Source organism: Vicia villosa, linkage group LG7 (genome assembly GCF_029867415.1).
Source record: "Vicia villosa cultivar HV-30 ecotype Madison, WI linkage group LG7, Vvil1.0, whole genome shotgun sequence".
Classification (NCBI taxonomy): Eukaryota; Viridiplantae; Streptophyta; class Magnoliopsida; order Fabales; family Fabaceae; genus Vicia; species Vicia villosa.
Genome location: NC_081186.1, coordinates 74559531 through 74620418, shown reverse-complemented (window position 1 = coordinate 74620418; position 60888 = coordinate 74559531). Strand labels below are relative to the sequence as shown.

At 35.2% G+C, this 60888-nt stretch overlaps 1 protein-coding gene, 2 long non-coding RNA genes and 2 pseudogenes across 3 annotated transcripts; 4 read left to right on the top strand and 1 right to left on the bottom strand.

The window, feature by feature from the left end:
* Positions 1-5590: 5590 nt before the first annotated feature.
* LOC131617466 (uncharacterized) lies at positions 5591-8045 on the top strand. The gene is made up of 3 exons (XR_009288590.1): positions 5591-5658; positions 7801-7866; positions 7950-8045. It is a non-coding gene; the product is annotated as an uncharacterized LOC131617466 (long non-coding RNA).
* Positions 8046-12318: 4273 nt separating this feature from the next.
* Positions 12319-12885, bottom strand: LOC131619350 (uncharacterized). The gene has a single exon (XM_058890455.1). It carries the CDS (start codon positions 12883-12885, stop codon positions 12319-12321), a length of 567 nt encoding a protein of 188 aa, XP_058746438.1.
* A 5709-nt stretch (positions 12886-18594) lies between these two features.
* Positions 18595-19784, top strand: LOC131620844 (uncharacterized). Its single transcript, XR_009289312.1, has 3 exons — positions 18595-18728; positions 18932-19009; positions 19117-19784. It is a non-coding gene; the product is annotated as an uncharacterized LOC131620844 (long non-coding RNA).
* A 1653-nt stretch (positions 19785-21437) lies between these two features.
* LOC131620843 (metal tolerance protein 4-like) lies at positions 21438-23327 on the top strand (annotated as a pseudogene).
* A 1084-nt stretch (positions 23328-24411) lies between these two features.
* Positions 24412-59256, top strand: LOC131619349 (uncharacterized; annotated as a pseudogene).
* Positions 59257-60888: the final 1632 nt, after the last annotated feature.

Here is a 60888-nt window from a genome sequence, read left to right as displayed (position 1 = left end):
AAGGCCAAAAACACATTTTTTAGGTTATGGTTTGGGTATATTTTTTGCTCCCACTCCATCACCAAACATTTTTTAGGTAGAATAACTTAGAAAACAACTATGGAGTTTGCATTTGGATGATCGGAGGTGGATTGATCATCAATCAGAGCTGATAAACCGGGAGATTTTTGGTTCATTTCTCTTCTTCTTTGTGTATTTCTCTTTGGTTGGGTTTTGTATATGATTTTACTTTGAACTCATGTATATTTGTTGATCATGGTGTTATATAAAGTTTGCTTTACAAATCTTTGTTGATTGTTGTCTTAGATTTTTGCTCTGTGCTAGGGATTTGGGTTGTTTTAGAGATAGACTTCTTGAATCCTTATCAAGAATGATTATCTGTTAGTTTCTGGATTTTAGAGATAAATTTAGAGCTAACAAGTTTTATGGGTATCAAAGCTTAATGCTTCTGTGTTGTTTGAGTCGGTTGAGAGATTGTCGACAAGAGTAATACGATTGTTCCCTTAGCTCAGTGTTGCAGAGATGGGCACTATTGTGAGTGATATGTGATGATTTTGATGAGTATTGTATGCTGAGTATAATTGGTCGATAAGTTTAGGTTTATGATAAGTAGATTATTTACAATGCTTGGTTAGTCTCTTCTTTCTGAAATATGAATTCTTTTTGTGTTGATATTTACTTTTCCGTTTTTATGCTTTAAACAATGTAATCCAAACTCATAACTTTGGAAACTGTTGAACGACAGTTCAATGCACTAGTCCCTGTGGAGACGATAAATTCCCGGATAAATATTTCCAAAACTTTTGTTGCTAGCCGCTTTACCGCTTCAATAGTTCTCTGAAACAGTGACTTAGGGAACCCGGGTTCCCGAATAGGGAAACCGGGTTTCCAGAAACAGTCACTTAGGGAACCCGGGTTTCCAAATAGGGAAACCGGCTCTCACTGAGTTGAAATGAATTTTTCTAAAACTTCAAAAAGCCACAACTTTTGACTCGGGTGTCCGTTTTACGCGCCATTTAGACCGTTAGGAAGCTAAAAATAATTTCTTTAATCTAATCATGATTTTTTATTTTTAAATTAATAATTTTCTGTTGAAAATTTAAACCTTGTGTGTCAGTGATGTGTATAATGCGACAATTTTGGTGATAATTGATGAGGATTTGTTGGGATGATTATCCTATAACGTGTAGACTATATTACGATGATGTTGTTAACCTGAAAAGACAAGAATCATTGTTGAAGGCGTATTCCTTGTCGTTTTATTATGATATTGTTGTGATTGAGGTGTTGATATTGTTTGAATGAAGTGTGAATAAATTGCATAATATATTGTATGATGATGTTGTTGCTGGCCTAGAATGGCGTAATGTTGAGGGCTAATACCCTGTTATTGCATAATTATATTGCAGTATGACGATGTTGTTGTTGTTGGCCTGGATTGACATTGTTGAAGGCTCACGCCTTGTTGTTGCATAATTGTTGTTGTTGTGTTGTATTTTATGATGCCGCATTATTGAGTTGCATACATTGTCATGGATTGGCAAACTAATATGGCCTTAAGCCCATTGTGTGATTGAGTGCAAACTCCGAAGAAGGCTTATGCCTTGTTGATGCCTCTAATAATTGGCAATCTGCGAAGGGTGTAACACCCAATTTCTATCCTGTAATTATAAATAAATCAGAGTGATAAAATTTCAACCAAACATGGGATATCACATTTCCAACTTAAAAATCCACGACATAAAACTCATCATAACGGATACATAATACATTTAATCAGGGAGAACTCATAAACAACCATTTAGTCTCCAAAATAAATCAACTTTAATAAATAACCATGCAGCGGAATCACAATTTTAAACCTTAAATAATTCATAGCGTCTTGCTCGACAATTTAAACCAAAACAAACTTCTCAATTAACAATTGAAATTCAAATTAACAACAAAATCAAAAAAGTGTTCATTTCCCTGAGTGCTACGTATCAGAGCGAAGACACCAATTGAACTCAATGAAGCTACTAAATCTTCATTCTGGATTACCTGCACGTTACCAATATAAAGGCAACAACGAAACAAAAGAAAGAGTGAGATATCAACAACTATAAACAAGTGTATGATAAACAGTATATTAGATCAGAATCATACAACTTTGCCAACAATTTTAACAAAAGCAAACAACAACCAACCAATAAACAACTTTATATCAACATCAACTTCAAATATGCAACTCAAATGCGACTCAACTATGCATATGCATATGGTACCATTGGAGCAGAACTCCCAACTTAGAAATTGCCAGATTATCGAGGCATCAAGACATAAGCCTTCAACTTTGAACTTTTTGCCAATCCAGGCCAACGTGGTGAGCATTAGCTCCAACTTAGAAAATGCGATGTATGCGACCATGACGAATGTCATACCACAACAACAACGGCAATATAAAATATGCATCAACGACAACAACTAAATCAACATTGGTCATCAGACCTACAACTCAAATATGTCCATAAATCAGAACAATTCAACTTATTTCGACTTCACCTGCAAATCAACGTATTCGACGTAATTATCACAAAACAAAACCAACCAAAAATACCTACGAGTGTATACGAATTACTCCGACAATTTCCAATTAATTCCGGTTAATTAATTATACCGCTTAAATATACTAATCAGTATTGTTTCTGTCAATTTTCATCATGCTACTAAATTATTTCCTGTCATGCTACCTTTCTGTTATTACTACTAATATTGCTACATGGAAATACTGCTACATAACAACTCGGTAACTAATTTAATATTCTCCGCTAGTTGCCCTCTACTACTGTGGCCATATTATTCTGCTATCTATTGTACTGCTACTAGCTTTTACTCTCTTATGATATTTACAATAATTATGCTACTCCCAAATAAATACATTTGAACCCTATAATTCTACTGAATCTCTATTTTGTTCATCATGCAACTTTACTGCTATAAAATTCCCCTGCTAAACATGTATGTATATGATATCCTAGTTAAATTAATTAATCCAATCATATATACTGCTAACCCAAGTCATACTTAATAAAATTATTAATATGCAGACTATCATTGATATTATAATAATTATTATTATTATGTATATACATATTATGTAATATTCACACACACACACACACACACACACACACACACACACACACACACACACACACACACACACACACACACACACACACACACACACACACACACACACACACACACACACACACACACACACACACACACACACACACACACACACACACACACACACACACACACACACACACACACACACACACACACACACACACACACACACACACACACACACACACACACACACACACACACACACACACACACACACACACACACACACACACACACACACACACACACACACACACACACACACACACACACACACACACACACACACACACACACACACACACACACACACACACACACACACACACACACACACACACACACACACACACACACACACACACACACACACACACACACACACACACACACACACACACACACACACACACACACACACACACACACACACACACACACACACACACACACACACACACACACACACACACACACACACACACACACACACACACACACACACACACACACACACACACACACACACACACACACACACACACACACACACACACACACACACACACACACACACACACACACACACACACACACACACACACACACACACACACACACACACACACACACACACACACACACACACACACACACACACACACACACACACACACACACACACACACACACACACACACACACACACATATATATATATACACACGTGCCTGCAACCAAAATGAAAAGAACACAAAACAATAAATACATAGGTGTGAGACGCCCACCCTTAAACTATGTGGCCCTCGCCACAATCCTTATATGTATGGGGCACCCACCCTTTAGAGGTGAGGCCCCCGACCCAAATCTTCTTTATTCCTCTTCGAATAGCTTCCTTTAATGCAACTTTCTTCAATTAATTTGCAGACATAAAATCCTCCTACTCATAATACTTCATCAATCATCCACTAACAATTTTCAGCAGGGTTATATCCCAATTTATTATTCAGGCGATTCATAATCAATTTTACCATAGCAACACAACAACACTTATCAACACTGAAAAATAACCTAACGATTTACAGTCTTCTAATTCCCACATAATAAAATATACAACAATATCAACAGACAATTCATGGCACAATTTATACAACCTAATCCCACATATGGTCTATCATATACCTAGTTATAGAGATTGAACTTCACCCTTACCCTGGATTGTAGGTCACTATAATGGTTTCCGGTTTGATTTCACTTTTGGCCTCCGATTGCTCTACGTATTCTTCTCTGTATTACTCCTTCCTTGTCGTTCTCTCTGCAACTTTTCCCAAAAAGCTACGTGACCTAATGTTTGGTTTTGTCTTGCTGACTACTTTTTATTCCTTACTTTTAATCTCTTAATAAAATAATAGGTCTACTGATAGTCTAAAAGGGTCTGCTATACGGTACCCCAATTTTGCTATTTCTCACATACAACTTATGAACGCTTGTTTTGCAATTTTTGTATTTATGACTTGTTTTTTGAAGTTTTTGAGAGGTTATGAACTCTCGTTGATTATGTTGCAGTTGTTGGCACCTTAGATACGTTGCTTTAATACATATAAGAAATCAATCTCTTTTTATAATTAGGAAAATAAATTATTAGAATAAAATTTTAGAAAAGATGCATTGTTTTAATACATATAAGAAATAAATATTTTTTGATAATTAGGAAAATAAATTATTGGAATAAAATTTTAGAAAAGATACAATGTTTTAATACATATAAGAAATAAACCTTTTTTGATAATTAGGAAAATAAATTATCGGAATAAAATTTCAGAAAAGATACAATGTTTTAATACATATAAAAAATAAACATTTTTTGATAATTAGGAAAACAAGTTATTGGAATAAAATTTTAGAAAAGATCCATTGTTTTAATACATATAAGAAATAAAACTTTTTTGATAATTAGGAAAATAAATTATTACAATAAAACTCTCGAAAAGATACTATAGTATAGTAGTGACAATAAAAAAAATGTTTTTTTTTACTTTTTTAGGATTTGAATGGAATATATATAATAGTAGAATTTAGAGCGGTAAGATTGTAAGAAAGACATTTGAAATTCATTTTGACTCTTTTCTCTCTTTCAACTTTTCTTCCACACAGATACTTCATTCTTCTCCGACTCACTCCACTCTAGCAGTTACTTCACCTCTTTCTCTTCCATTTCCACAGGTACTCATTATTATTGCAATATCTCTTCACCTACATCTCTTCCACTATCATCATTTCATCATTCAATTCAACTTTTTTCATTCTTTCTCTTTCAATCAATGTATTAAAAACCCATTCTCTTTTGTCATTTTCTATCAAAAGTTTCAACATAGTTTTTATGTGTGTGTGTTTCTTTTAGCAGATGGCAAAGCCGCTAGTAACAACTATGAAGAAGTTAGAAAACTAAGACTTGAAGAGAACAAGAAGAGGTTTCAGGTAATCTTAAGGGTCATGCTAACATGTGCTCTAAGGGCACATGTTAAAAATACTATAATTAAAAAAAGTTAAATATAATTAAATGCAATAAAGTCATATTTAAAGTTTCGATACATTGAATGCATAAATTTTAAGAAAAAAATTCTATAAATATCTCATTAACTTGTGCCCTTAGTGCACATGTTAGCTTTTTCCTAATCTTAATCAATGGTCAATGTTAGTTCTTTTTGAGTAAGGCTTCTATTGTGAAAATTATTATTGGTATTGTTGAGATAATTATAGATAGAGATAACTATTTGTTGAGGTGATTAGGATTTAGGTATGCTAAACTCTAGTATATATATGACTTGTAATACTGGAATCCCAACCGTTTGCTTTAATGATTGCTTAAAACTTTGTGACTGGTATGTATATATGCTTGCCTAGAAAGTTTAGGACTTTCATTTCATGTTGTTTGAAATTTAGGTTTAAGATTGTGGTTGGGTTGTGATATTTTATTGCAGAAATTGTTGTCTAATTTGGCTTATGCAGCCTCAACAACAGTAGTAGAATCATCGGAAACTTTATGTGGCCTAAAGTTTGAAATTTAGGTTTAAGATTGTGGTTGGATTATGTAATGTATCATAACCCATTATTATCTTATATGCTTGTGTGTGAATTATTCAAGGCTTTAATGTTGGTTTAGATCATGTTTTAAGGCTCTATTTGGTAAAAAAAAAAAGCAGTTGACTAATAAGCTAGTTGATAATTGATAGTTTTTGGGTGATAACGGATAGTTTATGGATTTGTTTAGTAAAATACATTTCTGAGCTTATAGTTTATAACTTATAAGCTCATATGACATTTTAGACCTATTTAGTAACGGTCTTTTCATCACGATATTATAGCTTTATTTTGGTAGCTTATAACTTATTTTCTAGACGCTATTTTAAATAGCGTTTTAGTTTATAGTTTATTTTTTATACGCTATTTCAAAGAACATTTTAGCTTATAGTTTATTACTTATTATTTTTTTCCTTCCTTTTTTTATTCTTATTATTTTAATAAAAATCCACGTTCATCCTCTATAGTTTATTTTAATTTTAAATAAAATAGTTATATATTAAATATTTTTTATGTCATTTTATATTTATAAGTTAGTTGAACCGCTAATTTTACCAAATACTTCAATTAGCTTATCAACTACCAGTTTCAACCATCAACTATAAATTATCAGTTATCAGCTAGCTTATCAGTTAACCGTTATTTTTTACCAAATAGACCCTATAACTGATGACTGGTGACTTATAACTGATAAGCTAATTGAAATGTTTGATAAAATTAGCGGTTCAACTGACTTATAAATATAAAATGACATAAAATATTTTTAATATATAATTAAATTATTTAAAGTTAAAATAAACTATAAAAGTTAAATGTGAATTTTAGTTAAAATAATAAAGGCAAAAATGGAAGAAAAAATATAAGCTATAAGCTAAAACGCTCTTTGTAATAGCGTCTGAAAAATAAACTATAAGTTAGTAAAATAAGTTATAAGCTTGTGAAGAAAAGACCATTACCAAACAAATTTTTTATTGTCATATGAGCTTATAAGTTATAAGCTATAAGCTCAAAAAATTTCATGCCAAACAGCCTAAATTGTTTCAAGAAGCTGTTGTTGCGTACCCGAGTCACATGAGCCCAAAGTTACCCCTACCAGCTATCTTTGATATTGCGGAATTTACTATCAAATGTGGCTCTTACATACAGCCTCAATTGTGTCACAAAAACATCACAAACCTTGATGTAGTAGTCACAATTCTTGGTTTGATCCTCTTATAAATGTCAATAATAGTGGTGACAGTGAGGTTTGAACCTATAGATTTATGCAAATTACTTGTGTCACTCACCACTTCTAACAGAGTACCAGTGGCTTAGATTTTGTTCTAGTTTGGTGATTTCTTACTTTACATAACCTCCCTTTATGTTTTCAAGGAGATCCTCTTATAAATGTTAATAATAATTGTGACAGTTAGATTGGAACCTATGGATTTATGCAAACTACTTGTGTCCATCACCGCTACTAACAAATTCTCAGATGCTTACATTTTGTTTTAATTTAGTGATTTCTTACTTTACATGACTTCCCTTTTTGATCTCAAGGATTTAGGAATTTTGACAATATCGAAGAAATTGACTGAAATCGCAAGTCCAGCAAAGAAGTCCGCGGTAAACTTTCAATTTTGATTTGGTTTAAATCAATAAGGAACCAGCGTTCAATTTTGACTTTTTTTCCTCCTGTTCGTCTGCAGAATCATCTTTACAAACCAAAATCAAAGACTATTGTTGTAGCGGAACCTAGGCGTTCTTCTCGTGCAAGAAACCCAGTTCCTTCGTATCATGAAGAGGTAAGCTACGTTGTTTTGCAAACTTCAAATTAGCATAATGCAATGAATCATCATACAAAAAGTGTGACTCAAGAAAGAGGATTGAATCACCTTTGGATAATGTAATATCTAAAGCTTGTATGAATGCATGTTGTAGAAATTTTTTTACAAGTAATTTGTATTTGAGTTTTATTATACCCTAAGACAAAAAAAGTATGAAAGTTTATCTTTCATGTTTCGTGATTGTCTAGCAGAAGTGTTGTTCACAGTGTATATTTCATTTTATTACAGTTTGGCACAGACCTTCCGAATCTCCAGAAGAGGTCGAGGTCATTTCCATCATCGTGGGAAAGGTGATTAATTTATTACTCAATGACTTTCCTTATATTGCTAATTTAAATATTAATAACAAGGCTATGGGACTCTCAGTTATATTGCAAGGCCACTAGACGAAATCAAAGTAGGTACAAGTCAAGAAAGAAATCATGCTTGGGAGGCTGCAGAGGCACTCCAAATCAATTTGAACTCTTCAAAACCATCTTTTATCAAGTCTATGGTCCGTTCCCATGTTTATAAAAATTGCACTTCCTTTTGTGTGCAATCTGCAATGTAATATTCACTATAATGAAATGATACATATTCTTTATATACATGAGAAGAATAATCTAAATATAACTGTGTTCTTATCAAATCAAATTACAATCTAAATCAATATCTAAACAAATCTATATCATATATAAATTTAGCTTTGCCCTATAACTTTTCTTCGTTCTATTACTCCCTCTATTATATTTGTTGGAGCTCTATTGTATTTCAAAAAGCATGTTTCAGGCTTCATATAACAATAAATAATTATTGTTATATGAAGCCTGAAACATGCTTTTTGAAATACAATAGAGCTCCAACAAATATAATAGAGGGAGTAATTATATACCCTAAAAAAAACAATAAATAATTATTATGACCAACTGACAATAATATTACTGCAGGTTTATATTGTTTATATTGTTAGAGCATTTCCATATGCATATGAAGAAGAAGAGCTAGAAAAAGAAACAAACACTTTGGTGGAAGAAGAAAATATTCATACATCCAAAGCAACAACTGAATCTAAGTCTGCCAATAATAGCGAATCAGAACCAAAGACTAAAAAGCAAAAACTTGCCATTGTATGTGAAGAAGGTCTGTTGGAAAGTAGCATTGAAAAAGATGTTAAACCACAGAGGGCAAATACAGGTAGAAAAACTAAATCATCTCAGAAAAAAATGCCAAAGAAGTCGGAACTACCTACCACTCCTGATTCTGAAGCAAAAATTGAAACACCGAAACCAAAGGCAACTACTATAAGGAACACTAGATCTTCTCAGAAAATAATGCCAAAGATATCTGAAGCATCTGCTACTCTTGAGCAGAAAGAGGAAGCACAAAATGAAAATAATGGTAATTGTTTCGAGTAATATCCCAAAAAGTTTCAAAGTACAGTACTACTATTATGGATCAAGATGGTTACTTATTCTATAAAAGAAGAGCTAATGGTCAAACAATTGATAAAAATGAAATCGAACTTCACAATGATCATGTCTTTTCTTACAACCCAAGGTTATTGATGAAATATGAATCACACATCAAAATGGAATGACGAAACCAAAGTACTTCAATCAAATACTCATATAAGTATATAAATAAGGTTTCTGTTCGAATATCAATTGGTATTACTCCAACAGAGTCAAACACCGTATTTGGAATGAGCAATTTTGATGAAATCAAATAATACCGTTTTTGGACAGAGTCAAACATGTTGGAGAATTCTTTCATATTCAATTAATGGAAGAAATCCAAAAGCTGAAAGACTTTTTCTTCCACTTAGAAGGTGAACATTCTGTTTACTACAAGGACTATGAGTAAGTTGTAATGTTCTACTAAAGCCAAGCGTAACAAAATCATTGCGTACCTCTTGGTTTGAGAAGAAAAATCACTTACTTATAGACAATTTGTTACAAAATTTGTCTATGAGAAGCAATGTAGTTGTCGGAGGCCATAAAAAAAACAAAAATGCTATTCTTACACCAATCCTTACACCTACACTGTATGTACGGACGACACTGTTCATGTACGGACGATACTGTTCATGTACGGACGAATACTATTCATGTACGGACGATACTGTTCATGTACGGACGAATACTATTCATGTACGGACATTTATTTTTAATACCTGGACGTGCATTAACCAACTTCATTACTGCATTAACCAAATTTTTACACGCATTAACCAAGTTTGATGACAGTTAAAAATTATTTTTAATACCTGGATGTTGCATTAACCAACTTTATTACTGCATTAACCAAGTTTAGTGACTGCAAAAAATTATTTTTAATACCTGAATGTCGCATTAACCAACTTCATTACTGCATTAACCAAGTTTTTACACTGCATTAATCAAATACGGTGAACAGTGTTTGGTATAAGTATTTGGTGTAATAAATAGTATAAGAATAGCATTACTCTAAAAAAAAATGATATACCATCGATCGACTAATATGGGTGCCACTAAGTACAAGAAAGTTATACTATTTAAGAATGATATAGTAGACCATGACAAGGAGAAATAAAGACTGAGCACATCTTCAAATATCATCTTCAATGAAGTGTTTCAAAATATATGCTAGGTAGATATTGTTTTATTATGTTCATGCATCACACACTTTCTATATTACATTAGAATCTATCAAGTTTATTATTAATTTTTGTTTTTGTTTTAGTTGGTAACAAAAATCAAAGGTATAATAATTATAACATGTAAATGTTAGAGATTATTACTTAATGTTCCTCCTACATATTATATAACATACCATCTATTTATTTTTCATGCTTTAGATTGTTAAATGAAGCTTTTATAAGTGTGATAGAAGTTAATTTAGGCTATGTTTAAATATTATGAAATGATCAAAACAAAATGAAAAGAGTGTAATGAAGCGAAATGAAGTGAAGCGGAATGAAGATTCTATCCCATCATTTGAGTATTTTAGGACGATGGAAGGCACACTTTCCATCCCGTTCAAATATGAAAGGAAAAAATTATGATGGCAAGTGATGGAATGAAATGAAATTCATACCACTCAATTTCGTTATGTTCCATCTATTTTTAATTGATGCAAATATTTCACTTTTAGGGAGGAGAATGACGAGTTCAAATATTTCATACTCTTATACTATGTACAATTGTTTATATATTCAACACTCTCCTTTTTTACTTTTTAAACTGAAGAAGGAATCTCTCCATTTCTCAAAAGAAATTGATGTGTTCATTACTATACTTTTAGTATAAATAAAAAATATATTTGCACACATTTCAAAAAATTACGATATTAATTACACATTTATACACTAAAACTATGGTAATGGACACCTCCATTTCTTTTAAACTCCACATCACTTCTCTCTCTTTTCCATATAATAATTCAACACCATTTCAATTTTACTGACTACAATGATTTTGTAATAAAATTCAACACCATACCACATCATTTTTATTTCACATTCTTATTTTCTTTTATGTTTTTGTTTTTGTGATTATATACTAATAACAATTATCGATTGAAATTAAATTAAATTAATTAAGAAATAAATATTTTTTTTACTTTTTTAATTTAATAACTTATTTGAATTTTTTCTAATTATATATTCTTAAAATGCAATTCAATACACTAAGCATACAACACACCTAAAATGAAACACACATAACTTAATTAGTACAATAGACTCAACTCACAAACAATATATTTAATCACGAAACGTTTCGAACTTTGCCCATATGTGTCTGGCTAGATTTCCTTGCAATTTGTGATGTACATTTGAATCATGCATCACAGATTTAACACACACATGATTCGCAAATGCAAGTAGCACCTCGGTCGAGAATGACTTTGATGTACTAGACCCACTTGCCTCAGATTAATAATAATCTCTCCAATTCTGAGCATATGCATATGTATCTCGATTCCGAGGTTGCACTCTTGGGCGAGCACTAGATCCTACAGAGTTGGAATCATTTGTATCACTCTCGTGGTCTCTTAGATCTACTACTTATAGAGAAAGTATTTCCTCCTACCTAACTACCATAACGTAGTTGATCACGGACAACGAGTCATTCTGACATTAAAAGGAAATGTCCACTCTTACCATTTGAATATAATTCATGCGATTTTGCCAATATATCATTCTCCGACCACCCGCTTTGTTGCATACACTTAGCGTTGTCATAAGCACCAGTCCATTTATTAAGTATTTTGTTCATATAGTTGTAATGATTTCTGCAGATAGCTCCATCACGGGGAGGATCAAATAAGCAATGCTCATTACACTAATCAACAATTTTACCCCAATATGAATCACTTTTTTGATTTCTACAACACTGTTTGTTCCATATTTAATCCATTCACTAATAGAACTAAATTTTGAGCCAGTGGTCCATTTAGGGCTTTTTCGGCAAGATGGAGTTGAATCCTCTGCATTTGGAGTGGCTTCATGACCACCGCTTGTGCCACTAAGATCCATTTGTGTAAAAAGTTTAGAAAATTCATCAAGTCTAACATTATGAAAATTTTCTTTTTCCATTGGATTAGAAGAATAATAAGGGGGTGCTTGAGATGAATATGACATTATTGATCCATAATATGGACAATAATTTTGATTAGATGACGACATGATGACATTTGGAGGAAATCCATAATTTGGTATATTTTGGGGACTTTGTTGGTTGGAAGATTGATTTTGAAAACTATAGTTTCTTGAATTTGGGTAGTTAAAAGGGTAATGAGTAGAATTTTGGCCATTAAAAGGGGTATTATTTGAATTCATTTCACTAAAAAGATGTTTAGAGCTACAATCAAGAGTTTATTGGAGGCTAAATAGAAAAGTTAGAGTGAAAAAAGTCAAATTTTTTCTATGTCCAAATCAAAATGAACCAAGTCTCTATTTATAGACAAAAAAATGATGAATTTTGGTGAAGAAAATTGATTTACTATGAGATGATTGACCCCAAATAATTAGAATAAGATAAAAATCTGAAAAAATAACAACAATCAATAAGATTTCGCCTTACGTGGCCCCTACTCCCTCCTCATTCGACATGTTGAATATTTTCAACACCAAATAATCCACATCAGTTTCAACACTCCATTCAACACCCCTTTACAACCATTCAACTAGTTAATAATTTTTTCAACTACCCATTGTAAATGATCTTAGGGATGAGAATGCTTGTGCTGACTATCTAACAAAACAAGAGCTGATAATGATGCGACATACCATTATTTTGTAAAGGCTCTGGTCAGAATCATCACTCTCATATTAAGTGACGTTAGTAAAACTTTATTTTTTAAATAATTTTATGTTTTTTTTTCGTTTTCCATTTGTACCAAAAAGAAAATCAATAGTATTGAAACAAGTCATTTAAACACACTCCAAATGACTTGTGGTGTAAAGTCTTGATAGGGAAAAACGACCTTTTTCCCGGGGCACTGAATATAGCAAACTTTCAAAGAACAACATCACATATTTGGAAAGGTATATAGGAGGTGGAGGATCCGTTAAGCGTGACGGGTTTATGGAGCATAGGTAGTGGAAAAGTATTGACCCGTGGAGAGATAGGTGGCTTACAAATGGTTTGGTTATTGAAGAGTTAGATGTTGTAATCCCGTTGAATTTGCTGGGAGCTAAACTATGTGACTTGGTAGATTTACATGGAGAGTGGAATATAACTTTGCTTCAAGGATGGTTACCGGGTAACATTAGGAGTTTGATCATAGCCCATATGCCCCCAAAAGATGATTATGGTGAATATGAATTTGTCACTTATGGAACCTGTGCATGGAATTTTTCTGTCAAAGAAATTTATATGTATATTTGTGATGATAATGCAAATAATATGTGAATCTTATGGAAGAATATTTGGAAGCTGAAGGTTTTGGAGCGCATTCACTATTTTACATGGTTGCTGGCCCATGATAGGCTCTAACAAATCATCGTAAAAGTATAATAGGAATGGGTGGTGACACTTGTCAAATGTAACGCCCCGAATTTAATTAATTATTTAATTAAATTGATCAAGGATTTATTCGTTGGAATTAGTTGGGGTTGGGGTTTATCGTTATTATTCTAAAGACATAATTGGATTAATGTGTTGATTTGAGCAGTTAAGTTGTGGTCGGATTAGTCGGAGAAATACAATTGCGAGTTGGTATTATTTGTGTTATGGGTGTTATTTGGCTTAATTGAGTAATTAGAGGAATATTATGAATTGCGCCTAAGTGGAAGAAATATAACCAATAGATGGGTTATGGGTTAAACCCATTAGTGAGATAGTAAAGGTTAGGGTTTTAGAGATTGGGTCACATAACTTATTTTGGTGGAAAGAAGAGAAAGAAGGAAATAAATAGGAAAGTTAGGGCATGAAGGAGCAGAACTCCATTGAAGAAGGTGAAGCTTTTGCTAAGGTAAGGTTGGGGTTCTTACTCTCTAAGGGTTGACATGATGATGCGTATGGTAGAGGTTAGGTCTCATAATTGAAATTTATGATGCATAGGGAATTGCAATGTTGATGAATACTGGAATTGATAAATGGTTTATTGCGAATTTGATGTATTATTAGAGGTTTAGATAAGTGGATGATGTTGTGATTTGTGTTCAACCTTTAACCTTTCAATTTCATAGTTTTTGTATTGTTAAGATTTGTGATAGATTTCCATAAAATTATGGTTGAAATCATGTTTTGAATGATTATTGTTGATGAAAGACGTTAGCTAGTATTGTTATATGCTTCAAATTGCTGTTTGAGAAGGGTTTGGGTGGTGGAAGTGGGATTATACATGTATGTTTGCTCTGTTATTTCTTTGTATAATCGCGCATCCGCTAAGCAGAGCTGGTCCGCTAAGTGGAGGATGTGAAACTGAAAGTTACTATTTTTAGTCTGCACAAGCCCGCTTCAAGTTGGCTTATTGAATTTGAATTTCCATAAGCCCGCTGGTAGCTCGCTGAGCGGACACTGCTGTGTAAAATTGTTCAAACTTTGAAATGGTGTATCTTTTGATCCGTAACTCCTTTTTAAGTGCCGTTTGAACCTCCATGAAGCTTAAACCAATGCTTATATAATGATAATGATTTGAATAGATTATTGAGAACTTTCCTTAATTACTATCTTTCGATTTAATGATGTTTTGTGATGATGAATGCTTTGTGTATGTTTGTATGCCGTGAAGATGTAGTTGAGATGCAATGCCTTACTATGAATAGTAATGATACGTTGTTGTTTTTGCTATTATACATATCAATATGTACGAGTCGATAAAGATGTTGTATGCTATATGCGATTAATTGTGCGTATTTGATATGTATGAGTCGATGATGATGCCATGTGATGAATTAACAATATATATGAAGTTGAGTATAACGTGTTATGATGATTACTTGAATTATGGAATATGATGAATATGTTGATGTTGTTGGTAATAAGATGAATTCTTGATGTTTGTTGTTAACATGATGGATTCGTTGTTGTTGTGGTAACATGATGGCTTTGTTGTTGTTGTTGTGCTAGTATGTGGAATTTGTTATTGTTGTCGTAGACCCAATGGTCAATGTTGATAAGTTGTGATTGTTACGTATTGTGAAGTGAATTATTGTTGTATGATGATGCAACATAGTAACGTGGTTGTGAAGTGATGCATTCTTATGAATGGTGATGATTTTGTTGTTGTTGAAGTTCGACATTATATTGATAATGTCCGATGGTGATTTAGACGATGTTGTGACGTATTGTTTATGTGGTATTTATGGATGTGCATCATTGAGTCGCATCCATTGCATAATGCATGCCTGAAACTTATGGCAAACTCGATGGCCTAAAAACTATGGCAAATACGACGACCTTAATCGCAAATAGCGACGATGTTGCCAATGGCAAATTTTGATACGTGGGAGTTTTACTCCAAATGGTACCACATGCATTTGCATAAGTTTGAGTCACATTCAAGTCGCATTTGAATTGCATTTGAATCGTGTTTGTATTGTTGAGATGATGAGATGTTTGTTGTGACGTGATGATGAGATGTTTGTCGTGATGTGTTGGAATCTTACTTGTGAATCGCATATATTGTCATGGTTGATTGTTGACATTGTTGTCGTTTCATAAGTTGATTATGTGATATGAATTGTTGAGACGATGATATATTTGTTGTGACATGATGATAGTGTAATTGTGAATTTGAATATGTGGTCTTAATTGATTAATGACATTGTTGCCATTTTGAAAATTGTATTATATTGGTAAGTTGTTTTGTGATGAAAATTGTTGTAAGATGTTATGTGATGCGAATTGGTGAAATTATGTATAATCTATATCTCTTATATTATTTATCATGCATTCCTTTATATTGTAAGATATCTCACCTCTTTGCTGATATTTCCCCTACCATGGGAAATGGGAAGGTATTCAAGATTAGTTGTGGATGTTCGAAGTGACTTTATGAAGTCTTTATGTTGCTTTATGGCAAGTCGAGTTGGTGTCTATTGCTCTGATACGTAGCACTCGGGGGGATTAGTCGTTATTAGTTAATTGTTGTATTCCATGTTGACATTTGTTTTTAAGTTGAATTGAAAGATGTTTATAAGTTAACATTGTAAGTGATGAATGAAGTTTTGTTCCGAATGCTATGTATCTTTATTAAATGCAATATAAGTATGTTTGTTGGGTTAAGTCGAAATGTGACATCCCATCGTTTGATGAATATTTTTAAATGCACTCTGATTTTCGCTTATAATTACGGGGTAGAATTGGGGTGTTACATCAAACGTGCGGGGAGGAGGTGGAAACAGTTTTTCATGTGTTTAGGGATTTCCAGTATGCCATGCAAATCTGGTCCAATAACATCCCTTCAGGTATTACTAACGAATTTTTGCAGGTGGAATTACAAGAATGAGTCAATCTCAATATTGGAGTTAGTAAATGGAGTGAGTTCTGGGCAGTGGCTTGTCATAGCTTATGGACTTGGAAGAATAAAGAATGGCACGAAGACGATTTCATATGACCTAGGCACATAGCTCAATACATCTCAAATCGGGTAAAGGAGTATGTTGAACTAAGAAGTCAACAAGCAGGTACCAATAAGGTGGATAGAAGTGTGACTCTGATAAACTGGAAACCTCCTCAAAGAAATTATGTAAAGCTCAATACAGATGGCGCGTGCAAAGATGTATCAATTTCGGGTTGTGGAGGTATTGTTCGGGATTCCAATGGGGAATTCGCAGGTGGTTTTTCCAAGAACACGGGCTCTAGTTCCGCCTTTATTACAGAGTTGTGGGGTGTGTTCGAATGTCTAAAGTATACGCTCTAGTTTGGAAGAAGGAAAGTGGAGCTAAATATTGATTCCATAGCAGTGGTTGAGGTTATTCTTAAAGGTGTGTCAGAAAGTTATGAAGGACATGCTATGATACGATAAATTACTAGGTTAATTGGAATGCATCGGGATGTGAAAGTTAGCCACACCTTTCAAGAAGCAAACAAATGTGCAGATGCGTTAGCTAACGAAGGCTGCAAGTTACACAACAATTATATTAATTTTTTCGTTGCTCTTAACTTTCTTAGTGCTTTTTTAGAGAACGGTTTTTTAGGGGTTTCTTTTTCTAGGTTGATCTTGGTGTAGTTTTTTTTTCTCTTGGGTTTAAGCCCTCTTTGTTACTAAAAAAAATATAAAAAATCAATAATATAAAACAAGTCATTTAGTTATATTTTTATGTACTATTAGTATATATTTTTATATATCAATATATTAATATATTAATGATATTCAAACATGTCATTGAAGACTTGCCTTACCCGATAACAATAGTAAAAGCTTATAAAAAAAATTGCATTCAAACACACCATTACTAAAAGCTTAGAAAACGTTTAAACACAAAATTTACCGTCAATTGCAACAACAACAAAAACTAAAAGATGTATTTTGAATTTTTTTTCTTCATTTAGTAATAACAACTAATAATATTATAAATTGAAATATATAGAAGTTTTGAAATTTAAAATAGGGTAATGTTTATATATGTCATTTTTCTTAAGAGTTACCATGAAAGATTTCTTTTTCTATTTTTCAATATAAAGTTTTTATTCAGTGAGTTTCTTAATATGTTTTTAGGATTCAAATTAACATGACCTTTTAAAATACATTCTCTCTAATTCTATTTATAAAAAGAAAATATTTTTAACATTTATTCAAAAACCATTTTATCTGATCAATACATTGTATTTTAATCTTTAATGTATATAAAAATAAACTTTTTCTTTTTTATATTAGGAAAAGATATTTTTGTAATAAAACTTTAGAAAGATACTATAGTAGTGACAATAAAAAAATGTTTTTAATTTTTCAGTTTTCTAGGATTTGAATGGAATATATATATATATATATATATATATATATATATATATATATATATATATATATATATATATATATATATATATATATATATATATATATATATATATAGTAGTAGTAGTAGTAGAAAATTGTAAGAAAGAGATTTGAAAAATCAATTTAGCTTTTTCCCTCTTTCAACTTTTCTTCCACACTGATACTTCATTCTTCTCCGATTCACTCCACTCTAGTAGCAATACCATTTCTACTTCACCTCTTCCTTTCTCACAGGTATTCATTATTATTGCAAAATTTCTTCCACTACCATCATTTCATCATTCATTTTAACTTTTTTTTAATTCTTTCTCTTTCAATCAATGTATTAAAATCCCATTCTCTTACTGTTGTAATCAATTTTTGTTGCTAGGGTTTTGTCATTTTCTATCAAAATTTGTGTCTGTGTGTTTTGAACCATTGTGTGTTTCTTTTAGCAGATGGCAAAGGGATCCGCTAGTAACAACTATGAAGAAGCTAGAAAACTAAGACTTGAAGAGAACAAGAAGAGGTTTCAGGTAATCTTAATCACTGCTCACCGATTGTTTGACTTTTAGGACTTTCATTTCATGTTGTTTGAAATTTAGGTTTAAGATTGTGGTTGGCTTGTGATTTTTTATTGCAGAAATTGTTGTCTAATTTGGCTTATGCAACCTCAACAACAGTAGTGGAATCATCCGAAACTTTATGTGGCCTAAAGTTTGAAATTTAGGTTTAAGATTGTGGTTGGATTGAGTAATGTATCATAAACCATTATTATCTTTGTGAGTAGTATATATGCTTGTGTGTGAGTTGTTCAAGGCTTTAATACTGGTTTAGAACATGTTTTTGTTTGGTAAAAAAACAGCAGTTGACTAATAAGCTTGTTGATAGATAGTTTATGAGTGATCATTGATGACTGATGACTGATAGCTTATGGATCTGTTTGGTAAGACACATCAGTCTTTTCATCACGATATTATAGCTTATTTTGATAACTTATAGTTTTTTTTTTCCAGATGCTATTTCAATTAGCGTTTTACCTTATAACTTATTTTCCAGAGTCCAGACGCTATTTCAAATAGTGTTTTAGCTTATAGCTTATTATTTTTTCTTCCTTTTTTATCCTTATTATTTTAACAAAAATCCACTTTCATCCTCTATAATTTATTTTAATTTAAAATAATTTAATTGTATATTAAATATCTTTTATGTCATTTTACATTTATAAATTAGTTAAACCGCTAATTTTACCAAATACTTCAATTAGCTTATCAGTTATATCAAATCCTTTAGCTGATGACTGGTGACTTATAACTGATAAGTTAATTGAAGTATTTGATAAAATTAGCGATTCAACTGATTTATAAATATAAAATGACATAAAAGTTTTTTAATATATAATTAAATTATTTTAAGTTCAAACAAATTATAAATGGTAAAAATGGATTTTAGTTAAACTAATAAAGGTAAAAATTGAAGAAAAAATACAAGATAAAACACTATTTGAAATAGCGTCCGGAAAATAAACCATAAGCTAGTATGTAAAATAAGTTATAAGCTTGTGATGAAAAACCGTTACCAAACAAGTTTTTTATTGTCATATGAGCTTATAAGTTATAAGCTATAAGCTCAAAAAATATCATGCCAAACAGCCTAAATTGTTCAAGAAGCTGTTGTTGCATACCCGAGTCACATGAGCCCAAAGTTATTATCAAATGCGGCTGATACATGCATCCTCAATTGTGTCACAAAAACATCAAAAACCTTGATGTGGCAGTCACAATTCTTGGTTTGATCCTCTTATATATGTCAATAATAGTGGTGACAGTGAGTTTGAACTTATAGATTTATGCAAACTACTTGTGTCACTCACTTTGTGTCACTCACTGCTTCTAACAGAGTCTCAGTGGCTTAGATTTTGTTCTAGTTTGGTGATTTCTTACTTTACATAACTTCCTTTATGTTATCAAGGAGATCCTCTTATAAATGTTAATAATAGTTGTGACAGTTAGGTTGGAACCTATGGATTTATGCAAACTACTTGTGTCCATCACCGCTACTAACAAAGTCTCAGATGCTTAGATTTTGTTTTAATTTAGTGATTTCTTACTTTACATGACTTCCCTTTTTGTTCTCAAGGATTTAGGAATTTTGACAATATCAAAGAAATTGACTGAAATCGCAAGTCCAACAAAGAAGCCCGCGGTAAACTTTCAATTTTGATCTGGTTTAAATCAATAAGGAACCAGCGTTCAATTTTGACTTTTTTTCCTCCTGTTCCTCTGCAGAATCATCTTTACAGACCAAAAATCAAAGACTATTGTTGTAGCGGAACCCAGGCGTTCTTCTCGTGCAAAAAGCTCAGTTCCTTCGTATCGTGAAGAGGTAAGCTACGTTGTCTTGCAAAGTTCAAATTAACATAATGCAATGAATCATCATACAAAAAAGTGTGACTCAAGAAAGAGGGTTGAATCACCTTTGGATAATGTAATATCTAAAGCTTGTATGAATGCATGTAGTAAAAATTTATTTTCAAGCAATTTGTAGTTGAGTTTTATTATACCCTAAGACAAAAAAAAAAGTATGAAAGTTTATCTTTCATGTTTCGTGATTGTCTAGCAGAAATGTTGTTCACAGTGTATATTTCATTTTATTACAGTTTGGCACAGACCTTCCGAATCTCCGGAAGAGGTCGAGGTCATTTCCATCATCATGGGAAAGGTGGTTAATTTATTACTCAATGACTTTCCTTATATTGCTAATTTAAATATTAATAACAAGGCTATGGGACTCTCAGTTAAATAGCAAGGCCACTAGACGAAATCAAAGTAGCTACAAGTCAAGAAAGAAATCATGCTTTGGAGGCTGCAGAGGCACTCCAAATCAATTTGAACTCTTCGAAACCATCTTTTATCAAGTCTATGGTCCGGTCCCATGTTTATAGCTGTTTTTGGTTGGTATGATTCCGTTCAGTATATTTTTTATATGGTCTGCACATTCTTTAATGTTTAGATTATTTGTAAATAATATTAACATATGAAGTACTATGAAAGAGAGAATACTATGAAAGACAATTTGCTTCTCTAAAATCCTTCGAAGAAGTCGACTCGTTAGTAACGCCGGACTCCGTTGATGCAGACGACATAGAAATACAGGCTCAACATGAAAGCGCGATGAAGATTTCTAACTATGCGAATATAATTTTATTGGCATTGAAGGTGATGTTTCATTAGATATTTATGTTAAATTCTTAATCAAGTTTCTATGATTTTTGTTTTCTGATTATAGATATTCAGATTTATGTGACAGTAAGGACTGGATCTATGGTTATTGCTGCTTCAACATTGGATTCTCTGCTTGATTTCATGGTAGGTGGCATACTTTGGTTCACTCATCTTTCAATGAAGAACATACATATGCATAAATACCCTATTGGAAAGTTGAGAATGCAGCCTGTGGGAATAATCATCTTTGCAGCTGTCATGGCAACACTTGGTGTGTCCAAATCACTTTATCTATATTTCTTTCATTCAAACCTATCATGCACGGACACTTCTAAGAGTAGGCGTTTTCAACACGTGTCTGAAAAGTCACCCAGGTGTCCCCCCTAAAAATGTTTTTCTTCTTCTTCTTCTTCTTCTTCTTCTTCTTCTTCTTTGATTCGGTGTCTGACACTCGTATGACACTAACAAAACACGTGTCAGACAACTCTTTCATAAAAAAAAGTTCTTTTTCTTTGTAGATATCATCTTAATACCATTTTGCTTTAGGCTTTCTAGTGTTAACGGCTGCTGTAGAACAACTGATAGAAAACAATCCTTCTGAGAAGATGTCTTATGATCAACTGCTATGGTTATACTCTATCATGATATTTGCAACAGTGGTGAAGCTTGCACTTTGGTTTTACTGCAGAACCTCAGGAAACAAGATTGTTCTTGCTTATGCAGATGTATGGTAGCCTTCTTTACGGATAAACTGGTACTGAATAAAAATACTCTTTGTTGCCATCTCTCACAGATGCTAATTACTTGCAGGTTCATCACTTTGATGTTGTAACAAACGTGGTTGGACAAGTTGCAGCTGTTCTTGGCGATAAATTTTACTGGTGGATCGATCCTATTGGCGCTATTTTACTTGCAATCTACACTATTTTAAATTGGTCGGGCACTGTCAGGGAAAACACATGTAGAAAGAAGAATTAAATGTTTTTTATATGCAATTTGCAAACAATGTTGTGTATAAATATTGATTCATGATACATTCTTTTCTAATGCAGTTTCACTAGTGGGAAAATCTGCACCTCCTGAAGTTCTGCAGAAGCTAACATATCTTGTAGTAATGCACTCTTGAATTATGCGCGTTGATACTGTTCGCGCTTACTCGTTCGGAGTTCTATACTTTGTCGAGGTATGTAGTGCTAGAGCATCGTAGTTCGAGTATGAGTCGGATTTCTTATTTCTACAGCAATTCAATGACAAAGATAAGATGTTTTACGTTACGATTTTGGTTGAATTGACAAACAGGTTGACATTGAACTGCCGGAGGATTTACCATTGAAAGAAGCACATATTATTGGAGAGTTTGCAGATAAAGCTTGAGAAACTTCCGGAAGTTGAACCGGATTTTGTTCATCTAGACTTCGAATGCAAGCATAAACCAGAACACTCGGTTCTTAGTAAACTGCCGGATAGTTAACTTTAAGTACAATTTGGTTTGAGTTTGAAATCTATGAGAGACAAGTGTGAATTTCTATACCTTAATTTCATTTATGGTTTTTTCATTAAAATGAATGTGACTTTTAAAATGTAAACCTTAATTACCATATATATGGTTTTTTTCATTAATCTATGTGTGACAAGTGTGAATTTCTATACCTTAATACCATGAAATTTTAAGCGTACAAAAGGTTAATGAATGTGATTTTTAGATTTGCTTGAAAGTCTACTTTGGCAACATGAGTGAAACACATGCTTTGATTCTATCACTCTTGTTTAGGGTGTATGTGGGTTGGGTCAATTCATAAAACTTGGTCAAACCTATTTTAAAAAATCCAAAAAAATGGTTTGGATTGAATAATTGGATTAATATGAATTTAAAAACTAAAAAAACCATTAAAAAATTGATTTCAGGTAAAACCGGATTCAAACTCAAAAAATTCATTGACCCACTAATCCAACATTTATTATTACAATTTTAATGATTTTAATGAATATTAATTTAGTGGTTGCAATTTTAGTCTCTTAACCTTTATTATTTTAATTAACCATGACTTTAACTAATTTTGAATGTTTCACTCTTTAATTATTTTGATGATACTATAATTTTATGCCAAGCAACTTTAGTTTGTTGCTAGTATTTTATGATCATTTTTATTAATTGATGATATAATTTATTATTTTATGATGCTAAAAGATAGTAAAAGAGAATCTCTAACCTTTCCCTTTGGTTCTCTCATGCATGATGCACCATGCGCGTTGTCAAAAATACCCATGCTTTCGTAGATGTACCTCCGTAAGTACATTTTTTTGTTTCAAAGTTGTTTTGTTCTGTAGGTTCATCTACGGAAGACTTTCATATATGCACCTACGGAAGCATTTGATGTTATATTCGCGTCAAACTCTTCTTCTCCCTCGTTCTTCACTTTCTTCTTCTTCAAACTCTCAAACTCTCTCAACCTCAAAAATCAAAATCAACCAAAATTGTTTTTTTCTCTCGAGTTCGGCGGTAAACGTGTGCATCAACGATCAACACATTCCAACAACTTCAAAACGCAATTTTAATGGTAAGTTTTCGACTTTTCGAGTTATTTTTAAGTTTTCCTGTAATAGAGTTAAAATTCAATTTTTAGTTGTAAAAATGATTGTATAGTTTTAGAAACATAGTTTAGAGACAATGTAGGTTTTTTTGGATGTGTAAAACGGACGATCAAGCCGCCAAAATGGAGTTTTTAAGCCTCTGGAACAGTGACAGACGCCATTGCTGCGTCCTTGGAGTTTTAGAACGTTCTGAAGGTGCACCTACAGAACAAATGAAATGTTAGGCAGTTCCGTAGATGCACCTACGGAACAAACCCAGTATTTTGAAATATTAGCTTGTTCCTAGATACATCTACGGAAGTAATTTTTTCCTTTTCTTTTTAATAACTAAATTGTATCTAACTCGATTTTATCTGTAATACAATGCAGGCATTATGGTCGACCATCCAGATCACATTATATTTGGGAAGACCGCACAACATGCCTCTATGCGACGTGCGCCGATGCGAATGCTATCACATGTGACAGATGGATCCGTTGTTCCAGCATATGCACCTGATACATCCGTTGCAGTAGAGGTACCTGTTATATCCGTTCCAGTTGAGGGGTCTTCCACATCTACTACCTCATCCCGAAGGCCTCGAGATGATGGTGAGGGTTCCTCATAGACGCCCTCCGCCCGCAGACGTCGCCGGGACATTTCTTCTACTCTTGTGCCACCTTCGACCGATGCTGGATCTTTGGTGCCACCTCCTGAGCTGCATGAGGAGGCTGATGCGCATGAGGAACTTGTGGGCTACCCAGGGGGTCCTTCAGATTTATTCCTGTTGACAAGGTATGCTGATCATTCAACAAGACATATCTGGGACGAAGAGGTAAAATTTCTTAGACTTATTACTTATTACTTTTTTGTCCCCAGTTTCTGATTAATTATTTATAACTTTGCTTATTACTAACAGTGTTTTCTTTGGAAAATTTCAGGATAGAGATCGCAAAAAGTTCTACAACCACGACCGAAAGATTGCCTCTCTCGTGCAGCCTACCGAGTCGTGGTTCAAGGATGTCCTCGAAGCTTATGGGATGAAGGACCTCTGTCAGATTGGGTACCATACGGTATATAATGGGATGCTGATGGCATTTGCAGAGAGGTGGCACCTAGAGACATCGTCATTTCATCTGCCACATACTTGACATAGCGCGAGCAGGCATTGTCGATGGTTTCTTCCTTGAGAGGTATGATCACATGCGTATACTGGATGGTATCATTAGGGTGGCAAATGGGGAATTTTTGTACCGTCAACATCGTTCCAGGACCGATGGGGGCACTTGAATGTAGAGGTAGAGTAACCAACAGACGACGTGGTGGGGGCAGAGGCGGGGCAAGAGGCAGAGTGGAGGAGAAGGATGTTGTCCGACACACACAGTAGTGATGCCTGTGGTTTTATTGATGTTTGTATTTTGATTACATTTTTGCACTTTATTTTTTATTATGTATTTGACACCATTTGGATGATCTATACGATGTACTCTTTTGTTGTACAATATTTCATTGCCTTTAAATTGCACTACTTTGATGTACTATAATTTGATGTTCCATTTTTGTTAAAAATATTGGAGTTTTGGAGTGAAATAACACTAATTTAAAATATAGCAGAAGGTTTCGTAGGTACATCTACGGAACACTCTATTTTTAACACGTTCCGTAGATACATCTACGGAAGATTTACTGAACTGACATATTTTAAATTTCCATAACGTTCACTATATTTTTTACACTTCCATAGATGTACCTACGGGAAAAACCAAATTTTTTAAATAAAAAGGTGCTTCTGGATGTGTATCTACGGAATCAAGGAGCATAATTGAAATTTTGTCAGGTGCCTAAGAGTATCAAGGGGTGCATTGAGATATTCTCTAGTAAAATATGTTATTTTAATTCTTTAAGAAAATAAAAATGTTGAGTAATTTTTATAAAAAAAAATATGATGACTCATCATTTAGTCATTTAATATTAATAAACACTACGCCAAAATTAAACTGTAGCAGCACAGCTACTAAAGCGCTTTTAGCAAAAAGCGCTCTCGTAGGGTTCGCTAAAAACAAAATTAATAAACAAAGGAAAATGATGAAAAAAAGCGCTCTGGTAGGGGGGGGGGGGGGTATGAGAGCGCTTTTTAGAGCGCTTTTGGAAAGCGCTTTGGTAAGGGGGGGTTATGAGAGCGCTTTTGAAAAGTGCTCTGGTAGGGGGGTTATGAGAGCGCTTTTAAAAGCGCTGCTATAGGGGGTGGGGTACAAGCGCGCTTTTCCTTTAAAAGCGCTGGTATAGCTATGTCTACTAAGGCGCTTTTCAAAAGCGCTTTCATAGGTCATTTTAAAATTAAATTTTTAAAAACAAATTAAAACAAAAACCCCTTTTGCTCAGTTACGTTCCTCAGTTCCTCTTCTTCTTCTCAATCGACGCTGAAACCCCAAAATTTCTTCTTCTTCTCCGACGCTCTTCAACTCACGGGCATAGCCGTTCAGCTCCACTCCATATTGCCTCCTTCTCCATCTCGCCGCCTTCCTACAAATCGCATTTACAAGCAATCCATCCAAAGTGTTGCTGTGGGAGATAACACTCGGAACTGCGTATTTCTTGGGGCTCAAACGAACTTACAAGCTCGCTCTCAGGATTCAACGGAAACTCGTTAGCCCTAAGTACCCGAAAACCCGTCGATTTCTTCACAGGTTCGTTTCTTCTCGTTTTTCATCAACTTTTCGGTTATGGGTTATGTGATATTGTTGTCGAGACTCTTGATTCTCTTGCGAAATGATTGTTTCGTTGTGATTTTTGCTGAATAGAACTTCTTGAGGTTAAAGATTATTAGTTTTAGATTATTAGTTTTTGATTCTCTTGCTGAATAGACAAGTCTGTATACAAATTTATCGTCATATTTCTTCATAGCTAAATACTATACAGCAATGTACCAGCTCCTTTGAATTATTTTGTACTCAAACTTAAAAAATAGACAAACTAACATATGTAATGCCAATTTTGCTTCTGAATTAAGGACTTGTTGATTCATGAATCTTTGAATTGATTGAAATATTTTATCTGCCAAACTTAGCAATCTCAGTAATGAGTCTCAATACATAATCAAGCCACAATTGCAACCATCAATGTATAAAATGTTAGACATGGCTAAATGGTGTCCAGTATTTTAAACACATGATTGATAGGTCATATCTTTGAAATTATGGGAGCTTTATTCCCAGATTTAATTTGGTCATCTGCTTTACTAGATTGCTGCACTGAAAGCCTCACTTTGAGTTTATAGAGGACATTATGAACTTCGTCAAAATATGGCTTCATTGCATTTTTTGAGCTCTTAATCCACTGTTGAACTTTCTTGTATAGGCCAATAGTACGATCATGCTCTTTCTCGTCTAAATGCTGCATCAAAAAATATGTAATTATCAACCATGCAATCAGCATTATGTTTGGCATGTCACAATTCTAGCTAAACAGAATTTAATTAGATCAACAATTGTTCTTAACTTACACACATAAACTACTTCATCCTTCAATCTTAGCAAGATTCATATATTATTCAATTGTATTAAGTATCTAAGGTAGTAGTAATGTATTCTATTATACGATGACTTATGATTGTCTCTTTGTATCTGCAGAATCTGAATCTCTAAAAGAAAATTGCTTAACCTTGTTCCCAATATATCACCACTCTTCTTTCTCCTTAGTTCAGGTTTGTGCTCTTAACTATACTTAAGTATACTTAAGTTAGGTTGTTATGCTTCAGGTTTTGTTGACTTATTGGAACTATGTTTCGTGAGGTTTTATATAAAAGTATAAGTTTTGAAGTTCTACTATTATTTTGATTACATGAAAACTTTGGCATACTATTTCGTGAGGTATATTTATATATTTACTTATTTGTGGGATTGAGAATGAAAATGCTATCTTTATTCTAAACCATGATCGTTGTGCACTATGAGCATGTTTGAATGTAATACAAACATTTCAACTCTTCCTCTTGCTATTTTGTAAATTGAAAAAGGTGTCTTAGTTTGGTCTTGGATTTAATGTATGAGTTCATATTGATGTCTCTACTTTATTGCAACTTGGTTTATGGAATTCTACAAGTTTTGAAATGGATTGAACTATATTAAAACATGCTCATATATTAAATTGACTTTAAGAGATAAGAAGGAAATATCTATATTTATTTCTGAAATGAAATGAGATGGGAAACATTCACATTATTCTCTTTCAAATTTTACATTATTCTCTTTCAAATTTTTACTAGTGATTTCATTTTCAACCAATTTTTTGATTTGTGGACTTATATTACCTTGAAATAAGGTAATGTCTTCTTTAAGAAATTGGGTATTCTGATTAGGTATTCTGATTAGGTATTCTATTATGATGATAGCTATTTATTATCTTGACAGAATTCCTTAGTACCTGATAGAGAAACCAAAAAGCATTTGTTTAGCTTAATTAAGACATGGATAAGACATGGATGAATTCAAACCGATTGTCAAAACAGTACGAGAAAGGGGTATGGGAATTCGTTGAGTTTGCGGTTGCACACTCCGAAGACCCGCTTCGAATGCCGTGTCCTTGCTTGGGTTGCTGTTATGGGGGTAAGGTTGACGGGAATCAGTTGGGATCCCATTTACTACGGTTTGGAATTGATAGAAGTTATACATGTTGGACAATGCATGGTGAGAAAAGTAACGGGAATGCTGAGTCGAGGTGTAATAGGAAGTATGCTTCAAACGACGATTGCACAGACACATACGATTGCGATCGAGTCGAAGAGATTGCAGAAGCGCTTGAAGAAGATCTTGCGGATTGTCCCAAAATGTTTGAGAGGTTGGTAAGCGATGCAGAGAAACCGTTGTATGATGGTTGTTCAAAATTCACAAGATTGTCTGCGGTGTTAAAGTTGTACAACTTAAAGGCGGACAATGGATGGTCGGATAAAAGTTTCACAGAGTTATTAGCCCTTATGAAAGATATGCTACCAGAGGATAATGTTCTTCCCAATCGAACGTATGAAGCCAAAAAGATGTTGTCCTCTATTGGCATGAGCTATGATAAGATACATGCATGTCCAAACGATTGCGTTTTGTTTCGAAACGAGTATGCAGCGTTGAATGAGTGTCCTAAATGTGGTGCCCCTCGATATAAGAAAAAGTTGTCTCCTGCTAAAGTCTTATGGTATTTTCCTATAATTCCGAGATTTAGACGCATGTATCGTAGTGAGACCGATTCAAGACACTTGACTTGGCATGCAGATGAAAGAATTATTGATGGAAAGTTGCGACATCCGGCAGACTCACCACAATGGATGAAAGTTGATACTGATTATCCTGAATTTGGAAAAGAAGCAAGAAACCTTCGGTTGTCATTGTCTACTGATGGAATGAACCCGCATGGTATTCAAAGTATCTCGCATAGCACATGGCCTGTGATTCTTATGATCTATAACCTACCTCCGTGGCTATGTATGAAGCGTAAGTACATGATGTTATCTATGCTAATTTCTGGGCCTAAACAACCAGGGAATGACATAGACGTATACTTGGCACCCTTAATCGAAGATTTAAAGTTTTTGTGGGAGAACGGTGTAGATGTTTACGATGGGTATAGGAAGGAAAGTTTCAACTTGAGGGCGATGTTGTTTGGAACAATTAATGATTTTCCAGCATACGGAAATCTATCCGGGTACAGCAATAAAGGTCAAAAGGCGTGTCCCGTTTGTGAAGATGAAACCGATACGACACGATTGGAGCTTTGTCAGAAGAATGTCTTTCTCGGCCATCGTAGATTCTTAAATTCTAATCATCACTACCGTGGGTGGAGAAAAGCATTCAACGGAAAGGCCGAACATGGTACAGCCCTGCCTTTTTTGTCAGGTGATCAAATTTTTGAAAAGGTGAAAGATGTGAGCACTCAGTTTGGCAAGCCTTTTGCACATTCCCTTGTCAAGGGTGGGTGGAAGAAGAAGTCCATTTTTTTTGAACTTCCATATTGGAAGTCGTTGTACGTAAGACATTTCCTGGATGTTATGCATATTGAAAAAAATGTATTTGACAGCGTCATAGGTACGTTACTCAATATACAAGGAAAGTCTAAGGATGGCCTTAACATAAGGAAGGACATGGTAAACATGGGAATGAGAACTGAATTGGGACCCGTGACGAAAGGAAGACGAACATATCTGCCACCTGCTGTTTACACTCTATCTAGAAAGGAGAAGAAAACATTGTGTAAGTTCCTCAGTGAAGTTAAAGTTCCAGAAGGCTACTCTTCAGATATTAGAAGACTTGTGTCCATGAAAGACCTCAAGTTAAAGAGTTTGAAGACGCATGATTGTCATGTTATAATGGAACATTTTTTACCAATAGGTATACGTTCTATTCTGCCAGAAAAAGTAAGAAGCGCAATAACTAAGCTGTGTTTCTTCTTCAGGTCAATTTGCAGTAAGGTGGTCGATCCCGCGATCTTACCAACATTGCAAAAAGAGATAGTTGTTACTTTATGTGATCTTGAAATGTATTTTCCTCCCTCGTTTTTTGACATAATGGTTCATCTAGTCGTTCATCTTGTGAAAGAGACACAATTGTGCGGACCAGCTTATATGAGATGGATGTACCCTGCTGAACGTTATATGAAAATATTAAAAGGGTACGTGAAAAATAGAAGTCGACCGGAGGGTTGTATTGCCGAACGATACGTTGTTGAAGAAGCGGTTGAGTTTTGTACTGAATATCTGTCAAATGTTCAATCAATTGGACTCCCCAAATCTCATATTGTCGGAAAAAAAGAAGGAAAAAGGCTAATTGGAAATAAAGTTGTGACAGTATCAATGGTCGAACGGGATCAAGCGCACTTGTATGTTCTGCACAATGAGATTGAGGTTGAGCCGTATGTTGAAATGCACAAGGTTGTTCTCCGAGATTTAAATCCAAATAGAAATGAGAACTGGATAGTACGAGAGCACAATCGAAATTTTATACCGTGGTTTAGGGATCATATTTATTCAAAGTATCGTTCAAATCCTGCTTCAGTAACAGAAAGGTTGAGATGTTTAGCCTATGGTCCAACTGTAATTGTGCTTTCTTATAGCGCATACGCTATTAATGGATACACATTTTATACCAAAGAACAGGATGATAAAAGTACTATGCAAAATAGTGGTGTTACCTTGGTAGCTGAAGCAATGCACATATCAAATGCGAATGACTTAAATCCGAAATTTGCAAATTTGTCATATTTTGGGGTTATCGAGCGCATTTTGGTGTTTGATTACGCGAAGTTTCAGATTCCTGTATTTGGTTGCAAGTGGGTTGAAAATAATAGTGGCATACGAATGGATAAGTCAGGATTTTTGCAAGTGGATCTCAATAGGGTAGGGTACAAAGATGAGCCTTTCATTCTAGCCTCTCAAGCTAAACAAGTGTTCTATGTCAATGATCCGACAAGTACGAAATGGTCTATAGTGCTTTTATCTAACAAAATAGTTGATGAAAACATTGAAGATCAAGGTGATATTGGTGTTGGCATTGAATCTTGTACAAGAAACGATCAAAATGAGAATGAATCTTGTACTAGAAATGATCATAATGAGGGTATTTGGATCAATCCAACCGTCCGCGTTGTTAAGAGACGCGTAGAACACAATCCTACCAAGAAAAGAAAGAGACGTTAGTGATAAAGGTAATAGTATACATATTCCTACTAATTTGTTTTATTCAATTTGTACCGATTGTTTTAATCAATAGTATAGTACTTATTCAATTTTGGTGCATATTCTCGTTTTGTACATAACTTTTGAACCATGTATCCGTTTGTCGACTTCTTTACATGTAACTATACTATTTTGACGATTCTGGAGCTGCTCATGCACTTATCTTTACATTTCGGGACTGTTTTTTTATCGGTTTTGCTTCTGCCCGTAATCAAAAGTCGGGCTTAGGGTCTGAATTTCGGAAAACCGACTTTATTTTTGAGTATGTGGGGACGTTTTACCATAGCCATGTAAATTTCGTTCAATTCCGACAACTTTCTTTTTTGACGCTTATTTTGATTTGTACCGATTTCGTTTCCGATACACTTGTACATGCATGGTTTGACTTCCATTTGACTTGTATAGATTGTTAGCTTATTAATAGTGTACTAATGTGCTTTAGTTTGTTTGATACAGGTTCAATGGCTCCGGATGGAGATGCTCCTAAAGAAAACTCACAAGAAAACTCACAAGAAAGAGATGCTCAAGAAAGAGATGCCACGGATACAAATGCTCCACCTGATACTGAAGCAAAAGAAGTTGCACGAGGCATCACCATTATGAAGGGAATCATTCGACATAGAGACCAAGGATTAGTATACCGTTTGGATTGGAATTTTGATAAACAAGCAATTGGTCCTAATTCTGCAAAGTTGACAAGCTATATTGGTACACTTGTTCGTATGCATATTCCGGTCTCCACAGCTAAATGGAATCTGAAAAGCGAAGAGTTGGATGCGGAAAAAAAAGCGATTTGGGACGAGCTTCAGGTATATATCATATATGGTTAATTGTTGTTATTATCTTGACGATAAATTGTTTAAATTACTTATACTAACACACTATGCGTATGTTTTTTTGCAGAGGACTTTTGAGATACCAGATGATCGTAGACGCTACATACTTAGTTTGGCCGGCAAAAGATATAGAGGGCGGAAAGCTTTTTTGACAAACACCTATCTTAAGGATAAAGATGGAAACTTTCTTGAAGAGGCACCAGGACGGCCAAAAAAGTATGAGATCTTCATTGGTGAAAAAGATTGGACTGAGTTTGTAAATCAAAGAGATGAAGATTTTCGGAAAAGGAGTGCCACGAATAGCGCGAGAGCATCCAAACCCGCGTATCCATACAAAAAAGGGCGTATGGGATATGCACGCTTAGAGGATAAACTTGTAAGTAAATAGAAATGCATTTTAATTAATTGTCTAAATGTGTTTTATTTGACGATTTTATCATTTGTGTCAATGCATAGTTAGAGGAGACTAAAAGTGAGGAAACCTCACTTCCTGTACATGTGTTGTGGAGGGAAGCTCGTGTGGGCAAGAATCAAGCTGTCGATCCCGAAGTTCAGAGAGTTTTTACTGAATGTGTAAGTATAATACTGTGTCTTTAATTAAATCAAATGTTTTTTAATATATAAATGGATTTTTAATGTAAATGAATTACAGGAGACCTTGTCGCAATCGGCATCCACCGATGAGGGGAGCGTACTTAGTAGAGCACTAGATGCTCCTGAGTATCCCGGTCGGGTGAGGGGTAAGGGTCATGGTGTGACTCCAACCTCTTTTTACAAGAGTCCTAGGAGAAGAAATCCTACCAATGAAGAAGTGTTGCAAAAGTTGCAGGAATTGCAAGCACAAGTCTCTGAATTGCAAAGAGATAAAGAGATGTATATGAGAGAAAAGTGCAACACTTCATCGGTGAAAGAAACTAGTGATAAGGCTAGTATCAACTATCAAAGGAAATTTCCCGAGGTAATTATAATTTTTTTACCTTTTAAATTGTTCTATTTTATTAATGATAATGACTTTATATTTACTATTGGTTTAGGGCATTTCATCTTGCCAACTATACTTATCGGAACCGAATTATCGACTAGTTGGCAAGGGAAAAGTGCACAACACTTTGGGAGATTTACTTCACCATAGACCGCTCCCGGATGGACACCTGAAAGTATCGGTGGATGTTGTAGTAGATCATGATGCGATGCTACCGGTACCTGACATGGTCTCAGAGACGACATTGCTGCGAGATGCAATAGGATCATTTGTTGCATGGCCCTCGGAGCTCATTACCATTAGTGATGAGGTATATTGAAAACGATTATGAATCATTTAGTTTTCGAATGTCAATTCTAAACCGTTTATTAATTATTTTTTACATTTTAATTTTAGACTGCTCCTATAAAACCCGCAATTAAGGGTAAAGGGATTTTACAGGAGGAGGAGTCTGTTGCATCACTAAAAGAGGTACATTTAAAGTGTTAATAATTAATCTGAATCTAAATCTGCATGATTTTATATTTTACCTAACTTATATGATTTTTAGGCATCCGCTCGGGAGTCACAACAAGTGACGCAGCAAGTTCGTACCGTACCACCCACTGGTCCTCCGAAGCCAGCGGGAAAAAAAGGCGGTGCTTTTGTGCCTCGATACCGGTCGACGCTCGCAACAATGGTTGATATGTCCGATATGAAGGATGGTGCTTTATGTGAAATCGATATGGATGAAAGTGTCTTCGGTATTGAATTCAAGTCACTTATTACAATTGATGACTTGGAGGAGATTTTTAGGCATGATCAACTAGGCGTCACTAACATGCACTCATACATCCGGTAATATTCACTCATCCGATATATTATTTAATTAGTCCCACAATATAATTTATTTACACATTTCAATGAAAATAATCTAATGTTTATTATGTTTTTATTTAAGGTTGTTGTATGACAGAGTGTTGCGCGGGAATCCATTGTCTAACAGATTCCGTTTCGTGTCTTCCGCCCATTGCAGCGGAATGGCAATTGCTTCGGAACCGGAATCAGTTAGACAGCGCTTAGTCGATAGATTCATGTCCACCGGCAATACAGAAAGTCTGCATCTTTGGGCGTATAATACCCGACCAGTAGGGTTAGTTTCTCATTCTTTGTTCATCTAATCTCTGTTTCTTTTGTGTATAGCAAAATTTTTATATAACCTATTGTTTTAATTTATAGAGCACACTGGTTGCTGCTTGCTATCAACCCTATAAGGGAAGTCGTGTATTATCTGAATTCGGTAAATGGTGAATGGACCAATTATCCGGCTATGAAGGACATCGTTGATTTGTAAGTGGGATCGTTCTAAATATATATTCGTGTATATTTATATATTTACTTATTTGTGGGATTAATCTAAACATATGCTTTTATATATTTGTTAATTAGATCAATACAAGTGTTCCGAAGTCAACGGGACGCACAGGTATCCCGAACTAAATCTAACAACATTACTTGGATCCAAGTGCAGGTACATTATTTTTCACAATTTTGCTTATAATATATTTATGCTACTTGATAAAACAAGACAACTATAGAATCTTATTTGTTTTTCTATGTAGTGTCCGCAACAGCGAAACAGTTACGATTGCGGATACTTTGTATTGAGGTTTATGAAAGAAATCCTTCAGGCAAATCAATTAGAGATTCCGCTCACGGTATGAATTTATAACTTAAGATAATTTCATATAATTTATTACATTTAACTAAATGTATCATTCATATTATGTTTTTGTTTTGTAGTACCTTGACGAATTCCGTGCTGCTGGGTACCCGAGACTTAAGTTGGAAGAAATAAAAGAGGATTTGTGTCAATTTTATATTAAGCGCTTTTTCATGTAGGATTTGTGTCGATTTGAACTATAATATTATTGATGTTGTAATGATGTATATATATAATTTTGGATATTATAATGGTATTATATTAGTATATATATTGTCTTACTGATGGCTGAAATAATATCGTCGAAAATAAATTACAGGTCGAAAATATTACAGGTTGAAAACATATTACAGGTCGAAAATATTACAGGTCGACTGGGAGGATTAAATTACAGGCTGCACATTAAAATACCTCATTTAGCAACGACAGCGTTTTTAAAAAGCGCTCTTAAAGGTCCACCTACTAAAGCGCTTCTTAGTAAAAGCGCTGCCAAAGAGTAATAAAAAAGCATAAAAAATAAAAAAAAACGCAACATATGAAAGCGCTTTTGGAAAAGCGCTCTTATAGGGGGGGCTATCAGAGCGCTTTTTCCAGAAAAAGCGCTCTTAAAGCCCACCCAATAAGAGCGCTTTTCCAAAAGCGCTTTCGTATGTTGCGTTTTTTTTTTTTACTCTCACAGGGGGGGCTATCAGAGCGCTTTTCTGGAAAAAACGCTCTTAAAGGGGGGGCTACGAGAGCGCTTTTTCCAGGAAAGCGCTCTTATAGGGGGGCCTACCAGAGCGCTTTTTCCAGAAAAGCGCTCTTATAGGGGGGCCTACCAGAGCGCTTTTTGAAGCGCTTTTGTTACCTACGCCAGCGCTGCCTTTCACAGCGCTTTTAAGCGCTTTTAAAGCCCATAAAAAGCGCTTTTAAAGCCCTTCCGTGTTGTAGTGAAAACAAAAAAAAATTATTTAGGCAACTCACTACCCAACTCAACCCAATTCGAAAATTAGTGGGTTTATCTAAACCAACTCATTTTGTAACAGATGATTATTTTAACTCACCCAAACTAGAGTGTTCTATATGGATTGGTTATTGGGTTTGTTCAAATACAATCCAAACGGGCCCACGTACACCCCTACTCTCGTGTAAGAAAGATACTCCTAGATACCTCCCCAATTCATATGTGCTTTGAAATCCCAAAGTCTCACTAGTATCCTTTCTAAGGGTGGCGAAACGGGTTGGACCAGTCGGGCATGTCAATTTCGCCCTTACTTTTTTGCAGGGAGGGCACAGTTTTAGGGTCGCCATGCTCTGTTTTTTTTGCGAATGCGAGCATTAACATGAAAATTTGCAATTTTAAAACTTAAAAAGTACAATGCCCGCGGACCCGTTCCTCTCTGCACTCATTTTTTTCTAGGCGGAGCAAAGTTTTAAAATCTCACCGTCAACAAAGCCCGTGTTGCCCCACGCCAATTTGCCATACCTAATTTTTTATTTATTTGTAGGCTCATATTTTTCAAAAAGCCTACACGAGTTTTTTCTATTAGTTTGTTAATCCCTAAGCATATTATAAGTGGCTTAAATAACTAACTAGTTAGTTAAATAACTAAGTTGACTATGACTATTATTTAACCAATAAGTTAAACATAAGTTGTGGTAACTTTATTTAAAAATTAATTCCAACTGCATAATTTGCAACATCTTCTTCTACCTTTCACATTTTTATAATAGTGTGTGTTTAACGTCTGTCTTGTACAACAAAAAACATATAGTTGTGCATGTGCTACCAATTAGCATCAAGATAATTGACATCGGGATAATTGGTTTTGATAATAGCGAAACACAGAGACTTTTGGAGTCATATAATTGGAAAATACATAGGTGGTGTGATTTAATTATTCATGCCCAATAATCATAATTTTTATAGAAGAAATTGATAAATATGGAGTGCCTTAATGAAATTATTTTTTAGAGCTTAAGAAGTACTTTAAATGGTACAAAATAGTTACAAGGAGCTAAGACAAGAAACTAAAGATGCACACATAACACATGGACACGTTCAAAGATTTAAAGAAGAGGAATTAAGTTTCATTTTATATTCAACAAAATATGGATGCTCGTCATTTTGAAAACATGTTCAAGGTGATAAGATCAAATGAGGTATGGAATATTTTAGAGAAGTATCATGATGGTGGAGTGAAGGTGAATTAAGTAAAGATTTAATCAGTAAAAAGAAGATACAAGTTGATGCAGATGGAAGAAAAAAACATTATTCATCTAAATTGATTGTTGTGGTGAATCAAAAGAAAACATGTGGTAAAGCCAATTCTAATAATAAAATAGTAGAAAAGGTGACTAGATCTTTCACTGTGAAGTTTGATTTTATAGTAGTGCCAATTGAAGAAACCAAAGATGTAGAAACCATGAAAATTGAGAAATTGCATAGCTCTTTGAAAGCTCGCGAGCTCGTGGTGATTAATAGAGGAGCTCGGAGACCAGTTAAAAGTGCTTTACAAACTTAAGTGGTGGAGAAAGATGTCACGAAATTAAGTTCAAGAAAGAAGGAAAAGCAATTTTCATAAGTGAAAGTTAGTCCAATAATGACAAGGCCAAGTTTGATGACAAAGCTGAACCCTCCAAAAGAGGAGGAAGATTCGACACTAATTAATCAAACAAGGAGTTTGAAAAAAGAAAAATATACATGTAAAAAAAGCATGAAGACCCCGCTCTCACCAAAAATATTTCTCTCCACCTCATGGCTAACTAGACTTAAAATAACGTAAGTATCAATTCGCCTTTTTCTCACCTCGATAGGGGAACCTGACAAGGACAAAACCCTTCCTTATAACCAAGCCCCTTAAACTAAGATTTCATTTCCTCCTTCATTGTCACCTCGTCTAAAGAAAGAGAATCTGATTTTATACAATAGGAGTGAGCATCCTAGTTAAAATAGATCTTGGACCAGTACTTCGGATGCAAAGTCCGACAAAAGCAAGGGAAATAGGCATGGAAGTAGCAGAAAATGAGATGAGTCATTGGTGTGAAGGGTGTCGCACGCTCGCGAAAAAATGAACAGAGTCGCCACCAATATATTTATCCCATAAGGGAAAGGAATATCAGAAAACCTAACAAAGGAAGGAACAGGGTCTTGCGACCAGAGAATCTAGGTACGGGAGTCGGTTACGCAAGGGGAAGGTATTAGCACCCCTCACGCCCATCGTACTCGATGGTATCCACCTATGTTTGCTTCTATCTAAAGGGCGTGTCTATGTCTATGTCTACATGCGAATGAATGCAAAAGAAATACGGGGAAAAGAAAGGTTATTTACAAGTGTGCTCGTTCAAGCCCCGCGACTTGATGCCTACGTATCCTTTTCAGGAATCAGAGCGCCGTAGTTCGGCTCAAGATTTTCTGTTTTGTTTGTTTTTGTGTTTTTTAGTTGGGCGGAGTTAACGCTCGCGCTCTTGCATAAGGGGACAGCCTAGGATGCAATGGAGCGGAGATAACAATGCCCTTAAGAAAGGAGAGGAGAGAGAGAGTTTGAGTGTTTCGAGGAAATCCCTAAAGCAAGGGAAACTCGAGTTACTCTATGGTTTGTGTTTTTTAGAAGTGGGAACTTACGCTCGAATGGTTCCCTAAAGCAAGGGAGATCCAAGCACTCGAACGTTCCCTAAAGCAAGGGACGTTCAAGCTTCCATTCCCTTTTTAAGAATTTTCACTTTGATTATTAGTGTTTTAAGTATTTTCTTTGTATTTTTTATGGGGATTTTTATCCAAGTATTTATTAATGTTTTATATTGCAAAAGAAAAAAGAATGCAAAAGGGAACTAATCCTAATTTCTACATCTATGTTATATGGATTATTCTAAAAGAAATTGGGGAAGGAAAAAATAATTAAGCATTTACGCATATGGAAGATATTCACAAAAAGGAAAGAATTGAAATTCACATTATTCACAAAGATATTCATAAGCAATTCTATTTTTATTTATGAAAGAAACTAGTTTGAATTAAAAGAAAATCTATTATTTTGTTTATGGCTTATTATGTGAAAAAACTATTTATTACAACTCAAAGAAAATTCGAATTAAAAACGATTAAAAGAAATTAAAGATTCTAAAATCTAATTGGTAGGAAAAGGTTTTTTGTGGTTGTTTTTATTTAAGAAAGAAAGAAAAAAAATCAATAGCAAAAAGAATTAAAACAAACTAATTATTCACTATCAGCAAAGGGTGTAACTAGCAGATTCTAAATGAACAGAAACTAGTATTAGGAACAATCTGGGCCTAACTACAGGGGTGTGGGTAGCGAGGGCGCCCTTGGCCCAATTAGAAACATAGGGGTGCATTAGCAGTCAGGGGGCATCGTTCAGAAAACCAAGCCCAAACGCACGGCCCAACAACCAAACAATCCAGTCCATTTTATTTTTAATTCATTTCTTTATGGCTCAGCATGCATTTATTTTTTTGTAAAAAAACGTGATATGCACTACATGAATTCATTTATCAATTGGTCAAAAGTGACTTAAGTCACTACAAGACAAAACCATGCATGGGCCAATAACAGAGAGACACCACACATTCTAATCATATTGATAAAACAAAATGTTAAACTAAGTGGGAACATGAACCACTCACGCGCTGCCACATAAGCTCAGCATGGAAAAAGGAGATAAAACTCTCGCCGGACCGTGGCCGTCCCGGTCATCTTCTCCGGCGGCTTCACCACGCCGGAGACCGTCGATCTGCCCAGAAAATGGAAAAGGATACAACTTTCCACTCAGTTTTCGCCCCTGAGTCCAAATCCGCCCTTAGTTTTCCATGATACTTCCTCTATCACACAATCCGTAGTCAATTACGAAACCCTAACCTCCCATGGAAACCTAAGCTAAGCATATCAGTTTAACCTCCTCCACACACAGAATTCAAATATTCGAATCAAGCATCTAAACAGACAGCAGCTTAAAGCATTCAAATATATTATCCAAGTTCCTACACAATCACTCTTTCACGGAAACCACGCGGATTCAAGATTCACGTACCAAACATAACATATCATAGTTAACGCGTAAGACCTATTCACATGTAGCTAGCATGCTGAGAATGATTAGAAGGCTTACCAGAACAAGATCTTGGCTCAACAAGACGAAGACTCCACTGCCTCCCCTTGAACCTTGCTCTGCACTCGTAACAACGCGATAACAATGATGATGATTCTGACTAGATGATGAGACTCATGGAAGCCTGATGTAGATGAAGGCGTAGTGGTCGTTGTAGTGGTGATGATGAAGTGATGGAGATTGTTATTCGGTTACGGTGGGGGTTAATGAAGGATGGTGGTGGAGAGTGGTGGTTATGGTGGTTGAAGAGAGAGAAGGGAGGAGTGTGATGAGGGTGAAGGTTATGTTTTGAAATTGAGAAAAAGAATGAGAGAGTGAAAGGAGAGAGAGGGCTTGGAGAAGAATGAGGAGAATGAGAGTGTGTATGTTTATGAATGGATCGTGTATGTGTGTGTGAGTTTGTGAATAGTGATGCCTTTTTTATAAGGCCAATCATTGGTTCATGATTGCAATCCTTGAATGTGGGACTTGGAATAATTTGCAACATCCTCTTTTTCATTTTCTTTGATGTGGAACTTGCAACACAACTTTTTTCCATTTTTCCAATGTGGGACTTTAGCTTGTGTTATAGTGTTGCAAGGGTTGTGTAGCTTTGCTTTTTTCTTCATGTGCAAGTTTGGTTGCTTGTATTTTGCATTGTAATTCTTTGGTATGATAGTGTTTCTTGCATGGCTTGTAATGACTGGTGTGTGGATGGTGTTTATGTGTGGTTTCAAATGATAACATGCTGCAGCAATCACTTGTATGCATTACCATATTACCAATGCCATGGTGCTCACTTTAGACACTTATATCTCAAGCCCCGTATGGTTAAATGACGTAAGGACGGTGTCATATCAAAGAGGGCATGGGATAGAACAAGATCGGTGTTGAAAACATCTCAAAGTAAGGCCTAGAAGTATGAGAAAAAACAGCCTTGAACTCATGCCACCACCACTGCACGCGCCCAGCAGGATGCTGTCCCATGCGTATGGCCAGATTGTGGCTCTGCGAGGGCGGTACTTTGAGCCTCTCTATCTCGATCAATACATGTCCAAAATCAGTGATACTGGTCTCAATGGATAGAGAACATGGCAAAGAGCAATTTAGAACTGGGCTTGTTTAATGTAGTGACTTGTGGAGAAAGAAAGAGACCTAGACATTTGGCACACCATGTGCTTGCTGAAATGTGTTGCGTGCCCAGAATTCTGTGCCTTGGCTGCCTGCAGAGTTTGGTCAGGGTTGGGGCACCACTTTGAGGGCTTGTATCTCACTCAATATTTATCCGATCATACCAATTCTTGTTTCAATGGATAGAGGAGATGACAAAGAAGAGATTGATACCAAGTTTGCATTCATAGCACTTCTGTAGAGCTCTAAAAATGGCTGGAGATTTGGCATGCCATGTGTTTGTGAAAATGCCAGGTCATGACCTGACTTGTGACCTGGAATGTGACTTGATTCAAATGAGTTTCCAGCAACTTTTCAACACTTTAACTCTTCATACAAGCTTCAAATGAAAGAGTGTCCAACTACAAAGTTGTTCCCCTCCATGAGAGGAACAACTTTGATGTTGGGAATTTTTCCAGAAAACGCCATTTTACACGTGTAATCTAGTGCTGAAGTGGACTGCTCAACAAGATTCAAAACACCCAAAATTTTTCTGTGTTGGAATTTTGCCTTTTTACTATTTTTCCCAACTTTTTGCTGAACTCCCGATTTTATCCATTCTTCGACTTTTCTTGATTAATTTCCGCCAAAAGTCAATATTTGAATAATTTTCCCGATTTTGACCCAAAAGTCACTTGTTCCGATTTTTCCGGCTATTGATGAAATTCCCGATTAAATCTCTTCCAATCAAATCCAATCAAACAAACACCTCCACATAGTCAGCCTGAGAAGTTTTCCACACATAGAAGCCATTCCTGGTTAAATGTTGACCAAAAAGTCAACTGGTTGACTTTGGTCAAAGAAACCCTGATTTAAAGAACCAGATGATTTGCAAGCCAGTATCCTTTAATCAATGCCTTGAATTGAGATTGAGAAAACCCTCATCTGGGAGGGCTTCCTTGAACACAGAACCACATGATTATACCTCAGTCTCTTTATTCTCTGATCAAAATTCTTTGCAACAGAGCTTTTTCTTGCTAGCCTTTGAATAGTACCCCTGGTATGGATGTGTGATACGGTGAACTGACTTTTTATAATCGGAATGTCGCGGTTAAGCATGAGTCGCCACCGACTTTTATTTTATCCAAACAATATTCGGAAAGGCAAAAAGAAACAGAAAAAAAACCCTTTTAAAGAAAATCTGAGTTCGGGGGTAATTTATGCAAAGGGAAGGTGTAAGGCACCCTTTGCATCCATGGTTTTCCATGGGCTCTTAATTGCTTTGCTTGCTCGTTTGTTTTTTAGAAGAAGTAGATGAAAGAAAAAAGTGGACTTTAGCTCGTAAATGAGCGTAGCCAGTTTTCGAAGAATTGTGAGAAAGAATATTAAAGATGAGCATTGCAAGGCAATTAGGGGCAATTACCTTAAACTCAGATAATAGGTCTCTTTTTAGCCTTTCAGAATGAAAGGGTCTATCCTTGCCATAAGAGGGCAGGAAGCCTTTCGTTTGGAGGTTGAAGGGTCATCGAAGCATCCTTTGCCATAAGACTGTCCCATGCCATAGAGGGGCAGGTAGTCTAAGGCAAGGATCAGAATAAGCCATTTTTCGTAGGCAGCCAGAAGATACCTCAGCCTTTTTCCGTAGGCAACTTCCGAGGGTCGAGGTCATTTTTGTGTATCGAAGGCAGCATCATTTAGGGTCGTGACCTTTTTATCGAGGCAACATGGCTGAGGTATCCTCGTATTCGAGGGACGTGGCTTATTCTGCAAAAACACAAAGGCAACAGGCAACAAGGCAACAAGGCAGCAGAGAGGTTACCCAAAGGGTGCGTGTGTGCGACAATCACGTGGTTAATTCAGATATTTATCTTATAGTTTAATGACTCTAAGTTGATTCAAAGTTGCACTCCCTAATATTACTAACCACACAGTTTAACATAAAGCAGTAACAATAGCAATATAGGGAAGGGGAAAAATGAAACCAGCGGATCCCAATAGGGTTTGGCATAAGTAATAATAAAAACAGAAAAGATTTAGGGTTACCAATGACGTAGCTTTGGCATTCGACAAACCCTGAAAAGGTGGGAAAAAATGCAAACAAAAATAGGGTGAGTGCATTATCAAGTTCGGAGGCAAACGGGATTAACCTTAAAATAAAGAATAAGTAAATTTTAAAATAATAAAAATAGACAAAGATACTTAGCTTGTTTTGATCTGATAGGGTAGGCAGTGGAGGTTTCCCGAAGCATTGACTCTGACCCTCGGAGGATTGACAGAAAAAAGTAATGGGAGGAAGTGAGTGTATGAGGAATTCATTGATGGGAGTGATCAAACCCTAATTAAATAAAAGGCAGGAAAGTATTTAAATAATTAAAGATTAAGACTTAACTTTTGAATTTGACGTGGCGCGTTGTCGGAGTGAACCCTGTTGGTAACCCTGAAAAGGCAAGGCACAAAAGAAAATGTTTCAGTGTATTGGAATGTTCGTCCTAAACCCTGATTAGGGTATGATTGGAATAAGAAACACAAACGATTTAATTAATTATTGGTCTCGCGACCTAATTACTTAAATAGGGATGAAAAAATAAAATCGAGAGTAACAATAATTTTTATAAATTGTATAGAGTGAAATTAAAATATGTATGAATTTTTTTGTGTAATTAAGTAATTAAAAAAAAAAAGAGAAAGAAAAAAAAATAATATAATAAGTATAAAATAACATTATTATTATTATTATTATCATATAAAAAAGGAAATTTTTAGAAAAGGGTTTTATTAGTGGAAAAATAAATTAAAACAAATATATAAATGTATATATGTAAAAAGATTGTTTAATAATAAATAAATAAAAAAAGAAAGAAAAGAACTCAGCTTTTTTTTAGTGTGGGTGGCTTCTGAGGAACTATGGTGCACCCTCAACGCTTGATTCGTTGGATCTGAGCTTGGCTTAATCTGACGGCTTCCAAAGGTCAGACGCTAAGGGTGTACAGTAAGCCTGGGCGCCTGCGTGGATACTGAATCTGCCTGCAAGGTTAAACGAGAAATAGAACAAAAATAATGCGAGGGGCAGGGTTCGAACCCGTGCCCTTGCCAATCAGAGTCTTTGGACACGCCTAGCTTCCGCTTCACCACCTTCACTTTGCTGTTAACATGTTATCCATAACATAATAAATACAAAAACAAAATTCGAAATTATGAAGGAAAGAAGCTATGCGCCCAGCTTCTTCTTCCTCGTGAATACAGTAGCGTTTTTTGGCAACGGTTTGGGTCTGTGGCTATACACCTGCAAATCTCAAGAAACTCCATACGGGCATGAAAATCAAAGATAAACACATGGTTACGTTCGTATCATCATCACCGATTCAATGATAGCCCCAATTCGGTCCAATTCCCATTATTTCTAAAAACCCTAACTCAAAGCTTTGAAAACCCTACAATGGTGGATCCTTATATTCACAACGAAAATCAAATTAAACATGCAGAAACGGTCTAATCATTAACCTGAACACGAATATGCAAGCAAAATCCATTTATGATGCACGATAAATTATAATCGAAGCAAAGAAAAATTTAGCAAACCGTGTGTAATTAGGAGCGTTTCTGGACGTTTGGATCGAGGGTGATGATATGATTATGACCAGAAAGCTTCAGAGAATTGATTGGGATGCTTTGAATTGCTTGAATCGCCCTATAATCTCGACTGCAACTTCACTTTAGAGCCACGTTTTTTTTTGAGTTCTCCTCAAGTTTCCTTGCTGCAAATCCTTGTCAAAAAACCAACCCTTATGATTTGTGCACATTAGGTACTTATAGAAGATGTATTAGGTCAATAAAAACTCAACAAAATCTCTTTGAATCATTGATTGAATTTTGATGGGATCTTGAATATAAACTTTCTAAAACTTCATCCAATTTCAATCTTTCCAAATTAATATGTGTGAGCACGAATTTGATAGCAATTATGGGATATTTTGTTGATTGGAATGATTGGAAATCAAAGATGAATCAAATCTTTTTCTATTTTCTTTCAAATATTTGATTAATATTGACTTTTTAATGAATAAAAATTCATATAAAATCAATTAATTATCAATAATTCTTGGTATTGGATATGGGCCTCATTGGTGACTTGTGGAACAAGATTGGGCCAAAAGAAATTGGGTTCCTTTACAAGAAAAATCCATTTTGAGGCATTTTCTTCACATTTTCCTTCTCAAATTTGTCCAACTTTGACAAGGCCTATCTCTCTCAAATTTTGAGGTATGGATGAGTCCTAGGACTTTTTAGAAACCTTAGAGAGTCCTCTAACCAGTGTCTTTGGTCTCATATCAAAATTATTTTTCATGCTCATTTTATGTCCTTTTGAAAAAGTGTCTTCTTGTTGACTTTTGAAAAGGACCTATAATGTTTTAGTCCATATCTCTCAAATGAAGCATTTTTGGACTTGGCATGTGAGAGACAACTTTGTAGAGAATTCAATTTCCTTCAAAATGAGCTTTGGATGGGAAATTTCTGATGTTCCATGTGAGAGTTATGGCTGGTCAAAGTTCAGTTGACTTTTCCTATACAAAACCCTAATTTAGAAACTTTTTGATTTGTTGATTTCTGATCTTTCTTTGATGAACCATGATCAATTCTTGATCAAATGGTGAATGATACTTCAATATAAGGATCTTGACAAAAAATCAGGAGTTTTGACTTTGCTTTGATCACAGTTGACTTTTTAGGTTAACTAGTCGACTATTGACTTTCTGAACTTTTAAGTGACCAGAACTTTGAGATAGGCCTTGATACTTGTCATGGAGGTAATATAGGACATGTTGAGCCATATGAGATGCCTTGGAGCCATTGATTCACTGACTTTCCTTTGAATGAACAAAACCCTAGTTATGAGCCTTTGTATAGGAGAATGTGTCTAGGAGCTTTGTATCTTGATTTGAATTTGAATAGGAGAAAATGTATGGGCAAATTTTGGGGTATGACAGCTGCCCCTGTTCAATTGTCTTAAACCTGAAGATGTAGAGTGGTTTGTATGCCAGTCGGAATCTGAAGGTGGAAGATGATTGAACACTAGAATACCAAGAAATTTGCCCTAACTGAAGTAGGGACTTTTGTCGGAGATGGGCTTGAAGATGCCATCCAGATGTTGAGACTGAAGTTTTTGGGAAGTAGTTGTTTAGAGATGGGCTTAAAGATGCCATCTGACTTGATAAGCTCGAGAATTAGAATATGTCGTACGTTAGACTGTTTCTAGTTTGCATCATCAGATGTCTGGAAAAGCCGTATGTTAGGCTGAAGAATAAATCATGCGTTAGATCATTCTTAATTGCATCCTCAGATGTCTGGAAAACCGTGCGTTAGGTCGGAGAATGAGTCGTGCGTTAAACTGTTCTCAATTGCATCCTCAGATTTCTGGAAAACCGTGCGTTAGGTCGGAGAATGAATCGTGCGTTAGACTATTCTCAATTGCATCCTCAGATGTCTGGAAAACCGTGCGTTAGGTCGGAGAATAAATCGTGCGTTAGACTATTCTCAATTGCATCCTCAGATGTCTGGAAAACTGTGCGTTAGGTCGAAGAATAAATCGTGTGTTAGACTATTCTCAATTGCATCCTCAGATGTCTGGAAAACCGTGCGTTAGGTCGAAGAATAAATCGTGCGTTAGACTTATCCAAATTGCATCCGTAGATGTCTGGAGTGCCATGCGTCAGGCGTTGCTTTGAATAAGATTCGAATCTTTGTGATGTACCTGTCAAACATTGTTAGCTTTTATGCAATGTTATGATGCGTGAGCTATGTGCCTCTCAAAATAAATGAAGAATGTGCATATGAAGTAATGTATATGATGTATGAATATGTTTATGATTTATGATGTATGTAATGAATGAGATGGAAAAATGGAACGTTTTGTATGTTATGTATGAATTATAACCGCATTCAATGTATGAATATGTATGTGATGTATATGATGTATGACTGATGTCGTTCTGAGAAAATCAATCTCTGTATCATTGTGACTTGGATATTTGATCTTGTTTCGAAGATGTGTAGCTGGGGATTTATGATTTCTGTTTGGGGATGACCAGTAACTTGATGTACCCTGATTGGGAATTAGAGATATTTAATGAAACATGCTTGGAGAAAAGAGGAAGGTCGGGGAACCAGTATTGTTGAAGATGTAAACTCTGTTGGGGAACCACGTCTTTGTCAGGATGAAGATATCTTCTTAATGATTACTCTGTGGGGATGTGATCTTGTGAAATCAGCTTTGTGGAAAGACGTGGATGTCTTGAACGTTGCCCCTAGTATTATAGCTGCCATTCATGGATTTGTATTGATTAGGACACACCACTGAGTATTTGGTAAGGATGTAAAACTGGACTTGCATAGATTTGCCCCAGTTAGTAGGAACTTTGGAAAGATTCGCCTCGCGAGGACTTTACTATGAGCGACATGCCCCCAGTAATCATAAACTTAGGATGAGGCCCCTGATTGTTTTGGCATCCTTGAGAGATTCTCGGAATCTTGACTTAATTGCCCCAGATTGATTGAGCAAAGCGTGCCATGCCCCTTGTATACGTAGGAGACATGGCTTCTTGGAGTAACATTGTCTGTTGGGATGACTTTCAGTCATTAGTTATACCCTGTGCAAATTCTTTCTGTTGCTAACATTTGAAATTATGTAGCAGAATATGTTTAATAATGAATTCATGAGATGCAATGCATACGTCTGTCTTGAGTTTTTGAAAAAACATTAAAAAAAGAGATGTAAAAGCGTGACATTTGTAAAAACATGCTATTTTGTAGAAGCGAAATATCGACTCAGCATTTTAGTAAACCTTAAGGAGTCGGGATACCTTTTTGGTGACAGTATGCTTTCGAACTAACCATGCTTCAATTAGGACTTTCAAGGGTTGTAACGTGGCTTGGTTCACGATTTAAGAAACAAAGGATAAAGGCTCAAAATTTGATTGTACCCACCCCTCTTCGTGATGATCTTCAGTCCTAAGCTCAGTTAATTAAACTTATGCATTCGGGTTCCAAGAGACTTTTGGATTTGCACCTTTGATAATAATGGTGGTTCACAAACAAAGAGAACTTCTTGAGATGGCAGTCACTTCTTCCTTTTGGTAATCACAACCTTGAGTTGTTCAAGAATTTATTGACTTCTTTTTTTTTCATCTTTTTGGTATCCCTAACTTTTGCCTGAACTGTCTATTTTGAGCTTACAGTCAGCGGGACGCCTTGATTTTTGCCTAAGTCTTCTTTCTGATTTTTTACTTAGCAGGCTTTTCTTTGTATATATGTTTTTTCATTTTTTTCTTTTTGAAAGATATTGACTGCCTCGCTTAATGATTGACGAACCATTGGCTTTTGATCGACATCTCCAACACTTCTTTGATGTGTGCGGATGAATGCTTGTGATTGAAACCTTTGTTGAAAGATGTACTGAATGATTCTCTTAAAATAGAATGCACAGCCAAATTAACTGAGAACTACCCTGCCCCAGGTTATGATCAAGGGTTTTAATTAGTACAAGAAAGAAACTTCTACTTCTTAGGCTCGAAGGGGTTTAACTAGGGATTAACATCCTTATATCTCCACTGCTTAGGAATTGAAACAATGCCTGTATATCATAAGCATAGTCTGTACGAAAGCATACTGTATGAGATTGCGGTATCGTTTTCGTCATCCTCCCTCAAAAGGCTTACAGCTTAGCAAGAGTTGAATAAACACAAAACATATGCAAAGTAAATACATAATTTAAAACGAGTGATAGCGAAATAATTTATTCAAGACAAACATATGCAATGCACTGATGATGATTATTAAAACATATAATGTCTATCATAATTTGAATGTTTAAATAAACAGAATAGAAATTGCAAATGAAGGTAAATCTACTGATCTAGAAAGTTCATCCTTCCTAACATTAATCAATCTTGTCGTGACTAGGAATGGGAGCGGTGATCACCACTGGAGTCCTGGGATGATTGAATTCAATTTCACCAGCATCGATCATGTTTTGAATCTTGTTCTTCAATGGCCAACAATCATTTGTATTATGTCCAGGGCTATTGGAATGGTATGCGCACCTCGCATTGGGCTTATAGCTAGGAGCGGAAGTGTTGGGCTTTACAGGAGGATCCCTCACAGTCATCAAGTTTTCTTTCAACAAATATTGTAATGCCTGAGCCAGTGACATGTTGATCTTTGTGAACTGACGCTTGGGTGCGGCTACCTTGCGTCTTTGTTGCGGAGCTAGTGTAGAGGTCAGAACTGTCCCCATAGATTGGTTATGTTCATCGTGATCTTTCCGGTCGTACACAGTATGAGGTTTCTCAGGAGAGTGGAAGTCAATGGTCTTGTCATCGATTAAGTCTTGGATCTTATTCTTCAGCGTCCAACAGTTATTAGTGTCATGTCCAGGACTATCAGAGTGATATGCACACCTTGCATTAGGATTATAACGAGAAGAGGAAGTACTAGGATTCCTCGGAGGGTCCTTCAAAATGATTAGCCCTTTCTTCAGCAATTGTTGCAACGCTTCGGCCATAGTCATGTTGATCTTTGTGAATTGTCTTTTAGGCGCGTTATGCTTACGTTGTGGTTGTGATGCTGATGTGGAGATCAGAGCTTCCCCAACTTGTTGGTTACGCATAGTATTAGCCATGTAAGGCCCCTTAATTGAATTGAAGTCAATGATCTTGTCGTCAATTAAGTCTTGGATCTTATGCTTCAATGGTCCACAATCCTCTGTGTCATGGCCATGACTATTTGAATGATAAGCACATCTCGTATGGTACTTATACCCAGGAGCAGGATTTGTAGGAATTGAATATGAAGGTAATAAGGTTATCAAGTTCTGGTTGAGTAGTTGTTGCAGAACTTGATACATCGGCATGTGCAACGGAGTGAATGATCGCTTGGGTTTGGATTTCCATTTACCTTGACCATCTTGTTGCCTACGTTGATCCTTCTCCTTCTCGATCAGAAGTGCCTTTAGTTCTTCTTGCCCCTTGGCCAAGTTAAAGATCATCTCTTGGAATTGGTTGTTCTGAGCCTGAAGATTTTTAACTGATTGCTCGAGATTCATGATGCTGAAATAAACAGCGAGGAAGGATGAGAGACCTATTGTAAGAAACCTGCTATGCGACGTTATGAATGCAGATGCAATGTTTTCAAGGATCTTTAGGAAATTTAGTTTGCAATATTTAGACATTAAATTGGTCGCATCCTTGTCTGAAGAACTCTGACTTTCGTCTTGGAACATCCTTCTTTGAGAATCAAGCTCACCATATCGAATGGGTCATCGCCTCTGATTCGAGATATCTCTGAATTTGTAGGTACATGGCTAGAGGAAAATAAATCCTCTTGCCCCTTGATAGGTACGGTGTCTTTGAATTGGGAGGTGTGTGGCCAGAAGAAAATAAATCCTCTTGCCCCTAGATAGGAATTCAGTCCTTGATAAGAGCACATGAAATTGTGCGCCCTAAATTCCTAAGATCCTTGAAAGGGTTAGTTAATCATGTTATGCTTATGATGTCATGATGTCATGATGTTATGCGAATAAAGTTTGTTAGGCATAGTGTTAGATTGTAAGGACAAACAAGTCCTTTTAACAAAACCTGCAAAGAACGAAGGTTAGTAACAAACACAAACAAGTCACACAAGTCACACAATTTTTGGCTTAAGGCTTGCATGGAGTCTGATCAGGTGTCCTTCCCAAGGGTATTTCTATGGATAAGGAGATTTCAGCAACGGGTTCTAAAAGTTATCCAGAATTGTCAGCCCTTCTAAAGCACCCTCGGACATGATACATTCGCATCATGCAATGATACTTTGAGAAAGGACCTATCTGAATTGTAGCATCGGGTAGCGACTAGTTCTCGACATTTGCCAAGAGTAGTCCCCCCACTACGTTCCTAAAGGCCAGGACGGGTTAAGGGTAACTAAAGGTCCTTGAGCTCCGGCGCACCCACAGACACATACATAGACCTCCCTCATTTGAGAAAGGTGTGCATATGGATATGGAGTCCTAACTCAAGTGTGAACTTCATATTGACTCATCTCCCACATATGTGAAAGAGGTCGCCATGACTATGCCACTCCTAATCTTAAGTGTTCTTGAATCCGGGAATAGGATTCGTCCTTCATTTAATTCCCAAAACGCCCCTGAAAAATAAAACAAACAAAGCAAACAATAGAAAACATTTAAGTGAATCCTAAACTTTTAAGGTAACCCCTCTTTTAATCGAAAAATCCCCAGCAGAGTCGCCAGTTCTGTGATACGGTGAACTGACTTTTTATAATCGGAATGTCGCGGTTAAGCATGAGTCGCCACCGACTTTTATTTTATCCAAACAATATTCGGAAAGGCAAAAAGAAACAGAAAAAAAACCCTTTTAAAGAAAATCTGAGTTCGGGGGTAATTTATGCAAAGGGAAGGTGTAAGGCACCCTTTGCATCCATGGTTTTCCATGGGCTCTTAATTGCTTTGCTTGCTCGTTTGTTTTTTAGAAGAAGTAGATGAAAGAAAAAAGTGGACTTTAGCTCGTAAATGAGCGTAGCCAGTTTTCGAAGAATTGTGAGAAAGAATATTAAAGATGAGCATTGCAAGGCAATTAGGGGCAATTACCTTAAACTCAGATAATAGGTCTCTTTTTAGCCTTTCAGAATGAAAGGGTCTATCCTTGCCATAAGAGGGCAGGAAGCCTTTCGTTTGGAGGTTGAAGGGTCATCGAAGCATCCTTTGCCATAAGACTGTCCCATGCCATAGAGGGGCAGGTAGTCTAAGGCAAGGATCAGAATAAGCCATTTTTCGTAGGCAGCCAGAAGATACCTCAGCCTTTTTCCGTAGGCAACTTCCGAGGGTCGAGGTCATTTTTGTGTATCGAAGGCAGCATCATTTAGGGTCGTGACCTTTTTATCGAGGCAACATGGCTGAGGTATCCTCGTATTCGAGGGACGTGGCTTATTCTGCAAAAACACAAAGGCAACAGGCAACAAGGCAACAAGGCAGCAGAGAGGTTACCCAAAGGGTGCGTGTGTGCGACAATCACGTGGTTAATTCAGATATTTATCTTATAGTTTAATGACTCTAAGTTGATTCAAAGTTGCACTTCCTAATATTACTAACCACACAGTTTAACATAAAGCAGTAACAATAGCAATATAGGGAAGGGGAAAAATGAAACCAGCGGATCCCAATAGGGTTTGGCATAAGTAATAATAAAAACAGAAAAGATTTAGGGTTACCAATGACGTAGCTTTGGCATTCGACAAACCCTGAAAAGGTGGGAAAAAATGCAAACAAAAATAGGGTGAGTGCATTATCAAGTTCGGAGGCAAACGGGATTAACCTTAAAATAAAGAATAAGTAAATTTTAAAATAATAAAAATAGACAAAGATACTTAGCTTGTTTTGATCTGATAGGGTAGGCAGTGGAGGTTTCCCGAAGCATTGACTCTGACCCTCGGAGGATTGACAGAAAAAAGTAATGGGAGGAAGTGAGTGTATGAGGAATTCATTGATGGGAGTGATCAAACCCTAATTAAATAAAAGGCAGGAAAGTATTTAAATAATTAAAGATTAAGACTTAACTTTTGAATTTGACGTGGCGCGTTGTCGGAGTGAACCCTGTTGGTAACCCTGAAAAGGCAAGGCACAAAAGAAAATGTTTCAGTGTATTGGAATGTTCGTCCTAAACCCTGATTAGGGTATGATTGGAATAAGAAACACAAACGATTTAATTAATTATTGGTCTCGCGACCTAATTACTTAAATAGGGATGAAAAAATAAAATCGAGAGTAACAATAATTTTTATAAATTGTATAGAGTGAAATTAAAATATGTATGAATTTTTTTGTGTAATTAAGTAATTAAAAAAAAAAGAGAAAGAAAAAAAAATAATATAATAAGTATAAAATAACATTATTATTATTATTATTATCATATAAAAAAGGAAATTTTTAGAAAAGGGTTTTATTAGTGGAAAAATAAATTAAAACAAATATATAAATGTATATATGTAAAAAGATTGTTTAATAATAAATAAATAAAAAAAGAAAGAAAAGAACTCAGCTTTTTTTTAGTGTGGGTGGCTTCTGAGGAACTATGGTGCACCCTCAACGCTTGATTCGTTGGATCTGAGCTTGGCTTAATCTGACGGCTTCCAAAGGTCAGACGCTAAGGGTGTACAGTAAGCCTGGGCGCCTGCGTGGATACTGAATCTGCCTGCAAGGTTAAACGAGAAATAGAACAAAAATAATGCGAGGGGCAGGGTTCGAACCCGTGCCCTTGCCAATCAGAGTCTTTGGACACGCCTAGCTTCCGCTTCACCACCTTCACTTTGCTGTTAACATGTTATCCATAACATAATAAATACAAAAACAAAATTCGAAATTATGAAGGAAAGAAGCTACGCGCCCAGCTTCTTCTTCCTCGTGAATACAGTAGCGTTTTTTGGCAACGGTTTGGGTCTGTGGCTATACACCTGCAAATCTCAAGAAACTCCATACGGGCATGAAAATCAAAGATAAACACATGGTTACGTTCGTATCATCATCACCGATTCAATGATAGCCCCAATTCGGTCCAATTCCCATTATTTCTAAAAACCCTAACTCAAAGCTTTGAAAACCCTACAATGGTGGATCCTTATATTCACAACGAAAATCAAATTAAACATGCAGAAACGGTCTAATCATTAACCTGAACACGAATATGCAAGCAAAATCCATTTATGATGCACGATAAATTATAATCGAAGCAAAGAAAAATTTAGCAAACCGTGTGTAATTAGGAGCGTTTCTGGACGTTTGGATCGAGGGTGATGATATGATTATGACCAGAAAGCTTCAGAGAATTGATTGGGATGCTTTGAATTGCTTGAATCGCCCTATAATCTCGACTGCAACTTCACTTTAGAGCCACGTTTTTTTTTGAGTTCTCCTCAAGTTTCCTTGCTGCAAATCCTTGTCAAAAAACCAACCCTTATGATTTGTGCACATTAGGTACTTATAGAAGATGTATTAGGTCAATAAAAACTCAACAAAATCTCTTTGAATCATTGATTGAATTTTGATGGGATCTTGAATATAAACTTTCTAAAACTTCATCCAATTTCAATCTTTCCAAATTAATATGTGTGAGCACGAATTTGATAGCAATTATGGGATATTTTGTTGATTGGAATGATTGGAAATCAAAGATGAATCAAATCTTTTTCTATTTTCTTTCAAATATTTGATTAATATTGACTTTTTAATGAATAAAAATTCATATAAAATCAATTAATTATCAATAATTCTTGGTATTGGATATGGGCCTCATTGGTGACTTGTGGAACAAGATTGGGCCAAAAGAAATTGGGTTCCTTTACAAGAAAAATCCATTTTGAGGCATTTTCTTCACATTTTCCTTCTCAAATTTGTCCAACTTTGACAAGGCCTATCTCTCTCAAATTTTGAGGTATGGATGAGTCCTAGGACTTTTTAGAAACCTTAGAGAGTCCTCTAACCAGTGTCTTTGGTCTCATATCAAAATTATTTTTCATGCTCATTTTATGTCCTTTTGAAAAAGTGTCTTCTTGTTGACTTTTGAAAAGGACCTATAATGTTTTAGTCCATATCTCTCAAATGAAGCATTTTTGGACTTGGCATGTGAGAGACAACTTTGTAGAGAATTCAATTTCCTTCAAAATGAGCTTTGGATGGGAAATTTCTGATGTTCCATGTGAGAGTTATGGCTGGTCAAAGTTCAGTTGACTTTTCCTATACAAAACCCTAATTTAGAAACTTTTTGATTTGTTGATTTCTGATCTTTCTTTGATGAACCATGATCAATTCTTGATCAAATGGTGAATGATACTTCAATATAAGGATCTTGACAAAAAATCAGGAGTTTTGACTTTGCTTTGATCACAGTTGACTTTTTAGGTTAACTAGTCGACTATTGACTTTCTGAACTTTTAAGTGACCAGAACTTTGAGATAGGCCTTGATACTTGTCATGGAGGTAATATAGGACATGTTGAGCCATATGAGATGCCTTGGAGCCATTGATTCACTGACTTTCCTTTGAATGAACAAAACCCTAGTTATGAGCCTTTGTATAGGAGAATGTGTCTAGGAGCTTTGTATCTTGATTTGAATTTGAATAGGAGAAAATGTATGGGCAAATTTTGGGGTATGACAGGATGCATGAATATGAATTATGACCTAAGCGATGTATGTACATGAACCATAAGCCTACGCCAGTTAGGAGTAAAGGGGTAGGACAAATTTGGGGTATGACAAAGGGTTTTACCATCAAGAAACATCTCAAGAAGTCACCCTCATCCAGAGTAAAGGGGTCGAACCAATGATTGACCTGATGGAAGTAAATAAGCCCTTGATTACAGAAATTGTCTTGTGAAGTGTGCCTTGGATGAAACAAATCAAATAATAATCTTAGGGGAGACTTTCCAAGAGCTGGTGAATAACCTCTATTTTTGAATCCACCTAATCGTACTCAACCGCATATGACAGATTTCAAAGATTTAAATGAGCCTTCACTTCAGTGTCACTAGGCTCACAATTATCAGTCCTCAAACGAAGCTGAATATAACTCTTAGCGCGTTCTCTCATTTGTCGATTGTCTTGTACCTCCTCCTCCGATAAGATGCGAGGGGGAATAAGGGCATGAAAATGGTTCATTCCTCTTCCAACAATTGATATAAGGACATCTAATAAACTATAAGAAGAAGTTTAATCCCCGAAGGAATTCCCATATACCTTTTTTGGAGTCAAAATTGTAAGATATGGGTATGATTTCTGGTTCTAGGTGATCGCTACTAAGATAAGAGAGATGAGAATAAAGGGATGTCTCTGTTATAAAGGCATATAAAGTTTCAACTTCACAATCGCTCACTAAGTCAACTGTACTATCACTCATCCTGGCTAAAAAGTAGGAAATACTGAAGATAAAAGCTTGAGCTAGGATGATACCTGGTTATGTAAAATGGATGAAGTGAGAGAAGACGAAGAAAGGAGAAATCTATAAGCAAAACACTAAAATAACTCCTAGCAATACTCTCATGGAAAAGGAAACGAAGACGTTTTTTGAAAAGTTACTGTAAGTTTGAAGGCTAAATGTTGCAAAAATTTCCAAATACTCAATTCACTCTATTTATAAGAAACAATAGCTGAAAGGATCAAACTAACTATAGAATGAAATCATAAGATGAACACTTATATTTTCACTCATGTATACACACGTACTCGAGTGCACTCAAGTACTCTATAAACTGCATCATACCCTAGCTGGCCACGTCCCTACACATGCCAGAAAAGGATGACGAAACATTTCAATGATGGAACCACATTTAATGCGTCTGCTCACCATTACCTTTATCAAAACTTATCTCAAGTGTTTTAGTTTCATTCCACATCGAACCATGTCATGGAGGTCGATCAGTGTCACTTAAGGCTCCCTCAGCTCCTTGAGTGCCTTGCAAAGCCTTTAGGGCAACTATTATTGACCGTCCAAAGACCCAAATGACCAAGTCCTAATCCATCTCAAATCTACTCCACATGACCCAATGTTAGATATTGTTACTTAATGTTCCTGCTACATATTATATAACATGCACTCTATTTACTTTTCGTAATTTAGATTGTTAAATGAAACTTTTATAAGTGTGATAAAAGAAGTTAATTTAGGTTATGTTTGGATATCTTGAAATGAACAAAGAAAAATGGAAAATAGTGGAATGGAGCGAGATGAAGTGAAGCGGGATAAAGATTATTTTCCATTGTTTTAGTATTTTTAGGGCGATGCAAGGCAAACTCTCAATTCCATCCAAATCTGAGAGGAAGAAATATGGTGACAAGTGATAAAATATAATGGAATTCATACCACTCAATTTAGTTTTGTTCCATCTATTTTTAATTGATGCAAATATTTCACTCTTAGGGAGGAGAATGACGAGTTTAAATATTTCATACTCTTAGGGAATAGAATGCTTGTGTTGACTATTTAGTAAAACATAAGCTGATAATAATGTGACATGCCAATCTTTTACGGAGGCTCCTGCTAGAATGATCATTCTTCTATTAGCTAACGCTAGTAAAATTTTATTTTCTAGATAATTTTCTCTTCTTTTTTTCTTTTCCATATCCCATTTGTACCCAAAAGAAAATGAATAGTTATGGGCCTAAAAAAAACAGGGCCTCAAATTATTGGTTATGGGCCTTATAAATTAAACATTAAAGTTTATATATACAATTTGGGTTGAGATATATACAAGTGCATGACTGTAGCCTAATTAATCTCCATCTTTATTGCCATTGATTTTGTTACGTATACACTTTTTTTTTCTCTTTCAAAAACTAATAAATCATAATATTAATATATAGATAAATATTAACCTAATAAAAATTCACTTCTATCTCTCAAACAAAAGGAAAAATAGTGACTTTCTCCTCTCTCATTCTTTGAAACAAAAGGGAAACATAAAACCCAAAAATTAAAATTCAAAGTTAGTTGTTCAATTTTTTCTTTTTTAATTGGTAATTTCTTCTTCTTATTTATTGTTTATTTTTCAATTGGTATACATTCTTCATACAAATTGAATTTCAAGTAAATGTTAATTTTATTTACTAATTATTTTTTAATTTTTTATTTATCGGTTCAACTTCAAAGTTGCGAAATTTATTGGTTCAACTTCAATTCTTCAGGATTGATCAATTTTAATTTCAGGTTTTAATTTTTTTATTATTCCTCTATGCCTTCCAAGATTAGAAAGTTTGATTCTTGATGTGAGAAGCGTAAGAAAAAGAAAAGACTTGATGAGTTAACTCAATCTCAATCAGGAGCTCTTGATAAATTTATTATAAAAGAAGCACAAATTCCTAATAAAAGTCAAAATGTTGATGTTGGAATTATTGAAAACATGGTTTCTACTGAAAATATGGAGGGAAATGCTAATGTTAATGCTACCGAAAATGATAATATAGATGCTGAAAATATGAAGGAAAATACTAATGTTAATGCTACTGAAAATGATGATTTAGATGTTGAAAATATTGATGCTGAAAATCTTGATAATGCTAATGACAATGGTGAAGATAGAGATATATTTGATCCAACAATATGGGATTCTCTTGAGTCTAGAATGATTGATTTATTAGCAACAAAAGGTCCTAAAAGAGATTTGTCTATTGTGAAGGGTCCTAAAGACAAATCATCTAGACGTTTTACGACTAATTTGTATACTAGAGTTTTACCAAATGGAGAGAAATGCGATAGAGATTGGCTTGTTTATTCAAAAAATGCTAGATAAAGTGTTTTGTTTTTGTTGTAAAATTTTAAAAAAAGGTATTGGTAGAGGTCAATTAGTAAATAAGGGTTTTTGTACTTGGAAACATGTTGGTGAAAGACTTAGAGAGCATGAGATAGGCATGGAACATGTTCACAATATGACTATTTGGTATGAGATGCGTAAAAGAATGCAAAATTTTCAAACTATTGATAAAATAACTCAAAGGTTGATTGAGAAAGAAAAGAAACACTGAAAAAATGTTTTAAAAAGGATTATTTCAATAGTGAAATTTCTTGCTAAACATAATTTGGCCTTTCGTGGTTCTAATGAGAGATTGTACCAAAATAGGTAGTAGGGAAAATCTTGAGATCGAAGCCATAGGATTGACTTGACTCATTATTTTAGTGAAAGTTGCCACCGCGGTTTATTGTTTCCAAAGGAAATGGGAAAAGAGCGAAATAAACCCAAAAAGAAGTTTTTGAAACAAAAACAACAAGAAGAGATCTTAGGTACGGGTGTTGATTATACAAGGAGAAGGTTTTAAGCACCCCTCATATCTGTGGTACTCCACAGGAATCTTTTTGAAAATCTATGTCTATAAAAGATAATGTGTGCAAAAGAAAGGGTTTGTTTGATTTTTTTAAAATAAGCTCGACAAGACATTACATCTTGTGCCTACATACCTCCTCGGTGCGATGGAGAAGTCAGAGCTAATGTAGTTCCACTTAAAAGGGAAGATTTTTAAAAGGAATAAACACTTTATCATCGTAGGAGAGAATGCTCATCCATTGATCTTAAACATGATAACAAATGGATTTTTTGCATCACAAATGAAAGAAGGGCTCCAGCTTGTAAAAAATCAACAAGTATGCCACTAGCTCTCTCAAGTGAAAAAATTTCATCATATCAATCAATATCAAAATCGTGGGGTATCACAACTCACTACAACAATTAATCGTGTCTAAACTTTGAAAGAAATGCCAACAAGGGCAAAAGATATTTTTTAAAGAAAGATTTTTTAAAAAGTTTGCAAACATAAGAAGGTTTTGGAAAAAGGGAGAAGATTTTGAAAATTAAAGAAGGGGAGGAGATGAAGGGAATTATAGTAATGAGGTGGAAATTGGTGGGAAATAAAAATAGATCAAATAAATGAAATTGGTGCTAATGATCAAATGGTGCACATGTCATCAAATGAGGGTGTATGATAGGATTTGATCATGATGAGGTAGGGAATTAATTATGAGATCAAGAACATTCTTCCCACACATGCAAATGGTGACAAAATCCTCAAAAAGCTAAAAATTTCCTTCATTCTTCAAATTTTGCACTGGTGCAATCGATTGCTTTCTTATGCAAATCGATTTGCACTGCTGAAAAAGGCAAAATTTGGTGCGAAAACAGCTGTTTAAATCGATTTCTCTTTTATGCAAATCGATTTGCACTGTGAGAATGTTGAAATCTGCCCTTTTTTATGGATACTTTGGCTTAGTACCTACAAAACACATACATACAAAAGGAACAAAGCCATATTTTTGTATTTTGGTTAGTATAATATATACAAAACAAAGATTTGTGCTTGATGGTTCCCCTTATAGAGAAAATGAGCACAACATCAAAAGCAAAGCTTCGAGATAGAGTTCTTGATTAATGATTGAGATGCAAATGATGTATGATCTTAGGGTCAAAAATTGGGGTATGACAAATAGCAATGAAATTTTTTTAGGCTTAATTGAAATGTTAGCTGAATTTGACCCAATCGTCTAAGAACATGTTAGACGTATTACAGATGATAATGTTCATGTTCACTTTCTTGGACATAAAATTCAAAACGAGTTAATACTTTTGCTTGCTTCTGCAATTAAAAATGAAATCATTAGAAAAATCA

Bases quoted from the DNA above. Each gene is read 5' to 3' on its own strand.
- LOC131619350 (XM_058890455.1), bottom strand. From the start codon at position 12,885: ATGAATTCAAATAATACCCCTTTTAATGGCCAAAATTCTACTCATTAC.